The sequence below is a fragment of the Trichechus manatus genome, unplaced genomic scaffold, assembly GCF_000243295.1.
Source record: "Trichechus manatus latirostris isolate Lorelei unplaced genomic scaffold, TriManLat1.0 scaffold00103, whole genome shotgun sequence".
In the NCBI taxonomy this organism is placed as follows: Eukaryota; Metazoa; Chordata; class Mammalia; order Sirenia; family Trichechidae; genus Trichechus; species Trichechus manatus.
Genome location: NW_004444039.1, coordinates 3,639,316 through 3,711,404, shown reverse-complemented (window position 1 = coordinate 3,711,404; position 72,089 = coordinate 3,639,316). Strand labels below are relative to the sequence as shown.

The 72,089-nt window shown below is 45.5% G+C and overlaps 1 protein-coding gene across 2 annotated transcripts; it reads right to left on the bottom strand.

Moving 5' to 3' along the window:
* Positions 1–18,719: 18,719 nt before the first annotated feature.
* On the bottom strand, positions 18,720–40,091 carry CD83 (CD83 molecule). Of its 2 annotated transcripts, none has more exons than XM_004382976.2 (5): positions 39,972–40,091; positions 39,767–39,882; positions 22,860–23,091; positions 20,612–20,718; positions 18,720–19,819 (listed from the first exon to the last, which is right to left on the bottom strand). In XM_004382976.2, the coding sequence occupies exons 1-5, from the start codon at positions 40,006–40,008 to the stop codon at positions 19,691–19,693; spliced, it is 621 nt and encodes a 206-aa protein (XP_004383033.1). In that variant the 5' UTR covers positions 40,009–40,091; the 3' UTR covers positions 18,720–19,690. The 2 variants fall into 2 exon arrangements, with proteins under 2 accessions (XP_004383033.1, XP_012412910.1); XM_012557456.2 differs by having other exon boundaries at positions 18,720–19,816.
* Between the last annotated feature and the right edge of the window lie 31,998 nt (positions 40,092–72,089).

Sequence of the window (72,089 nt, the reverse complement as noted above, 5' to 3'; positions counted from 1 at the left end):
TGGAAAAAATAAAAAAAGAGAAAACCTTACGGAGCACAGTTCTCCTCTGACACACGTGGGCTCGCCGTAAGTCACCTCGACAACAACTGTTTTTTTCCACATTCTTAAACAGACTTGTAGAAGTTCCACTGAGCAATCAGGGGGACTGATCGTTTATCCTCCATGGCACCAACAACGGAAGAAACCGACGCACAGAGTCAAGTCTCACAGTGTCATGGATTGAATTGTGTCCCCCAAAAAACGTGTGTATCAGTCTGGCTGGGCCATGATTGCTGGTATTGTGTGACTATCCACTATTTGGTCATCTGATGTGATTTTCCCATGCGTTGTAAATCCTGCCTCTATGATGTTAATGAGGGGGGATGGGCGGCAGTTATGTTGATGAGGAAGGACACAATCTATGGGATTGGATTGTGTCTTGAGCCAGCTTCTTTCGGGATATAAAAGAGAGAGGTGAGCAGAGAGACGGGGGACCTCATACCACCAAGAAAGCAGTGCTGGGAGCAGAGCACGTCCTTTGGACCCGGAGTTCCTGCACAGAGAAGCTCCTAGTCTAGGACAAGATGGATGAGAAGGACCTTCCTCCAGAGTCAACAGAGAGAGAAAGCCTTCCCCTGGAGCTAATGCCCTGAATTTGGACGTTTAGCCTACTTTACTGTGAGGAAATAAATGTCTCTTTTTTAAAGCCATCCACTTGTATTGCTGTTATAGCAGCACAAGATAATCAAGACACAAGGTAAGTGACTAGCACAGTTAGGGTTCAGACTCCACATACTTGACCCTAAAGGTATATCCAGACCCTGATCCACCATTTTTCAGTTCCTCTCTGAGCTATGCCACTATTGAATCCCAGAAATCAATTTTTAAATAGCCTATTAATTATGTTCTTGGAATTCTCCCTTTTTATTATTCAAGCTGTCAACTACTCTCTCATCTACCCCAACACCTCAATATCTCCCCGTCTACCTTTCCCTGGTGTCCCCTTCTTTCCTCCCTTCCCCCTGCAGAGTCAACCAGTAACTAAGGTTTTTGTTTTCATTGTGGCACCAACCCTTATTTGCGTCTATGACCTCCGCTCAGAGAACAATTTGAGATGCAGACCAGTTTGGGTTACTGTTTGGAAAGGACAGGGGTTGGTGACTCTGATGGTGTGGCTCACCAACAAGCTTGTAACATAAGTCGGAGTAACTCACACGTCATCAGGGATGTCAACCTGCTTCCAAACCCAGTTGGGGATGTCCAAGGACCGGAATGTTTCTTTCCACGTGTGATGAAACTTGGCCTCGTTGGGAACTGGGTCAAGTGCATAGATGGGAGCCACGCAACCAATCAAACAAAACAAAGTCCTCCAAGGTCACTGGCACGACAAGGAAGAACTAAGACGTAGGAAGAAATCACGGCATCGTCCGTTTTGAATTTCCTGATGTCGACTGTGTACAGGTCACATGGAGGGGCTGGGCAGCTGGGTAGACCTGGCACAGCCACAGGAAGCAGCAAGATTTGAAAACATCAGATACAATATCTGTTATGGATTGAATTGTGTCCCCCCTCACCTCCCAAAAACATATGTTGAAGTCCTAACATATGGTACCTATAAACATGACCTTGTTTGGAAATAGGGTCTTTGAAGATGTTATCAGTCAACATGAGGTCACAGGAGAGTAGGGTGGGCTCTGATCCCACTGAATGATGTCTTATAAACGAGGAGAAGAGACACAGAGAGACAGACAGAAGGAAGACAGCCACGTGAGCAGGCAGTCTGATGTAGCTGCAAGCCAGAACATGAAAGATTTCCAGTGGCCACCAGAAGCTGCCGGAGAGGTGGGGAACTGATCCTCCCTCAGAGCCCTCGGAAGGAATCAACAAGGCCGACACCCTGATCTGGACGCCAAACCTCCAGACCTGGAGATGTTAAACATCTGGTCTTTAAAGCCACCCACTGGTGGAATTTTTTCCGCATCCCTAGAAAACTAAGACAATATCCAATCAACACCAAATGCTCACCCCAGGTAAAGCAGATGGTGAGAAGGACCAGCCCTTGTCCCAATGGAAGGAGATAGGGCAGGAGCTCCTGGGCAGAGGCAGAGATTCAACCAGCCCAGGGCTCTATGGGGCCCGTGTGACAGGAGGCTGGCCTCGCTGGGCATAGTTATAATTCCTTTCCTTAAACCTACCAGCAAGGCCAAGTGCACATTTACAGGCTAATGATCTATCAGGATGCCAAACTAAATTTTACTTTCTGTTTGAAAGATTTTTCCATTTCTGGTCCAGGGAAAAGACTTGGCAACACGGCCAAGAGTTCTTCTTACACAGGGTAACAATTCACCAAAAGCATCTGCAGGCCTTAGGATATCAGAGCCCCACAGAACGTGCAAATGAGTCCCCAGGCGGGCCACAGAGTCAGGCAGGGGGCGCATCTGCTTGTTTCCTTTCCAAAATAATCGCAGCTCCCAGATCCTGCCCAGGTTTGCCAGGAAACCCGGCCCGGTGCCTGGTGGTTGCCAGCAGTGGCCGCATGTGGCTCCCCAGGCAGCGATTTGGGGTGATCTCCCACATGCCGATCAATAGTTACATACATGGATCTGGAATGCATTTCAGACTTCTGTGGTTTGCATGTACTTAAATAAAAATTATGGCCCACTCTTGGAGAACATGATGAAAACTCGGTCTTTTTTTAAGGGCTCTAAGCTATTTAATTGGTTCAGTAACTTCTGTCCCTGCCCTTTACACCACTACCCACAGAGCAAAGAGGGGACACAGGGAACGGTGGTGACTACCTCATCCAGAGGGTGACGTCACACACGCCTCTCTAAGCAGGTCCTTCACGCTCTTCTCCAGCATAAATCCTCGGTTGTTTTCTTTAACAAACCTCTTATCCGACACACCATCAAGACTATTAGTCAGTTAATCAAATAGTCTGCTAAAACAGGCGCCCTAAAAAAGATTCGTGTGTATAATTAACATTTTACTTTAACCTAAAAACAAATCATACGTGAAGTCGCCAGTTTACCCTTGTGCCAACAACGCCTGAGTTCCCTCTGACCACAGTCAACTAGGAAAGAGAGAGAAATCTTAAACAACACCCCAAAGCTAAGTTTGTTGAATAATCAGAAGATTATTCTGGACTTAGCGTCTCCTGGGGGATTACTGAGTTCAACTCCATTGATGGCATTAAACAGGATGCAAAACTGGCATCATTTTACAGGTGAGAAAAATGAAGGTGAGTAAGAATGTCAGCAAACCTGAGGACAGGAGTATCTTCAGTGGCCGTAAAAAGGGACAAATCACAAAAACCTTCTGCCATCAAGTCAACACCAATTCATGGCAACCCCACGTGTGTCAGAGTTGAACTGTGCTTCATAGGGTTTTCAATGGCTGATTTTTCAGAAGTAGACTGCCAGGTCTTTCTTTCGAGGCAATTCTAGGTGGACTCGAACTGTCGGCATTTTGGTTAGCAGTTGAGCCCGTTAACTGTTTGCACCACCCAGGGACTCCTGCAGAAAGGGATACCAAAGATAAATAAGCTGGTTTTCTCTGTAGAACCCTAGAAAGACTCAGGAATTAGAAGCCCCATGAGCCACAGAAGTCAGGAGAGAAGCAGGAGATTGAAAAAGGGGGGATGGATTGAAAGGCATGGAAGAAGCATTAAGACCTCCCTCCCGGCCTGCTTCTCTGTCAGCTGGTCCAGCCAGGCAACTGGTCCCCATTCCCTCCTACTGAGAGGTATTATTGTTGCTATTGTTAGCTGCCGTCCGGGGGACACCAACTCATGGCCACCTTATGTACAATAGAACAAACCCTTGCCCACTTCTGTGTCATCCTCACAATCGCCGGCACTTGAGTCCATCATTGCAACTATTGTGCCAATCCATCTGACCGAGGGTCTCCCTCACTCTTGCTGCCCTTCTGCTTCACCAACACGATGTCCTTCTCCAGCGACTGATCCCACCTGATGACGTGTCCAAAGCAAGCAATACAGTTCTCATTGTCTAACTGTGGGCAGTAGATCACCAGGCCTTTTATTCTAGTCTGTCTTTGTCTGGAAGCTCCTGTCCACAATCGGTGACCTGCTGGTATTTGAAATACAAATGGCATAGCTTCCAGGATCATAGCAACATGCAAGCCGCCACAGTACGGCAAGCTGACAGATGGGTGGATGCAGGAGATACAAGGTTATTTGGGGGGGAGATGGACAAGAGATGCTCCAGGATTGAGAACACCAGGCAAGTGCGAAGGTGAGGAAGAGAGACAGCAAGGACCATGAGTAAAAGTCCCCACGCTGAACCCTAAGACCCCACCAGCACCAGCCTCCTTTGCAGCTCTAAGAAGACTGGCAGTGTGGCAATGCCCCTCAGGCAGGACACTGGGGCTTTCGGAGGACAGAAGGGTGTGTGCAGAGGCCCAGAGGAAGGAGATGGTGCTCCAGGCCAGGCCGATGGAGCAGTAAGCCAAGAGCCAGATCGCAAAGGGCCCTGGAGTCTAAGGCAACTAGAGCTCATCTTCTAGGCTAGAAGGAGTTTCAGAAAACTTCCTAAAAGTGAGGAGGCCCTGGGTGGTGCAGTTAACACGTTTGGCTGCTAAGTGAAAAGTTGCAGGTTCGAGTCCACCCAGAGGGGCCTCAGAAGAAAGACCTGGTGATCTCCTTCTGAAAAAGCAACCACGGAAAACCCTATGGAACACAGTTCAACTCTGACACACATGGGGTCACCATGAGTCAGTTGTGACTTGATAGCAACTGGTTCTTTAGGAGTCACTATGTGCTGCAAACAGTGAACACACTCGGCTGCTAACCGAAAGGTTGGAGGTCCAGGTCCACCTGGAGGTGCCTCGGAACAAAGACCTGGCTATCTACTTCTGAAAAATGAGCCATTGGAACCTTTACTCTGTAGCGTTTTCTACTCTGACATACATGGGGACGCCGTGAGTTGGAATCAACTCAATGGCAACTAGGTTTTGTTTCATTTTTTAAGTACAATGACATCGTTAGTTCAGTATTTTAACAAGCTCATTCTGGCGCAGAGTGGGCTCTACATTGCAAAGGAGGTAAAAGCGCAAATATTTGGCTGGATAGAGGAGATGGTGTCAGCACCTGAACGAAGGAATCAATCGGGAGGAGGAACAGCAGGTTTGAGGTGGGAAGAATACACGGGACATTTAAAACCAAAGAACAAACAGCCAGGCAGCATCTCACTGACGTCTTGTCTCAGAGGGCACGACTCCAGGCCCACAGTGCCCTCCCCTTTCCCCTTGCCCATGAATCGGCCCTGGGAAGACCTGAGATACTGAACGTGCAGGAATATTACAAGTTGAGCAAAGTTGTTGCTGCAATATTTTCAACCGCTTGCCCATCTCTCGCCAGGAAATGTCATTTAATTTTGGGTTAGATGGATTTGCCAGGAAATGCTCCCCTGTAGTGTGCAGTGAAGCTGTGGAATAGAGGTCAATTTTACAATTAGGAAATAGCTAGCTTTTCCAGAAGCACCAGAAACCATCAGGCCGTGTTCTTAAAGGGCAACTGCAGAAATTGTATCTGTGCCGCCTGCTGCAGTGAGCTGACCAGAGACGATGCTTTGTGTACGGGAAGGGCTGCTGGGCACACAGCTGAGCTCCCGGAAGGAGCTGGGGCAGCTCGGGAGAGGGGCGGAGGCGCCTCTGCGAACAGAGTCAGCAAGGACCGGCATTACAATGAGACTTGTGAGGTGGAGCACAGAGCACTTTTAGGGCAGAGAAACTGTTCTGCCTGAAACAGTAATGGGGGAGACAGGACATTATGCTAATGTCAAAACCCATAGGACTGTACAACACCAAGAAAGACCCCTGATGGAAAGCACGGACTTGAGTTAATAATACCAATAACCAGCTGCCATCGAGTCTCTTCCGACTCATGACGGCCCCATACGTGTCAGAGTGGACCTGTGCTCCATAGTGTTTTCAATAGCTGATTTTTTGGAAGTAGATCACCAGGTCTTTCTTCCAAGGTGCCTCTGAGAGGACTCGAACCTCCAACCTTCCTGTTAGCTGCAGAGTGCAGAGTGCATTGTTTGCACCACCCAAGGACTCACAGTTAATACTAACGTGTCCATATTGATTCATCAGCTGGAGCAAACGGACCAGACAAACGCAAGGAGGTACTAACAGCAGGGAGCGCGAGCAGCTGGGGCCAGGGGGCATCTAGGCGCTCTCTGTACTTCCCACAAATTTCCCTGTGAACCTGAAGCTTCTCTAAATAATGTGTTGTTGCTGTTCGTCGCTCTCAAATACATCCCAACTCATGGCGACCCCATGCGTGTCAGAGCCAGACTGCTCCGTAGCGTTTTCAAGGCTGTGACCTTTCAGAAGCAGATTGCCAGGCCTGTCTTCCAAGGCGTCTCTGGGTGGGTTCGAACCACCAACCTTTCGGCTAGTAGCTGAGCACTTAAACATTTACGTCACCCAGGGTCCCCCTGCTCTAAAATAAAGTCTATTAATTAACAAAAGCAAAAAAAAAAGATAAACCTGTGCCTGTGCCAGGTGCCTCACGGTGTCCTCCGAGTTGTGGGCCATCCACGGTATACACAGAATGGGCGCCGCCCTCAGAGCAACCAACTCAACTTTACTCCTTCTGCTTGGCACTCAAGATGATTTGAGCTGTGACAAAGCAAATGACAATATCTGAATGCCATTTCTGGCTTTGACAACGATGAACTAGAGGACTAGTTCAAGGACACACTTTTGGTTTGGAGGCCGGCAAGAAATGCCAGGTGGTATCTTTAGCCAATTTCATTTGATTTGGGCAATGGCCGAAGGGGGCCGGGACTAGGGTGAGGTGCTCTGTCTCGGGGCGGCCGGGGCGGGGGGAGGGGGAGGTCAAAAAACTCAGTGATCGAGAAAAATAACAAACACCTTAATGCAATATTTTTAAAAAATCAAAATTAGTGCAAAAAAAGAAATCCATGATGAACAAAATATTTAAATTTTAAATAAAGAAGTACCATGCGAGGCCATTTTGGAGCCTGAGGCAAAAGAAAATAATCAGTAACACCGATTATTTATTTACAATTTTTGATATTTTGCTCACGGTGGATTTTTTTGCGTTCATTTTAATTTTTTATTGTAATTCAAACAATGTTCCATTAAATATTTTTACCTTGATTACTGACTTTTTTTGACACCTCCTTAAATTTTGCAACAGAGGCAAACGCCTGGCTCACCTCACTCTAGCTCCCCACTTTCCCCCGCCCCGTGGGTGGGAATTTGGACAACCTTCTCTCACAGCTTCGGACGCCCCCATCCCTCACCCCAACACACACACGCGCACACGCACGCACGCACGCGCGCGCAGACACAGAGGCCAGGAGAAACGAAGTCCTCTTTGGAAATGTAAGCCTACATCCTGTTCATTTGCAGAGGTTATGGAGGGCGTTCCTAAAACAACTCCTCGCGTTTATCTTTTCAAGAAGGTTGCTGTTCAACTTTAAATACACACCTGAGGTCGGCCTCCCTAACAGAGCTGTGCACTCGTGTTTTGTGCTCACAGACAAAAAGGAGGAAAATCAATTTCAATCCTCGAAGGACAGACTTACTGCTGCAGAAGGTCACTAAATGCCAGCTACTTGCTCAGTGGGCTTGGAACAAGATCTTTGTCCGATTGCCTCACTGCACTCCCATGGGCAGGAGGAGCGGAGCCGGGAGACTCACTTGGAGCAGCGAAGGGAGAAATACTTTAACAGCGGAGGGGGACAGGCGGTCGCAGGCGTGTGCAATGTGCAGTCGCAAACTCATGTTTGCACCGAACGCCCTAGAGAACTTGGTCAAGACTGGTTCAGCCAAGCGAAAATATGACTGATGTAATTCTGTCAAGGTCACTTGTCAGCAGGGTTATCTACCCCCCAAGGGTTTGCTGCACACATCCGCCTTCCCGAAGGGACGTAACTCACGGCTATCTCAGGGAAGCCGCCCAGGCTGGCTGCCATTTTCTTCTTGTCCTTCCCCGTCAAGGGCATCCGAGAGAGTGGAGCCGGGCTGAGACGGGGCCTGTGCCCGTGGTCATGGCAGCCCCGGGCCCCTCCAGATGGCTGCAGACATGATGATGTGTCTTTTGATGGGAACAGCAAAGATCCCTGGGTGGCACGAATGGTTTGTGCTCAACTACTAACCAAGAGGTTGGCAGTTCAAACTTACCCGGAGGCATGCGGAAGAAAGGCCTGGCGATTTGGCTTCCATAAAGATTACAACCAAGAAAACTCTATGGGGCAGTTCTCTTCTGTAACACACGGGGTCATCATGAGTTGGAATTGACTTGATGGCAAAGGGAATGGGAGCAGCCTTAACAGAAACAAGGTAGGCAGCATGGAGGGCCAGTGGCCAGGAGGAGGCAGACAGGCGGCTTCTACAGGAGACGCATGAGTACTGCACGCCTGTTCCCAGGAGCAGCTGGTGGATTTGAACTGCTGACCTTTTGGTTAGCAGCCAAGTGCTTAACCACTGCACCACCAGGGCTCCAGGAGAGGTTATTGGGAGACTTTACATCTGATGGGTCAGGTCCTCTCTGGGATTAAGATCCTCACAGAGGAGAGAAGGAGCCTGCCCCCACGCTGCGATGCCCCACATGGGCAAGCTTGCTTCAACAGGGAAAGCTGAGACGCCTGGGCTCTAGTCTGGATTTTGGCTGATCACTGGGGGACAAGATGTTTCTGAACGCAGAATTGGGGAAGTATGAAGAGTGCTCCAATTCCAGGAACTGAGAAAAAATGATGGAAGCTAGGTTCTTAGTTACCAGTTGCCGTTGAGTCAGCTCAAATTCATGGTGACCCCATGTGTGTCAGAGCAGAACTGTGCTCCATAGCTTTCAGTGGCTGATTTTTCGGAAGCAGATTGCCAGGCCTTTCTTCCGAGGCACCTCTGGTGGACTCCAACCTCCAACCTTTCGGATAGCAGCCAAGCACGTTAGCTGGTTGCACGACCCAGGGACTCCAGGTTCTTATTTAGGGAGTTCTAACTGGCAAGAGAGGCCTTCCCACCTTTGATGGTCCCAGTGGCAGCAGCAGCAGCAGCAATGAACAACAAACCCACGGTGCCTCTTAGAGCCCGAAGCCCAGCAGGAATGACAGAAGCAATTTCTGAATCAGTCCACCAGGTGGCAGAGCAGAGCATGGCAGTGGCCCTCATGAGATTAAAAACATTGAAGCGAGATTGCCCATTTCGAATAGATGGCAACGGGCTTGGTTTGGTTTTTGGTTCCCATGTGACTGTTACATAGTATTTGACCACGGTAAGCATATATGGGGAGCCCAGCTGGCACAGTGATTAAGAGCTCGGCTGCTAAATGAAAGGTCGGCAGTTCGAATCCTTGGAAACCCTTTGGGGCAGTTCTACTCTGCCCTATAGGGTCGTTGCGAGTCAAAATTGACTCGACAGCAATGGGTTTGGTTTGGGTTTTTGTTGAGGTCAGTGGTGAGCTGCTCAGGCCCCACCTGGAATTGGGCATGTATTTGGGAGACCAGTCATGTTTTGTGGGTACCTCAATGTTAAAGGTCGTTACTCATAACTTTGGTTATGTAGACTCAAGAAAAATAAGAGGTTATACTTAAAACCTGTTAGAAGTTGTAAAAACAATGAGAGAGAAAGGATGGTGAGCCATTTGGCAAAGATTATTTCTGCTTAGGTTAACTGGAGTTAATAGATTTAATTGGGATTCAGAGGTTACTTTCAGAGAAGCTAGGATGGCTGGCTTCTCGCTGTGGTTAATTTAGGCTGGGATCTGGCCTAGTCTGAGAGGAGCCTCTTCCGCTTCCTTTCTTGGCACTCCTAGGCTTACAACTTGTGAACAGGGTCCCACCAACAGCTGGGGCTGCCTGCTGTTGCTGGGTCTTCCAGTCCCCAGGAGGCAGGCTCTGCTCAGGGAACAAAGGCAGAGACGGAGACAGCTCTACTGCCCCCTGCTAGCTAGTCACCCCCAGCAGCTCTGGGGGACCCAGTACAAGGGGGAAGGAGGATTCTGAGAGCAGGAGTAACATGAGGCCAAGTAGAGAAGGAAGCAACTTTTCCTCAAACCGTAATACAACGGTGGACTCAATTATACAGGATCTTTTGACCAGGTGTCTCCCCAGCCTCCCTTCTGCCCCCAGGCGATATAGCTTGCTTTCTCTGACTTCACCACCTTCCACTCTCCACATGGAAAAGACAGCTGCTTATTGAGCAGAGGCAGATGCTACAATTATTTAGCACTTACTGAAAGGTCCCTGGGTGGTGCAAATGGTTTGAGCTCAACTATTAATCTAAAGGGTGGCTGTCTGAACCCACCCAGAGGTGCCGTGGAAGAAAGGCTTGGCTATCTGCTTCCTTAAAGTCTACAGCCGAGAAAACCCTATGGAGCACTCAGTGCTACTCTGTAACACAAAGTAGAATCGACTTGACGGCAGTAGGGTATAGACTAGGCTTTTAAAACCAACATCATCTCGTTTAGTTCTCCCAGCATGCCTATGAGAATATTATCATACCCACTTTGCAGATGGAGAAAATGAGACACTGAGGGATCAAGTGACTTGCCTTGTATCGTAGAGCTAGTAAATGACAAAGCCTGGATTCAAATTCACATGTGTCTGACTCCAGAGACAATTTTCTTTTTAGAACAATGTGTGTTGTTGTTGTTGTTAGTTGCTATTGTGTCAGCTCCAATTCCTAGCAACCCCATCCATGTACAACAGAAGGAAACGCTGCCCCGTCCCGCACCGTCGCCACCCATCTGTCATACTGTGGAGGCTTGCGTGTGCTATGATGCTGAAAGCTAAATTGCCAGTATTTCAAATACCAGCAGGGTCACCCGTGGTGGACAGGTTTCATTGGAGTTTCCAGACAAAGACAGAGTAGGAAGAAAGGCCTGGTGATCCACTTCTGAAAATCAGCCAGTGAAAACCCTGTGGAGCAGTGTGTAGCCTGCCATTACTGTATTGTTTTAAGTGTTACCCCTCCCAGGACTGTTTGCATTTTTAAAGAGGCCTGAAAAGGACAAGACTGAAGAAGAAAGGCAACAGATGCCCTCTTGCCCACAATGTCTGCAACCTCACCCATGCCAGCTTAATGACATTTGCAGACTTTGGATCTTAATTTCTATAGGTTATTTTTTCCTCTTGCTACACTCGATCTGACGAGGCATTGGTCGTTCAGTGGTAGAATTCTCGCCTTCCGTGTAGGAGACCCGAGTTCGATTCCTGGCCAATGCACCTCATGCGCAGCCACCACCTGTCCCTCAGTGGAGTCCTGTGTGTTGCTGTGAGGCTGAACAGGCTTCAGCGGAGCTTCCAGATTAAAACAGACTACAAAGAAAGTCCTGGCGATCTACTTCCAAAAATCAGCCAATGAAAACTCGGTGGATCACAACGGTCCGATGGACAGCCTATCGGGGGATGGTGCAGAACTGGGCAGTGTTCCATTGTGCGTAGGATCACCGTGCGTCAGGGGCTGATTTGACAGCAGCTGACAACAACAACACTTGATCTGGCACAAATAGCTTGTGGGTGATCCTTTACGTACATGCTTTCTACTTCATTACATGAATTAAGAGATGGGATGCATTAAATGCATTTGCACAATTACAGTTCAACACTTGTAAACAGGATTTACCCATCAAAACAGCCAAGTGGCTCAGAACCATCACAACATGTGCAATGACGAACGGACCCCCATGACATCACTACGACTCCTGTTCCGATGTGCCCCACCCCATCCTCATCTCCAGCTGAAGCTCTGTGCCATCACGGCCCAATCCCTCCAGGAAACCTTCGGTTATTATGATGGCAGATGTGCTTTTAAATAAATGATCATTTAAAAACCATCCCGTATTTGGAAGCTCTGGTTATTTAGACTACTGTTTCCCACCTGCAGGGCAGACTTCAATAACTGATCACAGGATTTTCCGCTGAGCCCGACTAGAAGTCACCATCCTTCTCCATGCAGTTGCCCTGGCCATAATGTCACAAGCAATCAGAGCTGGCATCTAAGGGGAAACCTATTTGTTCATCACAAGTCCAACAAAAGGAATGAGTCTGGAATGATAGGAATACAGCATGTGGTGATATGCTGTTGGGTGAAATCAAGGCAGAACCCTTCAAGCCCAGTGTAGATGACCTTCTACTAGCTTTATGCATCAGATAGGTCCTGCTGGGGCCAGCTAGACCGTCTCCTCCTCCGCCCGCCAGGTACACAATGCAACAGCCTTGGATTCCAGGAGAAAAGGTCCCACTGCCTTTTCTGAGTCCAGCAAGCCACACGCATGGCATTGTGGCATGGCCTGCTTCCAGCTTCCTCCCATGAATTCATTTCTCTTCGCCCCCTGCAAACTGGAAATAGTGATACACAGCCACCTCCCAGGGAGGCTGGACAATTTAATTAATGTTTATAAAGCACTCCAAGGTCTTGGGATGAAAACTGCTGTGTAAGTGCAAAATTATTATGAGTTCTCAGCCTCCTGGCCCTTGACTTGGGAGACTTCTGATACGGGCTATTGTTGTTCCTGAAAGGGCTGTCCAGCTGGCTCTTTCAGGGACATAGGCAAGTACATGCACGTTTGCAGATTTTTTTTCCTCCCGCTTTGAAGAAAGCATTCCAACTCTGTGGGATGCCATGGAGCTTTGCAATGTCTGAATTTCTCTCTCCTTGCCTCGGCTAAGTACTGTAATCTGCAAGAGTGGATTGTCAACAGGCTACTTTGGAAAGGAGTGTGGGGAGGGTTGCGATGGTCAATTTAAAGAAATAGCCCCTCTTATAATGAAGCATCAAACAATATCTTCTTCTCACGCAGAACGTAAATCCACGCTAAGTGCCCAGACGGATCCCGTACGTGTTTATGCACTGAAAGGGGAAAAGAGAAGATCTGCTTTCCCAAGTTTTGCTCGCTTCCTTCACCCTAACTTCTCAGGAACCGTGGAAATAAATACACCCCACCTGGATGATGTTCTTCAGATAGTCCTTTGCTACTGTGCACCGCTTGGGATCCCATGAGAAAACTGAATCACAAAAGTGGAAAAGAAAAAAGATACGCCTGCTGGTGAAGTGCCCCGTCTCTGAGGGACAGATTGGGCACAGGTGTCATCTCTCAAACTCAGGGGTAACGATGTTGCATGGCACCATTCCCCTTTTCCTAAGACGTGGTCATACCCATCCCACATCACGCATGCACAGCCCACGGATGCTTCCTCGAAGGTATCTTTTGGTTTATCGTCACACTTTGTGAGTAGGATCTGCCGATCAGCCAGCTATTGGAAGGTTTTTCAGAAATTGCTAAGAAGCAATTATGTAATATGTAACCAGTTGGGCAAAGGTATATAAAGGCACAAAACCAATGAACGGATTGAATGTCAGTCATATGATTGTGAACACTCTAAAAACTAAGCCAAGAGAGCTCACATGCTGCACTCCATATTTCCTAAGCCAACTAATCACTGAGCACACTTAACATCAAGTTATATAAGCAAGAGTCCCTAGATGTGCAAATAGTTGGCATGCTCCGCTGCTAACCTAGAGGTTGGAGATCCAAGTCCACCCAAAGGTGCCTTGGAAGAAAGGCCTGGCAATCTACTTCTGAAAAATCAGCCATCGAAAACCCTACGAAGCACAGCTCTACTCTGACACACATAGGCCATCGTGAGTCAGGTTCGACTCAACAGCACACTGGTTTTTATGTGTTGGGCAAACCGGAAGCACTCTCCTCAGGAAGGAAAGTTGGGGCAAGAGTGGGAGTGAATGTGGACGTAACCAGCTTTAAACACGCAAACCCCGTGAGTGCAGGTTAGTAATAGTGATGGAGACTTTTCTGTGGTCCAAGATGGTTGTTCTGCCTGATTCTAAGAGGGGAAAGATGGAAGGATAGGTTCTTTCTTACCATTCTGTTATTTAAAGAAAGGAAAAGAAGCCTAAGTACAAAATACAGACAGCAACTAGGATCATAAGAAACTCAGGACAGAAAAATGAAGACAACGTGTAGGGGCCAAGCTGTCACCATCTGTCTTTGGTTTTGCATTGATGCTGGGCATCCTTGGGCTTCCATCAACTCCTCGCTGGTCTTCCCGCTTCCCATCTCTCCCGGCTCTTTCATTTCATCCTTCCTTTTGTTCTCCTGGCTATTGCCCTAAAAACAGATCTAATTATATGGCTTGATCCCTGTCATGGGCTGAACTGTGTCCCCCCAAAAATGTGTGTAACAATGTGGCTGGGCCATGATTCCCAGAATTGTGTGGGTGGCCTCCATTTCATCATTGTAATTTTATGTGAAAGAGGATTAGGGTGGGATTGTAACACCACCTTTACCCAGATCACATCCCTGATCCAATGTAAAGGGAGTTTCCCTGGGGTGTGGCCTGCACCACCTTTTCTCTCTCAAGAGATAAAAAGAAAGGGAAGCAAGCAGAGAGTTGGAGACCTCATACCATCAAGAAAGCAGTGCCAGGAACAGAGCACGTCCTTTGGACCGGGGTCCCTGCGCCGAGAAGCTGCTGGTCCGGGGGAACACTGATGAGAAGGCTGAGGGAGAGAGAAAGCCTTCCCCTGGAGCTGACACCCTGAATTTGGACTTTTAGCCTACTTTACTGTAAGGAAATAAACTTCTCTTTGTTAAAGCCATCCACTTGTGGTATTTCTGTTGTAGCAGCACTGGATGACTAATACAATCCCCGACTTAGAAATCTTCAGTGAAGCTGCACAAACTCATTACAATAACTTGTCACACGCCGTTGAGTTGATTCCGACTTATAGCGACCCCATGTGGCAGAGCAGAACTGTCCCATAGGGTTTCTTAGGCTGTAATCTTCACGGGAGTAGATCGTCAGGTCTTTTCTCCTGCAGGAAGCCTTGGTGGTGCAGAGGTTAAGAGCTCAGGCTGCTAACTAAAAGGTCAGCAGTTGAAATCCACCAGCCCCTCCTTGGAAACCCTATGGGGCAGTTCTACTCTGTCCTACAGGGTCGCTATGAGTTGGAATCGATTCGATGGCAATGGGCTTGGTTTGGGTGTTTGTCTCCCATAGAGCAGCTAGTAGGTTCGAACCAGCGAGCTTTGGGTTAGCAGTCAAGCGCTTAACCGTTGTGCCAACAGGGATCCTCTTAGACAAGTAATAATTTTCCATTGCTGCCTCCTCCCTACTCTACCTGGGCTATGGGTGTCCTGTGCCCACACACAATCCTCGTACAACTCGCTGTTCAAGCATGCTCTGTACTTTCTCGCCTTGGAGACACTGCCCTTGCCATTCCCGTCACCCTTCCCCATCACGACCTTGATAAAGGTAGTGTTTATGTTTCAAGTCTGAGTTCAAATGGAATCAGTTCTGCAAAGCTAGTAAGATACTGCCAAATGAATGTGGACACTTCTGCAGTCCTTTTTCTGTGCTCCCACTATTCTCTGTATACTTAGTATAAAACATCGAACTATATGCACAGCTGAGCGCATGCGGCCCTCCACTAGGTTGTAAGCTCCTTGAAAGCAAGTATTGTCTTGCTTTTATATTGTTATGGATTGAATTGTGTCCCCCCAAAATATGTGTTATAAATCCTACCCTCTATACATGTGGATATAATCCTATCTGGGAATAGGGATTTCTTTGTTATGTTAACAAGGCCACGTCAATGCAGGGTGTGTCTGACGGTAAAATCACTTTCTGAGATATAAAAGCACCGACCAGGCGCAGCAGAAAGAAGCACAAATGGAGAAAGACTGAGCTGCATGGAGATCACCCAGGAACCAGGGGAGAGAAGCTGAAAAAGACAACAACCTTCCCTCAGAGCCCAGAGAGAGCGCCTTCCCCTGGAGCTGGCGCCCTGAATTCAGACTTCTAGCCTCGTGAACTGCGAGAGAATAAATTTGTTTGTTAAAGCCACCCACCTGTGGTATTTCTGTTATAGCAGCACCAGGAAACTAGGGCAAGTATTATACAGAATGCCTACGACAGTATTTTGTTCAGAGTAAATGGAGTCCCTGGGTGGTGCATGGTTACCAAGCTCGGCTGCTAACCGAAAGGTTGGAGGTTTGAGTCTACCCAGAGGCCCTCTGAAGAAAGGCCTGGCAATCTACTTCCAAAAATCAGCCACTGAAAACCCTATGGAGCTCAGTTCTACTCTGACACACATAAGGTCACCATGAGTCGGAGTCAACTCAATGGCACTGGAAAATGTTCATCAGATATACTATGTTTAATGCCACCCATTCTACACACACACCCCAAGAAGGCAGGTGGTAGAATTTAAATTTCTTATGCAATTTAGAAGTGAAAAATCGAAAAATAAACTTGGCTAGTCTTGAAAAGACAATAAATAGCAACACTAGACTCTGACCAGGGAATCTATTGATTAGATTTTATCAATCAATGAGATCAAATCTTGCTCTGTAAACGATCACCTGCACAACTGCATGGGAAAATCACTGTTGAGTTAAGCAAGCAGCTCCTGTCCTATGATCGTTAAGCCTTTGGCTATTTTTACACAGGGAAGATGGGATATTAAACAATTACCCAGTGCACATGGCCAAATAAAGTTGCAGATGAGAAAAAGCTAGGGAACTAAGCTGATTTGGACAGACTCTTAACTCTTGTTCTATGGGGGTCACCCACAGGCACCCCACTTTACTGTCTGTGTCCACAGGCTGCTATTGTCTCTCTCCTCCTGCAAGCGCAGCAAACATCTGGCTCTGCTGGACTCTGCGTGCAGCTCAGTATTTTCTATAATGAAACCTGCCAGGTATTGTTATGAAAACAAAAAACCAGAGACTTTTTTTGGGAAGAATGTGGAATTGATATTCATGTCTTTGTCTGCATCTTCAGACAGCCCAAGGAGAAATTATTTTAACTGTAGATCTAGTTCCAGGGACAATGAAGGGTACTGAACACAAAGCTTTCCCTGGCAGTTGAGGCAAGGGATAAATATGGTCCGTGAGGATCTACCCTCCTTGGAAATACCCTAATAGGTCTCAGTCAAGGCAGCTGAAAGCCAGTTGACTCTCCTTGGTAACTTCTGCACCCCAATCTCTAGCCCCTCCCCCCCACCTCCTGTTTGTATACCAAAATACAGTACAGTACCAGTTGACATCAAGTCAATTCCAACTCATGGTGACCCCATGTGTGTCAGAGTAGAACTGTGCTCCACAGTTTTCAAAGGCCAGTTTTTCAGAAGTAGACCATCAGGCCTTTCTCTCGAGGTGCCTCTGGGTGGACTCGAACCTCCAACCTTTCATTTAGCAGCTGAGTGCATTACCCGTCTGCACCACGCAGGGACTCCATATACCAAAGACTAGGTGTGAAATGCTGAGTCCACCTGATCGCAAACATCCCTCACGTTTTTACCTTCAGTCAGTCCAGACGATGACAAGCGACCCTTCTCCCCAGTCTCCCTTGTACCGTGGCTCTAACGGCCTTGAAAACTTAGTTCAACCACATCTGTACCTCTGTATCTTCATCTTCTGAGAGCGAGTCAGTCATTCCTGTTAACAAAGCCACTTTATCTGTCAAAGATTCTTGGTCACTGTCACTTTCTCTGCTGCCTTTTTCTTCTCTCTTGTTCTGTTAATGGAAGGCTCACTATTTGCCAAGACTGGGCTAAGCCCTTACATGTATCTCATTGACTCCTTGTAACAGGCCTATTAATGAGCAGACACAATTGTTACTATTTTAATGATCTGCCAGCTGAGGCTTAGAGAGGTAAGCCCCCTGCCCCAGGCCTACAACGTCCGAGTAATGAAACCAGATACAAAATCTCTGAGCCCTCAGTTACTGCGCCAGATGTCCTCCCCAGTACTTCTGGTACATTCCCCAGGGCAGCTGATTCCACTGCAAAGCGATCCTGCAGCTCTCGGAGATGTTTATGTACGTTCATCTTGGCAAAGAGCCATTTCCAATGTGGATTCACCAATGATGCTTTTATATCTATTACAACCAATGGTACCAGTCTGCTCCTAATACCTTGGGGAGCATGGAACCCTTTGAGAGTCCTGAGTGAAAGTCCATGGGTCCCAGGTAGAGAGCCCCATCTAAAGCAGAAACTGTCCTTCTTCCTTCCCTCTGACCTGTGTGCTCAGGCTGATCAAGTACCAATTGGGCAGCAACTCAGCCCCAGGATGGATTCAGGAATATCACTGAGAAGGAAGGGTATTGTACCAAAGAGATCTACCTGCCATACATAACCTCCCTCTCCAAGGAAGGCTCCGGCCATCTTTCATCTCCATCATTTCATCCTGGATTCGGGTTCTCAAACTAGTTTATGGACATCTGAGCACTCATCCCAAAGTCTCATGGGTATTTTTAAAAAATAAAAGAAAAACATTCCCTACTCTCATGCTTATGTTTAATAACATGAAAGCTCTGACCGAGAACCAAAACCACTCAATCCACTTGGCCCCCCTTTTACTCGCTAACATCAGTGTGGGCACCGCACGCACTCCTAAAGGGATGACATCTCTCTGAAAGATGGAAAAAGGCCAAGCTTCGATAAGAGAAACCCAACGATTGCCAAAACATCAACTTAATGTGAGTTTCCTCCTCCCCCACGGCCCACTGGCTCCTGTGTGTCCATCTCTTAGAGGGCTTTTGGCTCCAAGAATAGACCACTGAAGCTGCCGCCTTACTTCCCCAAAGGAACTCATATGGAAGACCATGGGAATTCCTCCTTGTAGACTTCTTTGTTGGGAATGGTGGAAACCATGAAACATGAAAGGCATTCTCTCCTCCCCAGAACATTACTGTCATAACAAGAATAATGATCAAATGGAGTTTCAAATTTGTATAGTGCTTTATACTTTTTCAAAACATTTTCACACACATTATTTGAATCCACTCACACAACAACTCAGAAAGTAGAAACCATAAGGAACCGACCCAAGACGGTATAGCTAGGTAGTGGGGCAACCAGTCACACGGTTGGTCCGGTATCTGCCAGCAGGTCATGAGAAGAGCTTCTAATCCTCTTGTCAGTTCTGACTTCTTCTTAATCTCCATACTGCGGGCATTTGTCAATGAACAATGATATGCAGTTGTAGATACAGATTTGAAAAGGAGAAAAACACAATCCTTCTTTGGCAAGTACATGTAGATATAAAAATAAATGTGGCACTCTTCTTTATGGATGTCCTTCCCAGATGAAAAGGACCTTCTGAGGAACAGTTCACGGACCTGCTATTTCTATGTACACATAATACTTCTTAGTAACTGCAGGGACTTCACACCAGGAAATTATTTGCCAAATATTTCCCACTGTCTCACAGCTTGGCCTGTCCATTTCTCCCAGACAGAAAACAGCTGGGCTGATACAAAACACAGCATATTCACAGAGATGCTTCCCAGATGTGGAAGAAGACAGCTGTCCTTAGGAGCCTGTCACGGGGTACTCATATTTCCCAAGACCCTTTTCCAACAGTATCTCCCCATAGCTTTTGTATGACTGAAAAAGTTTCCAAGAGGTTGACTAGACAGCTGAACAAAACACTAAGACGGGAGCCATGAAGAGGCAGCCCTGGAGAACACTGTGCAGATGGCCCCATGGGACGTGGTCACGTCATGGTTTTCAAGCCTCAACTGCAGAAAGTGAGTGAGACCCACTTTCAGATGTTCCAGTCAGGTGAAGGACTTCATAGGAAGGGTACCATCTTCAATGTGGGGTTCATTCTTCTCTTGTCCGGTGTGGAAGACAGGCACACCACAGAACCCTCGGTTTGAAGAAAATTAGCCTCCAGAAATCCTGCTCATACCAGTTCTGTCTTCTGAACAATCACTGGCCCCAAATGCTTACTTTGGGAAGTGACTGTGAAAAAAGCTCGCTCCATGCCAGGTTTAGAAGCATCTGGAAAAATACTCTGTAGTCGTGCAAACTTCTGAAAAATGAAACAAAAAGAGATAAGTTGAGAACCGAATAATTGGAAAAATGCAGCAGTTGTCACCTCCAGTTGACCTCCGCCAAGAGTTGGCAGGACAGCTCGTTCCGGAGGCTCTCGTTATACTCAGCACCTCAGTCACGTGGACTTGCACCGTTTCACTGCTATCTCCAATCTTTAACCAAGACATTCGATAGATTATGGAGGAGTGGGACCACACCAAGCCCTACTGTTAGAGATCCATGTGGAGAGCCAGTGCCGCAGAAGTAGGCATTTGCAAACAAGAAACTAAGGTCACTCATTGTTTAAATTTACTGCCTGGTAGTTCTCATTATCTTCTTATGTGCAAAGAACCCTAATGGTCAAACTGTAAGCTCCCTGAGGGCAGGACTTGTCTTATATCTTTTCTGAATTATTATTGAGATGAAATTCACATAACATTAACCGTTTTTAGGTGCACAATCCAGTGACATTAATTACATTGACCATGTTGCACAACAATATCCATTTCCAAATTTTTTCATCACCCCGAACAGAAATTCGGTACCCTTTATGCAATAAGGAAAACCTGGTGGCGCAGTGGTTAAGAGCTACGGCTGCAAACCGAAAGGTCGGCAGTTCGAATCCACCAGGCGCTCCTTGGAAACCCTATAGGGCAGTTCTGCTCTGTCCTATATGGACGCTATTTGACTTGACGACAATGTTTTTTTTTTTTTAATCTACAAAACATATTCAGGTGAGCGCTCCAGGTGATCTTTCAATAATCATAGATGCTGCCGGAACGATACTTACACAGGTGAAGATGATGAGTGTTAAGTAGAAAATAACCAGCACCAACAGCAGTACAATCTCGGCTCTGTATTTCTTGAAATTCACTTCTCTGTGTTGCTTGGGGCATCCTTAAAAAAAAAAAGAAAAAGTAATATATGAAGCCATTTAGCACAGCTTTCCTACCATGATAAAAAGTAAAGACTGCTTTGTTGCTACTTTTTTTAAGTCCTACAAGTCTGCCATTCCTACCTTCACATCTACGCCCCCGAGGAGGATTACAGAGATGGGCACAGCGGGAGCTGGTACGACTCGGAGCCCAGCAGTGAGCGGGGGGGATGTGGCGACAGCACCTCACTTGGTCCTCACAACCGCCTTCAGAGGCAGGTATGAGCATCCCCATTTTACAGATGCAGGACCCGAGGTCAGATAGGCCAAGTGGCAGAACCAGGTGTCAGGTCCAGACTTATCCCGCTGCCCGTCCGCCTCCACGGTGGATGCCGGGAGTTTCCCGGCTTTCATTTAGCCTCCGCATGTGATGGACCTCCATTGGTTCGTTCGCAATTATCTTCATTTCATTGGTGTTGCACAGAATTCCATTTGTCCTCAGGGGGATTCAGGGGCTATGCAGTGGGGCAGGTGAGCCGCTCCAGTATTATCGGATAAGTGTACATCAAGCTCTTCCACCAAGGCAGGAAGCGCAGGTGGGAGACAGACCAGCTCCCCGGGGGGTTCCTAAGCTGGGGCTGCAGCACTGACGGGAGCAAGGGCAGGAGGAGAGAGGCGCTAAGCTCGGGATGAGACACGGAGGGAACAGGCTCTCCCCGCTCAGGCTCCAACATTCTCTGTGCCGCCTGGGGAGTGTGTTTAGCTCTGGCTGTAGTCTGGCTGGTAACCAAATCTGCCTGAAGGTCCAGGCAGGAGCAAGCGGAACGCAGATGATTAGCGGGGTCTGGAGAGAACTGACAACCTTGACACTGCACTCAACATTCTGTGCAAGATTCTAGAGACAGATTCTCACAAGGGCCTGAGATTCAAACACAGAAGGGTTGCGAGCCGCTGTCCTAATGGTACCTAACATTTATGAAGCACCCCAGGTACTGTACCAAGCATTTTAGGGCAGTATCTCATTTAACCTGCACAACAAACATATGTCATAGATAACACTGTGCCCATTTTAGAGTTGGGAAAACTGAGGCTTAGAGTCAAGAAGTGATTTGCCCGAGGTCACGTGCTAATGAGCGACAGAGCTAGTATCTGACCTAGATCTAAGTGAATTCAGAGACTGACCACTTCACCTGCGGGCACAACCGCCTTCCCACCAGGACAAGGACAGGAAACAATCACACACTGTTCACGTCCTTTCCACTCCTCACAGGACATGCTCCTTCTCTCTGCTTTCCCCGCAATGTGACTCTCATTTTTCATTCGTGTAAATAATACTCGCTGAGCATCTACTATGTGCCAGGAAACAGCAGAGAATGAAACAGAGGAGGTTCTAGCTCCCACAGGGGGACAGAAGGTAACAAATCCATATGTAATATGTCAGGTGCACTAAGGGTTATGAAGACAGACAAAGCAGGGTGAGGGGCTGGAGACTGAATGAAGTATAAAGTATGTCTATTTATACATATCAATAACATACAGCCCGTGTTATTACGGAGCCCTGGTAGCACAGTGGTTAAGAGCTCAGCTGCTAACCAAAAGGTCGGCAGTTCAAATCCACCAGCCGCTCCCTGGAAACCCTATGGGGCAGTTCTACTCTGTCCTATAGGGTCGCTATGAGTCGGAATCAACTCGACAGTGACGAGTTTGGTTTTTGGTTTTATGTTATGATGTTATATATTTATATAACATACCTGAATAACATATATATAGTAACAGTGAACCACTCCAAAGACCAGCCCCCTAAGCAGTGAGACACTGCCCGTGAGTTTGGTCTTGCGAATAGAAGAATATTAGCTTGGGTCAGATTCCTTTCAGATACCCGCCAGAAGGAGAAGGTGGCATTGTGCAAAAGCAGGGACTCTGTGAAGGCATGTTTGTCATTTCGAGCCTCAGAGGCTGACAAGTGTTGGGCAGAAGTCAAACACAAGGCATCCTTAAAGCTGCGTAAAGAAAGTTATGGCATCCTTGAGGTAGAATTCCCCGTTAACCAGAGGCGTGATTCCACGCTTCCGTGTCAGACGCTGAACGACAGGAACGATTTTAGGACCTACAGAAAGCACGCACGTATTCTGCAAGAAGAAAACAAGAGCAGCAGATGACTCACCTATCACTCTTAGGGTCACGGTGCCACTTTGGTTCCTCTGCCCCTCCGGACCCCACAGCGTGCACCTGTAAGTCCCCGTGTTGCAGCTGGTAGCATTTCGGATCTTCAGGGAATACCGCCTTTCAGTGGGGGCTTCCAGCGAGCTGTTTTGCTCCTTCTGATAATAGTACTGTTCACTTGGGCTCAGATCTTCCTGGGGCACCTCCATCACCTCTTCACCCCTCTCCGTAAGCTGTTAAGAAATAATCATATTGCATCATGCTCTGCTGTCAGAAACTGCCAAGCACTGTACCTCGACACTGAGGTTTTCTTAAAAACCATCCTAATTTTTTTTTTTTTTTTTTTTGAACAAGCCAATGTGCTTTTTTGTGTGTGACTCCTGGGGGATGGAGAGAGAATCTATGAAAATTCTTTAAGGATACACCTTCTTTGGAGTAAGATCAAGACTGCATCTTATGATGCCTTGTAACTCAACCTCTAACCTACATGAAGGAGATGGTGGTGCTGTTGAAGGTGATGAGATGTTGAGTATGAATCACCTTGAATTATATTTTGCTGCTGTTCGCTCCGTATTACATGTTCTCCTGGGTTCTTCAGCTACAACTCATCCATTCATTGACTGGATTCTTATTTTTGAATCCCGGCCTTTTATTTGGAAAAGTTCCTAAATCTGTTAAGATCACTGCCAGATAATTCAACTAAAAAAGTAGAGAGATGCAGATGAGTGATGCCTCCTGTAAATATTCAACTTGCTCTTCAAAGGAGTCCCTGGGTGGTGCAAATGATTAACGCGCTCACTGCTAACTGCAAAGCTAGAGGTCTGAGTCCAGCCAGACGTGCCTTGGAAGAAAGGCCTGGTGATCTACTTCAGAAAAATCAGCTGTTGAAAACCTTACGGAGCACACTTCTACTCTGACACACATGGGGTCACCATGAGTCAGAGTCGACCTGATGGCAACTGGTTATTTGTTCTTTAAAACGATGTTTTTGTGCGCTCATCCACGACACTGTCGCACAATACACCACACCCACTCTCTCTACGACGGCAGAAGGACAGCTGGGAAATCATGCCAGTGGAGAGTGGACGGGTCAGATCACTTGACAGTCATATCAAAATGCATGTGCAAGTAAAACCCTGCACATGGATGTTTACGGACGCTTTATTCGTAGCTGCCGAAAGCTGGAAGCAGACAAGATGCCCTTCAACAGGCGAATGGATAAACACGCTGTGGGACATCCACACACGGAACATTATTCAGAGTAAGAAGGAATGAGCTACCAAGTCTGGAAAAGACATGGGGGAACCTTAAATGCATGTTGCTGAGGGAGAGATGCCAGTAGGAAAAAGCACGCACTCTAGGACTCCAACCATACGACATTCCGGAAAAGGGAAAAGTGTGGAGACAGGAAAAAGAGCAGGGGGTTGCCAGGGAATCGGGAGGGAGGAGGATGAAGAGGTGGAGCCCAGGGCATTTTTAGGGCAGGGAAACTATTCTGTATGATACGTAATAGTGGACACAGGACGTTATCCATTTGTTAAAACCCACAGGACGGTACAACACGAAGTGCGAGCCCTAATGGAAACTCCAGACTTTAGTTAATAATAATGTATCAATATTGGTTTGCCAACTGTAACAAATGCATCACACTAGTGTGACATGTTAATAACAGGAGCAACCGTCTGCAGGGAGGAGGGAATATATGGGAACTCTGTACTTAATGGGCGATTTTTCTGTAAACCTAAAATCACTCTAAAGAAGAAAGTCTATTTTTAAAAGATGTTGTTCCTACCTGGGGAAAAATGTGGAAGAGCAGGTGCAGCTTAAATCACCATACCCAGCTCAGACCAGCCCAACGGGGGCAGACGCCAAATTTATCAAACCGACTAATATGGCTGGTTTTCTCTCCCTGAACTACCTGTGTGATTAAACTGACGGGCGGTTTTCATCACGCCCTCCTTCAGAGATTAGGCACACACCGCGTTCATCATCCCAGATGTACTGAAATTGGCCTAATTAATTCACCAGTTGATCCTGCAATGCAATTTTTTAAACCTACAAAAAATGATTTAAAAACCAAAACCAAACCCATTGCTGTCGGGTCAATTCCACCTCATGACGACCCCACGTGTTACAAAGTAGAACTGAGCTCCGCAGGGTCTTCTTGGCTATAATCTTTACGGAAGCAGATCACCAGGCCTTTCTTCCGCATAACTGCTGGGTGGGTTAGAACCACCAACCTTCAGGTTAGCAGCCAACTGCAAACCACCTGCATTACCCAGGCTCAAAATGTGATTTCCACTAACGGTCAAGCAAATCACGCACCCTCAAGGAAGAGCACCAGCAGACCTACAACATCTGCATCCTTCCCTTGGTTGGTTGGCTGGGGACCAACAGGAAGCCCAGGACTCAGTGGCATTCCTGTCTCCAGCACTGTGAGAGCACCAAGTGCCACCTTAGGGAAAAAGACAGAGATCAGCCTGCCTCATGACCGCACCTTTCCTGCCACTATTTAATCTGTTCTGTGAGCTTCCTGCAACTCTCTCAGGCTTCTGGAATCAATGCAGGGAAATAAATGAGCAGGGAATTAGGGGGACACATTTTGAGGCAGCTCAGAAAAACCAAAGCAGGGCCTCCCTCTGCCCCAGTCCATATGCACACACCCTCAGTCGTTTCTCCTTCATTTAAGTGAGGGGTGCACCGTGAGATCCACAGAAAGATCAGGTCCAGGCTTCCCCAGCCTTCAACGCTTGCTGGAATGCCTGTAGACTGGGCAACAGAGACATCTGGTGGCAGATTTACGGCTCCCGCAAGAAAACCTGCTTCCTCCCCTTCCAGCACTGGGCTGAGAGGAACGGCTTCTTCCAGGCCTCGTCCAGGAACAGAAATTCCATTTCCTGATGGGCCTTCTTGTGTTGAAAGGTCCCTTCCCAAATAACCAAGGAGCTACTGGAGGGAGCTGAAAGGCTGGGCCCTTTAGGTCTTCAAAAATAGAGCAGGAAAAGGACGGGCAGTCGATGAACCTTCAAAAAACCACCAGGTGGTCGAGTGTGTGTCAGAGTAGAATTGTGCTCCACAGGGTCTTCAGTGGCTGATTTTTCAGAAGTAGATCGCCAGGCCTTACTTCTGAGGTGCCTCTGGATGGACTCGAACCTCCAACCTTTCAGTTAGCAGCTGAGTGTGTTAACTATTTTCACCACCCAGGGACTTAGAGGAAACTAAAGGTGTCCAACTGACTCTAGAATACATCTAATTTAGCCCATTTTTTCCTTTCCAAGCCTGATCAAGCCACAGACCGCTGTCCCAACACATGCTCTCACCTTTCCCCACTGCTACGTGCAGATGGGCTCGAACCTTCCAGACGGAGCTGTTAACGGGCCAGGCTCCCAGGATCACCCAGCGCCAACCTCTGTGAGGTGCCACCAGTTAAGGTTCTGCGGCCATCAGTGTGAACGAATTAACTCAGCCCAATGTTTGCAGTCCCCACACTGATGCTTCACCTGCTTCTCTGTTCTAAATTAACCTCAAAATGCGCTCGACTTGGCTGTTCCTGAGAGGTTTCACTGAAACTCTGTTTTGCTAGAAAATCCTTGCATCTTGCAGAGATGGACACTTGGCTGCAACATCCATTTAGAGGTTATCCCCTCTGGTTTTCTCGCTGGAGGCCTGCTCTTCCGTCCAGCGACCCCTCCCTGAACTCAGAAAGGCTGGCTGGAAGTCAAGATAAAAACTGTGAACCCCTCTGGAGCTGGTAGACATATAAACAATTGCACCTATTTACAGAAAGATGGCCTCATTATCCTATTATCCTGCCGGAGCAGGGATGCGGTGGTGAGCAGCCGGCCGCAGCTGCCTTCTGCCTATTTACAGAAGATAATTCATGTTAAAACTCTGCAGCAACAACAGAAAGTAGTCTGTTTCACGGTCAGATTTCCACGGGCCTCTGGCAAGCCCTCCAGCGGGCCTTCAGTAATTTTCAAACAGCAAAACAAAGGCAGGGTGAGCTCATGAGAAGGATGGAAAGATGGGGGGGGGTGCGGGGAAGGGAAAACAAAGAACCCCGAAGCAGCTGGCAGAATCCTGAGTCACCAAGCCGCCAGGGCATCAGCAGGATGGTAGGAAAATGTCACAACTTCCACGGGGCTCCCTTCCAAAGGCCTAAGCCCTGGAGAGCCCCCTTCTGAGAGGTTCAGAGAACTATTGCGTTAGCCTGGGAGCTACCGAGGATGCCACGGACTGAGGAGAAGGAAAAAATCAGTCTCTGAAGAAACAGAACCAGAATTCTCCTCAGAAGCAAGGACAGGGAGACTTCGGCTCACCTGAAGTAGAGGGTCAGCGACAAAGGGGGAGACCCTCAAAGAGATGGATGCAACAATGGGCTCAAACACAGCAAAGACTGTGAGGACGGCATAAGACCACGCAGTGCTTCCTTCTGTTACACGCAAGGTGACACTCGGTCAGAGCTGGCTCAGTGGCAACCAATAACAATAAACACTGTCAAACTAACGGACGGCTTTCTGTGCCTGGGAAGACCTACTGCAAAAGGAAACCAGCAGCCGTCAAGTCGACTCTGACTCATTTCGATCCCATGTGTGTCAGAGTAGAACCGTGCTCCACAGGGTTCTCAGTGGTGGCTTTTTCAGAAGTAGATAACCAGGCCTTTCTTCCAAGGCACCTCTGGGTGGACTCCAACCTCCAACCTCTCAGTTAGCAGGTGACCAAGTTAACCATTTGCACCACCCAGGGACTCCATAGCAAAAGGAGCTTGCTGTAAATTTCATACGACGCACTGGGAAGCGGATCATAACCCTGCCTCAGGCCGCACACCCCAGGCATGTACAATGCGTATTCTCTCGTCCTTCTACCATTTTAAAATAGACCTTGTCCTGTGACTCAGAATCTGGCATCTGTCTAGAGCTTCAAAACTAGGTGTAGCGTTTCTGCTGACAGCGCACACTCGAAAGGGGATGCAGGGCTAGCATCGCCCAAGGAACTTCAGATGCAGAAGCTCAGGCCATTATCTTCGCTGTGTGTGTGATCAAGCAGCTATCACATCTCCGCACCCAGGGAGTCACCTGGGGGAGAAGCAGCATGAAGAACTGGCAGCAGGACTCCAAGGTGAGAAAAATGCAGCAAGAGCAAACGGACAATTCTCAACTTTGTGTTTTGCCTTAGGCGTTCTTACAAACAGGGGAGCTGGCTCAAAAAGCAGCCACTGGCAAGAGTGGCTCTTTCAACATTCCAAGTCTGAGGAGCTTCATCACCTCTCTGCAAAGGCATTTTAGGAAACAGTAATTTACAGCAAAAGGCACCCTCGGATTCATTCACCGCCACACGCACCTGATGGGAACACTTCAACGCGCAGGTCACAATGCAAACGCTGTAGCGTGCTAAACCACAAGACGATCTGGGCAAGTTAATTCCTCAAAACGCTCAGCCCAGCAACGTTGTAAAAATCCACCCTCCCTACGGTAACTTCTACGCCGACAACGCCATCTTTTTGATAGAATTAGAAATGGGGCAAAACGCGAGACGTCTTACCTTCAGAATGTCTACTTCCTTTTGTCTCAAGGCCTCCGATAATTTAAAAACTATATTCTCCCTCTAAGATGGAGATTTGACCTGAAGGAAATCACAAGCCCTAAATGAAAATAAACTCTCTGTAACGTGCTCAGTAGTGAAGCAAGCAAACACAAGTACTCATTTTAAGAGTGTGTGAACTGAAAAGGCTCTGTCTCTTCTAATGAGAGGGACAAGTACTAGAAGCAACAAAATGAAGAATGAAATATGGCTGAAATCGAATCAATACCTCAGTCAAAAGGCTTTTTTGTGGAAAGTGCTTCTAAGAAGTGTACATAATTTTATCCAAATATATGCTAACCCGTGAGAGTACCGTATTTGATCATAAAAGGGCAACGGGTCCATCCCTACAGCAGAGAAAAGGTCACACACTTGAAATCCAAATTTATCATACATCTGATCGTTAAGACGGTGATACAAAGCTAATTAAAAGAAAAAGATTTTTTGAGAAGAACGTGTGTACACATGTTTGCACATAAATATTTTACCCCCAAATTTGAGAACAGATACTTAAAAATATGGCTGTGGTATTAAATTATTCTGATGCATTCTAATCACACCGAACCGCTTTTTTTAATTGCATCTCTTGTGCACTAACATTCATGTACCTCGTTTCTAACTCAATTAACATGCCAATATAATCCCCATCCATCATAAAAACAGCTCTTTATAACATGCAAAACAGTTTGGCTTGGAGGTTGATGTCGTAACGAGGGTAGAATGTATAAGCATTAACATTGTTTTTTTCTAAGTGTGGTTTTATTAGAAAAATGATTTTCCACTTTGAAATTTACTGGGTGTAACAGACAGAGTTGGATTTATGGCTGTTAACAGTTACGACTACAGGAGAGTTGGCATAATTAAGAGTACAGGATTGGGAGTTGGACAGAGCTGGAACCAAACCCCAGCCCTCCCACAGCCAGTTCTGTTCAGGGTCAACTGTCCAAACGACTCTCAGGCCTGTGTGCTCCTCTGGATCTGGGGGTGACTGTATCTCACACAGCTGATGGGAACATACTTATGATGAGTCTGCAGACCCTGAGCAGAGCGCAGATGATGTTGCTGTGAGCTGCTGTCAGTCACCCCCTACTCACGGCAACCCCATGGATAATGGAACAAAATGCTTCCCAGTCCTGCCCCATCCCCATGATTGGCTGGGAACTGCACTGTTGTGATCCATAGGGTTTTCATAGCTGACTTTCAGAAGTAAATCACCAGTTCTTTCTTCCTAGTCCGTCTTAGTCTGGAAGCTCTGCTGAAACCTGTTCAGCATCCCAGCAACACACAAACCTCCACTGACAGACGGGCGGCGACTGCACATGAGGGGGGCGGGCCAGGAATTGAACCCATGTCTCCCGCATAGAAGGTGAGAATTCTACCACTGAACCACCAGTGTCCCCATGCCAATCACACAGAAAGCCCTAAAAATGTTACTACTCTCTGTTTTTTACAATCCAAGGTCTCATTCAGCATATAAAATTGTTCCTTGCACATAGGAAGTAATCTAGTAAGTATCTGCTGCATGAATGAGCAAATTTTAGACATAATGAAAATGTTGCAAGAGCACTGGTTTTGGAATCAAAAGATCTGACATCAAGTCCCAGCTTCACCATCAGTTAGCGGGGTCACCTTCAGGAAGCTTCTTCCTCTCTGCATGTCAGTTTTCTCATCTGCAGCTACCCTACTTACCTCACAGGGTTATTATAAGACTCAGATGAGAAAATGCACACAAACTGCCTGATGCCTGATAATGTTCATAAGGAAACTGATGTATCTGTCAGCTTTCACTGTATCCTCCATTCAGTCATTCCTTACCCCGATCCTTCCAGCTTCCTCGCCAGTGAAGTTCTCCTATAAGTCACAATCTCTGCTCTCGGAAGAAACAATTTCTCCACACACGTGTCGCCAAAATATCCACAGCATTCTGAATGTTTTAAAGCACCGTGATAATGTCGTTGCTGTGTGCTGTCAAATTGATTCTGACTCATAGCGACCCTACAGGACAGAGCAGAACTCCCCATAGGGTTTCCTAGGCTGTAAATCTTTACCAGAGTGGATTGCCAGGTCTTTCTCCCATGGAGCCACACAATGGCTTCGAACCACCAACCTATCAGTTAGCAGCCAAGCGCTTAACCTTTGCACCACCAGGGCTCCTTACCATGATAATAATGTGGCAGAAACCCTTTGAAACTGTGACTGGAAGGCAATGTGGGGCCACTTCCTGTTCATACCAACCACCCGTCACCATGAGCTCGGGGCCGTGTCCGTCAAAGGGTGCCATGCTGGTTCAAGATGACATGCCCTTAGCGCAGGCCTGACATTCCTCAACCACAGTGAGTGGTTCTGATGGGCACTGACCCAATCAAAGCCACCTAAGTATAACCAGAGATTTGCTGAGACACTGGGAGAGAGACGCAATCTTTGTCTTTGCACTCCATGCTGGGAGGATATATAAATCTGCACTGACTGGCCACTACTTCACTACCATGTGGTGGCTGGTAATGGAACCAACACGAAGAAAGGAAGAGTGGAGACATGGAAAGATACCAAGTCCTGGGACATTCATGTACCTCTAAATCCAACCATAACTGAAGCATGAACTAGGTCTCAATTTTTTCAATTTCAATCATTAAAAGCCAATGCATTACTTTTTTTTTTTTAACATTGTATTTTTTGGTAAAAATATACACAACAAAACATATACCAATTCAACACTTCTTACACATACAGTTCAGTGACACTGATTATATTCTTCAGGTTGTACAATTATTCTCACTGTCCCCCTCCAAATTATTCCTCTGCCATTAACATAAACTCACTGCCCCCTAAGCTTCCTGTCTAACCTTTTGAGTTGCTATTGTCAATTTGATTCCACATAGCTAGTTCTTTAAAACAGCACAATGCTCAAGGCAGACATTCTTTGCTAATTAACTAAAACTATTATCTGGCTTTAAAAAGATTTCAGGGATATTTTCGGTTTAAAGTTTAAAAATTATCTCAGGGTAATATCTTCCAGGGTTCATCTAGCCTAACTGGCTCCAGATAAAAGTCTGGATTCCATAAGAATCTGAACTTCTGTTCTGTATTTTCCTCCTTTCGATCAGGATTCTGCCAGTAATGGGCACCATCCAGTTCTTCTGGTCTCATGGCAAAGCAGGCAGTTGTTCACAGAGGCAATTAGCCACAACATTTTTATCTTTTTTTTAAAGTGAATTTTGATTGGATTCACAAGCCTTTGCAACAGAAAGAATCCTAACTGATAGGGGCACTCTGCCAAAAAAGAAAAACCAAGCTGGTTGTTATTGAGTCCCTTCCAACTCATGGCAAACCCAAGTGTGTCAGAGTAGAACTATGCTCCATAGCATTTTCGATGGCTGATTTTTCTGAGGTGCCTCAGGGTGGACTCTAACAACCAACTTTTCAATTTGTAGCTGAGCTCTTAACTATGTCACCCAAGGACTCCCTACTACCTCACAGACAATCTGGCACACTGGGGGCTATCTCCATGTGGCTCCAGCACCTAGGCCAGTCCTGCTCTGTCCCTCGGGTTCACAAGCCCCCCAATTCCTCAGGGAATGAGACATCGGGGGCCTGACCTGATTCAGAACCTTTGTTCCTCAGAACAGACCCAAAGAATCTGGTCCAATGTGATTATGAATTGTTTACAGCTATTAGCATCCTTCTTTCCCCATAAGGTTTCCTCATCTGGACCCTTAATCCTAGACAACCAACCAGCTCTTCTGCAATCTAACCTCTCTTTGGAGAACTTGGACAAGAACATGCAGTAGACTAGTTCGTGTTCCGAGAAGACATCAAGTGATATAGACAAGCCTTGGGCTCCTAAATCTGTACCAGTACAAGGTGGTACAAAGGAGCCCTGGTAGCGCAAAGGTTGAGCACTCAGCTGTTAACTGAAATGTCAGCCGTTTGAACTCACCAGCAGCTCTGCAGGAGAAAAGACCTGGCAATCTGCTCCCATAAAGATTTACAGCCTAGGAAAACACTATGGGGCAGTTTTACTCTGGAAACCCTGGTGGCATAGTAGTTAAGTGCTACGGCTGCTAACCAAAAGGTCAGCAGTTCGAACCTACCAGGCATTCCTAGGAAACCTTAGAGAGCAGTTCTACTCTGTCCTATGGGGTCACTATGAGTCGGAGTCGACTGGTTTGGTTTTTTTACAGGGTCACTAAGAGTCAGAATCGACTTCACAGCACACACCACCACCACCACATGGTATACATAGGAATTTTACCCCCATGTAAAAAACAAAAGAAAAGAAGTATGCTTACGGGTGTAAAGGAATCTTAGGGTACACTTCGGTCCAGCTCTGGTGTGAGCTAAGGACTGTTGGTAGAAAATGTGGGGGTTATCGCAGGCAGGAGTAGCTGCGAAAGGATTACGGAAACAAATTTAGATTGGGGGAACTCTTTTTATTTTTTTAGGTTATGAATCTCTTTTTTAGTTCAGCCCTACATAAAACCTTCCCTTACGTCACTGAAACCGTCTCGAAACTTCCTCTTCTTTTTGTAGTGACACAGCCAAGTACAGACTCAGGACAATCCAGTCTTCATGTGATCTAGTTCCCCCTTTTATTCATGGAAAATAACTGGAGTTTTTTTTTCCCCTATTTAACTCTCAGCTGACTTCCTCCTTCCACCCTCTTTCAAGCTGCAGTTTAGCAAATTTGCTCCATCTCACCCTTGTCCAAACATCTCAGAGATCTACCATTCTCATCTGACTGAGACTTCTCCAGCCTCCTCTGAGGCGGCCATATTGTGCCTTACCCACTCCTCTGAGGAACCACATGGTCAAGACAGGTGACAAGAGGGAAGATGTTTACCTCTTAGTTAAGACAACCTGATGGTAGTTTCATTCTAGTGAAAGATGAGGCTTCCCTCTGAAGCTCATCTTCTAGGATGAATCATATTCCGTCCACCACAACCAGTGTGATTTTCTTTAGATATATTTTTCATTATGTCATTCTTTGCCTAAAAAGCTTCCACAGCTCCTTCTGTGGGAAGGATAAAATGCAAGCCATCACAGTTTAGCATTCAAGGTTCTTCACAATCTGCCCTCAGCCTACTTTCTAGCATTCTCTCTCAGCCATCTGTTGTATGCTTCTCCTCTCTGCATCACTAGTTACCTCTTTAGTGCCCAAATAATACTTTAAGGATTTCTGTTTCCATGCCATTGCTCAAGGTAGTCCTCTGGCAAAAGTTCCTTGTGGACCTTGGGATAGCCATTGCCAGGCCCAGGACTTGGCACACATTACTGGATAACGACAGTGTAACTACAAGAGACTCCTGAAAACCAGCTTCATGTCTTCCATAGTTTGACCTAAGGCTGAACCCATAAAAGTTCTTCAACCAGGTCAAGCAATATAGGTGCCAGTGGGGACAGCATGGTTTTTGTTTGATGTTAACACACACATTTTCACATTTCAATGTTTCAATGCTTCTATAGTTAATGTAGAAGTGTTACCCCTATCCCCTAAAAATATGTTCTTAAATCTTTCTTACAATAGATGGCATCTGAGAATCAAGGAAGCTGCAATAAGGCAGTCTGCTCTAAGTGCTCCTCCCCTTGTGGTTCATTACCACACGAGATGGCAGAGAGAGAAAATATAACTCAGTTGAATAGCGGTTTAGCAACATCCATGGAAGGCAGCTTCATAATGACTCATGGGCACGTGAATTCTGCGAGGTGATTAGCCTTGAGCTTGTGAAGTTGCTTCATGCAAGCCACCACCCTGCTCTGCAACCGCGGCCCTGGCACTGCTGTGGTGGTCAGCTGTAGTCAAGTCACCTCCAACTCACAGCGACCCCATGTAAGATACAATGAAACACTGCCCAGTCCCGCACCATTCCCAGGATCCTTGGCATGCTTGAGACCACTGCTGCAACCATTGTGTAGTGCCTTCCAATCTAGGGGGCTCATCGTCCGGCACTATACAGTCAACCTTCCGTAGCCGCAGGTTCCACAGCTGCGGATTCAATCAACCCAGGATGGAAAATAGTCGAAAGAAAGGAAAGAGTTCAAGGGCCTGGGGGCAACATGGAGGGCTGCACAAGGCAAACGAGGGTTCGGCTGGAGGAACAGTATGTGGTTGTGAAGGAAGAAGCTCCAGGGGGATGAGGCAGCTGCACCCTGACACAATGTGGACCAGTGAGGATAGTAGGAATGGGGTCGCCTGACCTAGGATCTGGCAGAGCATGTTTGTGGCAAAGGGCTGGGTTCCAAGGACAGAAGAGACTTGGCAGGTCCAGGACCTAGCACTCTCTGTACCACACTGGTACGGGCGTCTAGAGTCACCCAGGACCTCTGACCTGAAGGACCCCTAGCTCAAGGGCAGCCTGTGACAGGAGGGCTGGATGCGGCTGCCCTTCAAAGTGCCTGCTTTGATCCAGCCCTGACCCGGCCCAACCATCACTACCACACTACACTGTTCATTCCTGTGCTACGTAGGAAAAAAATACTACACCATTTTAAAAGTAAAATTTATATAAGGCACTTGAGGATACCAAAGGATGACTGTATATTCTCCAACAATATCAAACAATATTCAGTTGTGATCTATAGGATTTTCACTGGTTAATTTTCAGGAGGAGATCACCAGGCCCTTCTTCCTAGTCTGTCTAAGTCTGGAAGCTCTGCTGAAACCCTTCCACCACCGGTAACCCTGCAGGTATTTGAAAGGCCGGTAGCATGGTTTCCAGCACCACGGCAACACGAAAACCACCACAGTACGACCAACTGACACACGGGTGGGCCCTTAAAGTTAATGTCAGTTAAAGAACACTGGACAGGTAGCACATCATTTGCCATCCCCATAAATGTCAAGTCTGATCTAATATCTGAAAACACAGCCTTCCTTCCCCTTTCTCCCTCCCTTTGGAAATCATCTAAAAAGGTCACTTGTCTTGTGACACGTCTCTGTCCTCACCCCCGCAGTGTTACCCAGAGATGACACTATTACATCCTCTTTCATTTTGCATCAACTTAGGCTGTCCAGGCTTCTGGCTTCATACAAGATGGCCCTCCATCTCCCTGATAAATAACCACTCATTATTAACGGCTGACATCAACCATGCCCAGAGCACGCCATCCAACCTAGTCCTGCCTCCCTAAACCTAGCACAGCTTCACTAAAGAGAGTGCACCCTTTACCGTGAACACAGAGATGCTCAGCCTGAAACACGGACCGTGCCCTTGAATGGACGTTCAGACTCACAGCAGACACAGCATCACGCTGTGCCCTCACGCGAGAATTAAACCAAAGGTCATAGCCAGTGGAAAAATCATGACAAACAAATGTCTGTTTGCCCATCTTCTCAAAATATCTACCCAAAGAACTCCAACGTATTACAATGTAAAGAGCTGAATTTAACTACTCTCTCGATGGGTGTAACTTATTACCTTTTCTATTTATTCTCAACCACCCACCAGCTGTCATCTATCTACTCCGATTTATGGCAACCCCACGTGTGTCAGAGTTCTCCACAGGGTTCTCAATGGCTGATTCTTTTGCAAGTAGGTCGCCAGGCCTTTCTTCCAAGGTACCTCTGGGTCATCTTGAACCTCCAACCTTTCAGTTAATATTCAAGGTTGTTAACCGCTTGCACCACGAAGGGACTCTTCTCAAGCACCCCCTCTGCCTTAAGTAAGGAAGAGATGAGAGGGGGATCCTTTGTCCGATCCTGGTTAGAAGGACACCCATCCACAGGAAAGGGCAGTTGGTTAACAGGAACTGGGCTACCCTGCTTCATCAGAATCGCCTCGACAGCAATGGGTTTGTTTTTTTCAGGTTTTGGTCCATTCTTGGCTCCGCCCCGGACCCTCTGTGCATGTCTGTGATAAGCCCCCTCTGATCACCTCCCCCTGTGGCTTTGATACAGAGCGAATACAATGGACATCTTTCCCTCCAATGTTATGAACACTAATTGGATGCCATCTGCTGGGGTCTTGTGGTAAAAATGCACATGATAAAAAAACCCATGGCTTCCATGGGTCCTTTTTAATCACAAGCAGGTCAGTGCCCATCACCTGTCTGTGTCGGTAAAGTTGAGGGCCAACAAAACAAGACTACCCATGAGAACGATTAACACAATAGTCACAACAATGAACCCAAACATATCCGCGATCGTGCAGATGGTGCGGGACTGGGCAACGTTTCGTTCTGCTGTACATGGAGTCACCATGAATCAGAGCCGACTCGACGGCAGCGAACAAGAACAAATCAGTGCCAACTGCACAGTGGCAGGATGCTCTACGGTGCCTGGAAGACTGAGAGGCAAATGGAATTTTAAATTGCGAGTCATTTTAACCAGAATCCTGATATACCGAAAGCCTCCAAGAATGTGATTCAGTCGAGGAGAGGGTGACAAGCCCTCCAGGGGACGCTCTGATTGACTAATTCAACGGGCAGCCACTCTTGTGCACAGGAGACGCGTTTTACAAAGCCACACTCGCGATGATAAAGGAAGACAAGATACGCGAGCGAGCTGGCAATGGTCAGCGGTTTCAAATTCCCCACTCTATCGCTCTCTCTCCGCTTCATTTGAACGTTTTACAAGAACGTTGTGGAAAAAATGATAAGACGCTTAATCTTCTGTAAAATGAAGTATTCCAGTGCTTCGCCACTGGCCCTATTTCCAGAGCACTGTTTTTGCTGTACAAGCACAGTCAGTGCAAAAATATAATTACCGGACTGAAAAGTAACAAATATCTACGGAATATGCTGAGACCTGTTAAAAAGTACTAGAAGGAACAAGAAATATCACTCTACCTGATTACTTTATTGGCATAGCATAACTCTCCTATCCACCACCACCCAATGACAGTTTACCTTTTAAAAAATAACGGCCGTATGATTTTTCAGTGACCCTATGGTGCAAATGGTTAACATGCTTGACTACTAACCAAAAGGTTGGCGGTCTGAATCCCCCCAGAGGTGCCTTGGAACAAAGATCTGGTGATCTACTTTCAAAACATCAGCCACTGAAAACCCTGTGGAGCACAGTTCTGCTCTGACACACATGGGGTCGCCATAAATCGGAATCCACTCAACGGCAACTGGTTTTGTTTTACACCATGGACCGAGAGCTAAAACAGAATGCCTAGAGACCATTTTCTTTTTTTAACAGACGTTTGAGAGATTTTCAGGGTGAATTATGCAAGAACTGTGTCCAATAAACAAGCACATACATTATAAAGTTACATCATCCGCTGACATCCCAGGAAAAGCCAAGGGTTAATGGCTACGGTTTACGGCATCCCTCCAAATGACCCTGTGCAAGAAGATTTAACTTGACGACTGTTTGAACTTCACGGTCTGGAATTTCATCCACTTGTTTCCTGAGTACTTTTTAATTATTCCCCTGGGGATATTAATATTGGCTTCTTTTTTTAATCACTCTCAGGAAGGGAGAGTGGTTTCATTTTTTTCTCCCTTCTTTAAAATAACCAACTCCCTGTCTGGCTAGCTCAGGGACACTTTTATTTTCTTTAGCTTCAGTAATTACGGTAGAAGACAGAGATATCAAGATAGTCCTTCAAGAACTCTGGCTCTGGAATGAGGTTGCCTGGTTCAAATCCCAACTCTACCATTTAACCAACTGTCTAACAGTAAGTCATTTCAGCTCCCTAAGGCTCAGTGACCTTAGCTGTAAAGCAGGAACAGCAGTAGTATTGATCTCTTAAGTCGTTGGAGGATTAAAACAGCTAATGCATGGCAACATTGACCTGGGAGTTTGCAGATGGTGAACATTCAAATAATACTGATTTCACAATATGTTTTTTAAATACTAATTTTTTTTCTATGAGAACAATTCCAGAATGGTTATTTTCTCGGAGCCAACCCTGAAAAAGGTGGAAATGAAGGAAGAATAGCGCCAACCTATTCTCATACACCATCCAGGGCCTCGACAGCAGCACCATCTCCACTGTAACTCACATAGCATCCGCGGGAATTCACTGAGCACCTTTGCAATTAACAGGGCAGACACTGGGGGGCCTGCAGAATACATAAGGGCTGTGGTGCAGCCACTGTCCTCAGTCTAGCTAGGAGAGGAGACACACACAGAGACACACAGATTACTCTGATGTCTTGTACTGTAAAACGACCAGTGCACACGCAGGTTGCTGGAGCATCTTTTATGGGGAGCAGGACAAAAGCCTGCATTTTGTGGAAAGCTACAAAACCACAGAGATGTGCTCCAAACTAAGACAGCAAATCAGTAAGAGCTATCGAGTGAGACTGGGCTATCATTCTCATTTGGCTTAACTGGAGGCGCCGTTGTAGCAATACCCTCGCTAATGCGGGTGTCTGGCTTTGGAATGCCATCAGAATCACAACCTTATAATCAGAGAGTGTCCCAGTTGAGAGGAACCTTAGAAAAGCCTTTCGGGCAACTCAATTCTTCACTGTTCACACTAGGGACCATGACATCCGGCTCCCACTCATGCGCTCAGACAGGCGTGATGCCTCATCCCTGAACAAGATCTTAGGTGTGGCAGAGGGAGGGCACCCAATGGGTAGGAGAGGAAGTTAAGGGTGTCCCCAAAAAGAAAGGCAATGCCTGATGGACAGCTACCACCTATGAAACAAGCCTAAATCACGGTATTAGTCCTTCCTCTCAAATGCCCCCTCCATCCATCTACGGCTGTCACAGTCATATAACCCAGAAGGCCAGAAGTTCAGGGACATTTCTCCTGTCCAAAGTCCTTAACTGCCCTTGTTGCTTTCTTTGTGGTCTGCCGACCACAAGCATACGTGGCTGCCAGAATTAATCCAGTAAGTTCTGGAAGGGCAGAGGGCCTCTTTGGGGCTAGCATTCATTTCAGGCCACCCTTCAGGGTCAAGGAGAGGACTGAGGTACTCTGGGACAAAATGAGAAAGAGCCCCGATAGCGCAGTGGTTAAGTGCTCGGCTGCGCACCAAAGGTTGGCGGGCGGTTCAAACCCACCAGAGGCTCCCCGGGAGAAATATGCGGCAGTCAGCTTCCTTAAACATTACAGCCTAGGAAACCCTATGGGGCAGTTCTACTCTGCCCTATACGGTCGCCATGAGTCGGAATCAGCTCGGTAGCAACGGGTTTGGGTTCTGTTGTTGTTGTCTGGGACAAAATGTAAGTCTGCCTTGTACCTGGATGCGATGCGGTTGGGTTTGGGGGCAGTGGGGGGAGCATGTCGGAAGACCAGGGTACTTCTTCAGCTGCAGGAAATGCCTCCCTACTCCCAGCCACAGCGGGTCACCAGCCTAAGGGTACCAGTTCCCGCTGCCCCCAATAGTGCCGACCAAATCCCAGCGCGTGCGCATCGGCGCCCTCACCTTGGCCCAGGAAACCTTGTAGGAGACCCGCGGGTCCCAGCGGGCGGTGCAGGGCAAGTCCACATCCTCGGAACAAACCACCTTCAGGTCTCGCGCGGCGGGCGCCAAGCTGCAGGCTGCAAGAGAGCAGAGCGCGCTCCGTGAGCAAGCGAGAACATGGGGTGCCGCGCAAAGGCGGGGGGTGACAGGCGCGCTCGGGCCCTACCGCAGCTCAGGAGCAGGAATTGGAGGCCGCGTGTCATGGCTGGAGTGCTGCGCCGCTGCCTCGGGCCGCCGGCTCTGGCGCGTTGGCGCCGCGCCGCCCTCTTGTACCCGCGCGCACAGGGACTTCCCCACGCGCAGCCCTGGGGGGCCCCTCGGCCGGGGAATCCCCAGTACTGCGGAAGCAGGAGGCGCGGCCTCTCCGCCGCGCGGCCGCCGGGGAGCCCCCGTCCCGCCAGTGCGCCCCCGCTCCCGCCTCACGCGCGTCTCCGCCCCCGCGCGCCGCGCCCCAGCTGGTCCGCCCCCAAGTTAGCGTCGCTACTGCTGGGCAGCGGCGGCGACACTGGCTGCGTAACGCGCTGCGCTGTGGGCTCTGCAAGCCGCGCTCGCATATAGGACACTCCCATCTGACCCCAAAGCCGGGAGAGAGGCCCATTTTACAGAGGCTAAATCAAACTCAGAGGTCCGGAAGCGCCCAGCCCGCCAATGTTGACGTCATTGGGCAATCCAGGTCCAAATCTCTCCAGATTTCTATGGTGACCAAAGACTTGTTAGATGTTTTTTTTTTTAATAATTCATGTGAAATTCACATAACATTAAAGTAACTATTTTAAAGTGAACAATTGAATGTCTTACAGTACATTCACAGTATCGAGCAACCACCACCTCTATCTGGACTCCTTCGATTTTTAAAAGGAACTCCCATGAGTCTGTAATACTTAGTCCTTAGCTTCCTGCAGCGGTTATCAGTATCTTCTAGCTTGTTTAAATTATTTCAGCAGAGGAAAACGCTTCCTATTTATATATATAAATATAGAGAGAGTCCCTTGGAGGCACAAGGAACCCTGGTGGCGCAGTGCCTAAGAGCTTGGCTGCTAACCAAAAGGTCAGCAGTTCAAATCCACCAGCTGCTCCTTGGAACCCTTATGGGGCAATTCTTCCGTGTCCTATAGGGTCGCTATGAGTCACAGTGGTCTCCAAGGCAACGGGTTTGGTTTGGGTTGTTTGGGGGGTGGCACAGTTACTCTGGGCTGCTAACTGAAACATTGGCTGTTCAGTCCACTTAGAGGCGCCTCAGCAAGAAAGGCCTAGAGACCTGCTTCAGTAAAATCTGCCACTGAAAATGCCCTGGATCACAACATTCGGCTCATGGGGATGGTGCAGGACTAGGCAGCATTTTGTTCAGTTGTGCATGGGGTCCGCATGAGTCAGGGGAATGGAGGGCAGCTATATATGTATATATATATACACACACAGAATTTTTGGAAAAGGTTTTTAAAAATTCTGGAAGAAAACAGCAACCACCTATAATCCTTCCAGAAGTAACTTCTGTGAACATTTTGGTGTATTTACTTCAGTCCATGTTGGGTGCCATCACGTTGATTCTGACTCAGCGATCCTATAGCCCCGTAGGGTTTCCTAGGTTGTAATCTTTATGGGACTAGGTCGCCAGGTCTTTTCCTGGCTAGAGGGTTTGAACCGACAACCTTTTGGTTATCTGCCCAGCGCTTCATCACTGCGCCACCAGGGCTCCTTGTTCAAACCCGATGACCGAACAATTCCACTGCATTAATGAGGTGTTGCATCTTCTCCAAAATGTATGTACCGTGTACCCATTTTCACTCCCCTCAGCTGCGCTTGGCATTGTCAGATTTTCTTTTTTATTTTTTGCTGGTCTAATGAGTGTGCAATATTAGGTCCTTTTTGTTTAGTTTACATTGGTTACGAGGAGGATGGAGCATCTTTTCATGTTTAAAGGACACGAGTTTCCTCTTCTGAAAATTGCCCATTCATATCCTTTGGACTTTTTCTTTGTAGTTGTTTATAAGTTCTGGGACAAATTCTTTCTTGGTTATGTGCATGCCAAATATTGTCTCCAAGTCGTAAGTTTGTATTTTCCGCTTTGTTTATGATTAATGTACAAAAGTTTTTTAAACAATGTAGTCAAATTTATCAGTCTTTTCATTTATGGTTGTGCTTTCTGGTGTTGGGTTTAAAAATATTCTCCCTCATTTTCCTCCAAAATTTTTAAAGTCATACTTTTCACATTTAATATGATTTACTATAGGGCTCTAACTTCACTTTTTCCATTTGGATAACCAATTGTTCCAATGCTACTGGCTAAAAGCTTGCCTTTCTCTTCTGATTTGAAATAGCATTTCTGTTACATACAAATTTCCATATAAGTGTGCATCTAGTTCTAGAATCTCTATTCCATCTCCCCCGTGCTAATATCACGTTTTCTTATTACTATAGTTGTATTACGTGGTGGAGTGTGTGAGCCCACATATGTTGAACTTCCTCATCAAAATTGTCTTAACATTCTTCGTTCTTTGTTCTATCTTATATTAGAATCAACTCGTGAATCTCAAAACACCTTGTCTGAGTTTTAATAGGAAGTATACTCGATTCATATACAGTCATGTTCTGCATAACGTCCGTTCAGGCAACGTCCAACGGCATACGGTTATAATAGAGTTCAGAAATCCCGACTGGAGAATGGGACGTAGTGGAGGTCACCTGACCTATCCAATGCAGCAGCGTCCCAGTGGCTATTTAGTCAATACAGGTACACTACAGTATCCCATAGAGCTTTGCTAAGTACAGACAGTTCCGAGATTACGAATTTACGACTTAAATACGACTCGTAGTTCCAGACCAACGCCAGTAAAGCCTGTTATATTAAAAACTTGAGGTACATACAGTGGTTCATAATAACGAATGGGCAGTACTTTGTGGCATGCATCAAAACATTATTATTATTGCATCGTGATGGTCAAGGTGTTTGGGTGCATCTGGAAGTGTTTCTTTAATTTTTTTTTTATATATAGAAGGGTATACTATATAAGACAAACTTTTTTCTTTTTTTTCTTTTGTGTATTGTTATAGTTTAAGTGAAAGTTTACTTTTCAAGTCAGTCTCTCATACAAACATTTATACACACGTTGTTATGTGACCCTAATTGCTCTCCCTATACTGTGACAGCACACTCCTCCTTTCCACCCCAGATTTCCAGTGTCCATTCAACCAGCTCCGGACCCTCTCTGCCTTCTCATCTCGCCTCTGGAAACTGCCCATTTAGTCTTATGTGTCTACTTGAACTAAGAAGCACACTCTTCACGAGTATCATTCCATGTAAGACAAACATTTTTACAGTATCTAATGTCAAACATTTGACGTTAGATACTGTAAAAATGACGTGGGGGCGGGGCAGTCTCACCTCCTCTAACTTCACAAGGAGGAAGGAGAATCAAGATCAACAGCACAAAGCTGATTCCTATGAGGTGGAGGTCAGACATGCCTCCTCTCTCTGCCATCTTTACCAACTCTGACACCAGCCATCCCTGCCACAGCACTCTCTACTTCTCTGCTGAGTTCAATAATTCATTGCAATGGCCACACACAACTCACGGACCATAGTCATGATTATTGAGCTTATTAGGGAGGTAACAGGTTACAATTCAGGTTCAGGAACGTTCAGGATACAGTTCTTCGATCAGGACAGCCTCTTCCCAGCCGTGCCCGCAGGTATGCCTCTGTCTGGCCTGTCGGCCTCTGCCCTGCTTGGACAAGTGTTACAGAACTCTTTTAGCTCCGCCAGTAAGTGTCCGGAGGCACCCCACTCCACTAGTAAGCCTTGGGCCTAAGGCACTCAGCTCTAGCTCCATGAGTGGGCACATCTAGCTCCACCAAGTGCGCAGGGGCACCCTACTCCTCCAGCAAGCCTCCAGCCTGAAGGTGCTCAGCTTTCTAACTGTGAGCCAGGAATCCCACTGCAACGTCTCCTGCCAGTCTCTCCAGCCACTGTTTCTCTGCTACCGCTTCTCATTGTCTCCAGTGTTAAAGCTCTCCCTCTCGGTCTCCTGGTTCCAGCAGCTTCTCAGCACAGGGATCCTGGGTCTAAGGGACATGCTCCACTGCTGGCTTTTCTATCTTGGTGGTGGTGAGGTTCTCTCCTCCTGCCTTTGGGATGGTTCATTTCAAGCCTAGTGGGATGGAAAAGCTGACCAATGCCTTCTTTAGAGTTCCATAGACCTTATTCACATAGTCCCACTCGGTCACTGTGTGAGTCACTAAGACTATGACTAGGAGGGCCATATTAAGGTATTAACTGCACTGTAGATACGCACTGTACCTAACTGTTCCAATTTATGTACACATTCGACTTGAAGACAAGCTTAGGATCAGAGCTTGTTCATAATCCAGGGACTGCTCATATAAGGTATGGTGTTCCCACAACGTCCAAATCACGTAACTCCCTATTTCATAGACCATATCATGGACATTAAGCAATGCATGACCGTATTGCAGAAAATGAACAACTTTAGAAAATTGACTCTACAAATCCATTAATTCTATGAATCTTTCCATTTGTTTAGGTCTTCAAGAAATTTAAAATTTTTATCCATAAAGGTTTTCCACATATTTGAGTAGATTTATTCCTAGATAGAGAGATGGCTGCCATTGAGTGAATTCCAACTCATGTGAACCTTACAAACAACAGAACAAAACATTGCGCAGTCCTGCGTCATCCTCACAGTCACCAGCATGTTCAACTCCATCATTGTCCCAATCCATGTCACCAAGGGTCTCCCTCTCCCTGACTGACCCTCTACTTCACCACGCGTGATATACTCCTCCACCAATTGAACCCCTTTGATAATGGATCCAAAGCAAGCCAATCAGACAAAGTTCTGTTGTGATTCATAACGTTTTCATTGGCTAATTTTTAGAAGTAGATCACCCAGCCTTTCCTCCTAGTCTGTCTTAGTCTGGAAGCTCTGCTGAAACCTGTCCACTGTGGGTGACCCTGCTGGTATTTGAAATACTGGTGGCATGGCTTCCAGCATCACAGCAACACACAAGCCACCACAGTAGGAGAAACTGACAGACGGTGATGGAGATTTATTCCTAGGAACTTTCATATTTTGGGCTGCTATTTTCACCTGTAGGGCCCTGGTGGTGCAATGGTTAAGCGTTTGGCTGCTAACCAAAAGGTCACCAGTTTGAATCCGCCAGCCACTCTTTGGAAGCCCTATGGGGCAGTTCTACCCTGTCCTACAGGGCCACTATGAGTCCATCGGAATGGACTCGATGGCAAAGGGTTTGGTTGTTTGGTTTTTTATTTTCACGTATGTATTTTCTAAGCTATACTTTTCTAATTGTTTATTGCCAGTGAATAGAAACTTACTTTTGTACAGTCATCGGCCTTGCTGAACTTTCTTATTAATGTTAACAGTTTGTTCTTAGACTGTCCTTTAAGACATTTCTTCAGTCATGAATTATTGAAAAGGTTTTTTTTAAAAAGAATTTCCAAAGGTATGGTCTGTTTGTCTTTAATTATTGCTACTGGTGTCTGACAGTTGCAGTGTGGTCAAGAATGTGGCCTGTATGATTGTTGCTGCTTAGTAAGCATTGCTTTGTGGCCTGATGCATAATCTTTTAGTAGATGTGTCATATGTTCTTGGAAAGAATGTGCATTTTCTACATGTCTTTTTGATCAAGCTCATTGTGTTGTTCAGTCAGATCTTTTATATTCTTACTAAATTTTTGTCATCGTGAACTATCAATTACTGAAAGAGTTGCGTTAAAATCTCCAAGGTGACTATGGATTTGTCTATTTGTCTTTGAAGTTCTGTCAATTTTCCTTCAGATAATTTGATGCTATGTTCGGAGTGACTGCAAATTATATCTTCCCAGTGAATTGTTCCCTAATATTCCTTTTGCTTCAAAGTCAACCTTGTCTACTCTTCACATATGCTATTAATATACCCACATACTGTCTTTTGCTGGTATTTTCCATATTTTACACTCTGCATTTTTCTGTCCTTAAGTTTTAAGAATGTCGCTTGTAAGCGGCAGATAGTTAAATTCTTTTAATCCAATCTGACTGACAATCTGTCTTTTAAATTGAGAGTTTCTTTTTTTTTCTGAATTTTGCTATATTTGGATTTATTTCAGGCATCTGATTTCATGGTTTATATTTATCCTGATTTTTCTCCCCTCTGTTTTTTCCTCTCCTGCATCTATTTTACTGAGCAAATTTTCTTGATTCAATGTTCTTCTCTCTCCTGATTTGAAACTATACATACTAGTTCTCTTCTTTAGTGATTATCTGGGCATAATTCTTAGTAAGTATACTTGATTTAATAAAGTCTAAGATTAATCAGTGTTTCCACACCCTTCTCCCCAAAATGACTAAAATGCCTGATTTCTGCCTATCCCTGCTCATCTTACATACTGGGGTGACTGGTACCTCAGCCCCCTGTTGTCTTTATACGCCCTGTTTAGTCTTTTTAATATATTATGTATTTATTTGAGTGTGTCCAAATGTTTTCTAGTATCAAGCATCTCACTGCTTCTTTGGGCGATCAATTCCTTCTAAATTATATTCTTGAATAATTCTTTCACCAAAGATCTGTTCACATAAACTCTCTCAGTGTTTATTTGTCTGAAAATGTCTATTTTGCCCAAATTCTTGAATGATTGCTTAGTTGTAATTTAAATAGAACGTCATTTTCTCTCAGCATTTTGAATGTGTGATTTCATTGTCTTCTGGCTTCGACTGTTGCAAAATTACGGGTAATCTGATGTTCATTCTTTTATAGGCAACTGGTCTTTTCTCTCTGAGTACTTCTAAGATAGTTGGTATTGTTATAGTTATACTATTTGTGTCCAGTAGAGGATTTCATATTATTTATCCTACTGAGAGTCATAGCTGTCATTCATTCTGGAAAATTCTCATTTGTTGCCTCTTGGAATATTGCCTCACCTCCCTGCTCTCTATTGTCTCTTTCTGGAACACCTAATAGACGTACGTTGGACCTTCTTATCTGACATTACGTGCAAGCAAGCCCCTCTTCCATGTCTTCTATCTCTTTATCACTCTGTGCAGGCTTCTGGGTAAGTTCTTCAGATCTTTCTAGTCACTATTCACTAGTTATTTATTCAGTGATATATAATCTTCTGTTTAACATATTAAGTTTTAAATTGTAATATGTATTCCTTTTTGTTTCTAAAGTTATATTTTCTTTCTTATTTAACTAGTCTGGTCTTATTTGATGATCTTTTATTTTATTGTGTTTTTTATTAATTCTTTCATGACTTTGGTAATTTTAAACACACCTCTTTTATAATCTAACTGATCATTGGATTATCTAAAGTTTTTGGGGGTTTTAATATGGCTTTCTGTTTTGTTTGCTAACTCTTGTGTTTTAGGAATTATTTTCTAATTTTTAGTTGTAAATTAATCATTAGTGGGGACTTCATATGGGAGAATCCCAGAGAGCCTGTATTGAGGGTGTGACCTCCCAAAGAGGTTTTATATTTGTTTCAACCAGTTGCCCAGAGGTATTCATAGCCTGTGAAGTATTTTATATTAATTTCGTGGTTGGATGTGTCCTAGACCACTCTACCCATTACAAAACCAAACCCATTATCATCGAGTTGATTCTGACTCATAGCAACCCTATAAGACAGAGTAGAACTGCCCCATAGGGTTTCCAAGGCTGTAATCTTTACGGAAGCAGACTGCCACATCTTTCTCCCACAGTGGTTGATGGGTTTGAACCACCAAGCTTTTGGTGAGCAGCTGAGCACTTAACCACTGCACCACCAGGACTCCTAGCCTACTCCAGTAGTATATTTTTCAATATATCCATGTGAGGGCACATCTGTGATTATGAATCTTAAGAAGAGAATCTTTTTTTTTTTTTTAAGAAAGCTTCCTTGTCATGTCCCTCTGTGGGTAACCAATGGTTGTTAGTTCACCCTTACACAGTTAAAACTTCCTACTGTCCTAGGTCCAAGGCCTTCTCCCATGTGCCTATGGCCATGGACACCTAAGATCCTTGATTCCCAAAGCAGGTCAGCTGCCCTCCGCTGCCTCACAGCTTACCCCCAGCAGCCCCTGGGTCAGCTCCTGCTGGTTCACGGCTCTTCTTTGTATTTGACATTTCACATGTCTCTCACTTGCATATGCTGCCATGCATTTGTGAGGTTTTGTTCCGTAGTTCCGGAAATTGACAAAAAGTGTTTTTGTATTACATAGCAAACCACAGTGCAGGAGATAGAAGTATACAATCTACTGTTGGATAGCCTGAAAATAGAACTTCACAGCAAACCCCTGGGAACCCCACTGAAGGACTCAGGTATATTTTCACATTTACTGTATTCTTCCTCATCTTCTAAATAGTCCCTCATACTGAGGTATGACAGATTTCTGAGGAAGGCCGCTCCTTATGAACCTGTGTAGGTTAATTACAGGCCACATCACAGTGAAATACTAGAGGTACTGGGCTGGGGAGTGTCTCACGGTGTGTATCTGAAGTGGCAGTAGACAAGGGAAAGCAGTGGCTTTACACACAGTACGTGAGGGGGAGTTTACAGGTGGGTTCATCTTCTCTGACATTGGAAAGGGAAAAGAAAATGAATATGAAGGAAGTTGTGCTTCTCGTCTGTCTGAAACCACTAGTTGTAACCTTCACATCTTTAGGCTCTGTCGCTATAGTAAAAGAAAAACCCTGAATCAATAGAAATCACTGTGGTTACGCATACTCACTGCCAATGACAGGCATTCATTAACCCTGGGCAAAAAAAACAAAACAAAACAGAACAAAGACAGCCAGTATCCGGTGACCCTCAAATCCTCCCTTAGTATTACAAACGTCAGGACTAGGGCTTTGTTACCTTAGTTTTCTCTGAAAACATTCCAGTATTACATATCGTAACGTTTTTGAACTGAGCTATTTGAGAATCTGGTCAGGGTGGAAGCCAGGGGAGAGAGTTCCCCTTACTCACCCCTTCCGAGGTGGGGACAGAAGACGGGCATGGAGAACAGGAAGTGTTAGTTCATTATTAAACATTGACTAAACAGCATGGAAGTTGTTCATATAAAAAGATTGTTCTCAGAAGTTGACACAGTAGACGCTATTTCTTACAAGAGACTTTGCTTACCCGTTGGTATTCCCCATAGTTTCTCTAGGCAGATCTGAGGCCGGAAGTGGGGGTTTGGTATGCAGGGTGGAAGGCAGTTCTATAAGGAGGGAAGGCATTCGTGAGGAGAGGATTCAGGGACATAGGAGGTCAGAGAAGCAGAAAAAGGAAATGAGAGTAAGCATGCCCTGAAAAAGTCCCACAGAAAGGCCCGGTGAAAACATTTTTGGTATTCTCCTCAGACATCTACCAAATGCTGAACACATCACAAATATGCAAAAGATTCTTACAGTTGACTAGGAAGGGCTCACTTTGTGACTGTTGCTGGTTGATGAGGACAAAATCCACGACTACACCCCTGCCCGCCCATCTCTCTACTCCACTTCTCACCTCACTGGCTGACTGACCCGAAGGACAAGAAAGTCCTACAAAAAGGGGGAAGGAGGTTCCCCTTTGCTCTGAGAGTGACCTTCTGAGCCTCCTTTTCAGAGAAGGACATCTGAGTAAAAAGAATGGCCTTAAACTAGCCTTAGAAGAAATACAACAGGAATGTTTTAGAAGCAAGGATGGCGAGACTTCAGCTTGCTTACCTTGGACACGTCTCCAGGAAAGACTAATCACTAGAAAAGGACGTCTTAGTTGGTTAAGTAGAGGGTCAGTGAAAATGCAGGAAGCCCTCAATGAGATGGATTGAACCAGTGGCTGCAACGATGGACTCAAACATACCAAGGATCATGAAGATGGTGTAGGACCACCATTCTATTACACGTGAGGTCACCATGAGTCAGAGCCAACTTGACAGCAGCTGACAACAAGAACAACAGAGTCCACCAACAAATCTACTGCCGTGGCTTTCATTTACTAAGCCCTTTTAAAGTGTCATTTCTGTGGTGAGCACCTGTGGTTCTTAGTTCCAAAGCGGCCTTATGTGGAGAGCTCCCATTGACGGGCCTCTGGGTCTTGGACCTTCCCTCCCACAGCTCTTCCCAGAACACCACACAACCTTGGCATACACTCGCTCGCCACTCACACTTCTCCCAGCACTAAGGCCTAAATACCCACGGGGTTTTGAGAACCACAGAGACACTGAAAGGGAAGCCCAAACGTGGGTATGTAAACTATGTTCTTACATAAAATTTCCCCATTAGGTTTTTCCCTTGGGGCTATTTCTTAGTCACCCTGTACTTTCCAGCCATGGGCTTATCTATTGACCTGATGAACAAAACAAATAGAAATAACTCTTATTTCCCAACTTTTCCTGGCTTTCTTTTTTTCCTCTGAGAAACTAAAGGCGTTTTGAGATGAAATGATTCCCATGTTGAATGTGAAGAAGAAACAGCACCCTAAGCAAGTTGCACAAACATGAAACACAGAGGAATTACACTCAGGCTTGATTTGAGAAGGAGTTAGAGAAAAGCCTTCCTCTTACTCGAGTGCCCCACAGGCCTGCTAAGATTTTGTGATTAATTTGTAAGCAGCATTATCATGGCCATAGTTAACTGATACAGATACCAAACCATTAAGAACTATTAACATTTGCCTGTGAGTTTGCTGATCCAATCAGAGCTCTATCCTCCAAAGATGTGGAGAAGAAAGCCTGCCTTAGAATCCATTCCTTGTGTTGTGGTAACGTCTGTGCAGAAGTCCCTGTTCCCATGCTTCCTCTGTGTCTTTGGGCTTGCCCCTCCCTCTTTTTAGAACTTTCTTGCCCCAAATCATGTCTAACTTTCTTACTCATTTCACTTAAGTCTACTCAGATGTCACCTTTCCAGAAAAGTCTGTTTTAAAAACCAAAAAAACCAAACCCCTTGCTGTCGAGTTGATTCCGACTCAGCAACCCTATAGGACAGAGTAGAGCTGCCCCATAGGGTTTCCACGGCTGTAATCTTTATAGAAGCAGACTGCCACATCTTTCTCCCACTGAGTGGCTGGTGGGTTATAACTGCTGATCTTTCAGTGAGCAGTCAAGCACTTTAACCATGCACCACCAGGGCTCCTTATCTCCCCTGTAACAGAGCTAACCCTTGCCACCTCCCCTCACCTTGCTTTATTTTTCTTCACAGTACTTCTCACAAGCTGACATTTTCTCACGTCTGTCTACTTATTATATTTTGTCTTCTCCACTAGAATTTAAGACTGCATCTATTCACTTTTTTTAGGTGGAGGTCACAGAACAGCATTGGGCACAGAGAAGGTGCTCAAAGAATGTTTGCTGAATGGATGAATAAATAAATGAAGATATACTCGGGAGGGGCATTGTGACAATTTGCATGATTCACTCCAATGTTTACTTCTCTCTGTTGCATGCTGTGAGTCCATACAAGACTATCCTTACGTCTGACACCAATTGCAAGTTTGGGAGGTTCCTAAAACCACCCTCAGGTTTAATAATTCTCTAGAAGCACTCACGGAACTCACTGAAAGCTGTTATACTCACGGTTATGGTTTATTACAGGGAAAGGATACAGATTAAAGTCAGCCAAGGGAGGAGACACACAGGGCAGAGCCCAGGAGAGGTCCAAACACAGAGCTCCAGGTGTCCTCTCCTGTAGGGTTGCTATGAGTTGGAATTGACTTGACAGCAACAGGTTTTTTTATGAAGTCATAGACAGCATTAACTCCTCCCAGCCATGATGTGTGACAATATGCATGGAGTACTGGAAACCAGCGAAGCTCACCAAGCCTTGGTGTCCAGAGTTTTTACTGGGACTTCATCACGTACTGCTTTCTTGGCTGATCTTTACTGTCCAGCCACTCTCAGAGGCAGAACTAAAACCACAACATCCACCAGAAGTCCCCATCATAAATCACATTGTTAGACTGTTTGGTGGCCAACGCCTTCTTGCAAACAAAGGCACTCCTACTGGGCAAGACAATCCCAAGAGATGCCTAGAGATCACCTCCCAGAAGCCAAGGGCAAAGGCCAGACCTGTCTTTGAGTAAGGTTAATTCTTCATTGCACACATGCCTTGTGACTTTGCCGTGCCCTTGTGCCCTGGTATGACATACTCCCCACCCTTCCCCTTTGACCTTGGGTTTGGTCATGTGACTTGTTGGCCATTAGAATGCGGCAAAAATGATGGCTTGCCAATTCCACTTTATCTCTTGCACTTCTGCCATCACCATGAGAAGAACATGTCCAGCCTTGTCCACTAGTCCCAGGAGGAAGATGAGAGACATGTGGAGCAGAGTAACCTTCCATCCCATCTCAGCTGACCTTCATCCCATGGACAGACCTCCTGAATTAAATAAATCCCTTCCATTGTACGCCTGCTAAGATTTTGTGATTAATTTTTAAGCAGCATTATCACGGCCATAGTTAACTGATACAGATATCAAACCATTGAAAACCAAACCAGTTGCCATTGAGTCGATTCCAACTCACAGCGACCCTATAGGACAGAGTAGAACTGCCCCATAGGGTTTCCAAGAAGACGCTGGTGGATTTGAACTGCCCACCGTTTGGTTAGCAGCCTTAGCTCTTAATCACTGTGCCACCAGGGCTCCATCAAACCATTAGGAACTATTAATATTTTTCTGTGAGTTCACTAACCCTATCAGAAGTCCTTTGATTGTCACTGAAATAGAGGCGCTTGAAGAAATTGGCACAACTTGACAAGGTTAGGATGGAAGCAGGTGGGGAAGGAGGAAGCTTGGAAGGGCCAAAGCAGAGGCTGCAAACACAGGAAGTGAATAAAGAAAGCCAATTGCATGACAATAAATTTGACCTGTGTGAAGAGAGAGGCAATAGGGAGTAGTGAGGACTGTGACAAACTGAACAGTAATACCCATCTCAAAGGAGCAGCTGTTACTCAGTTCCAGACTGATGTTGCTATGTGAAAAAAAATGCTCACTTACAGTGGCCAAATCTTTCAGGTTTTTTTTTTCTCAAAGAAGGTAAGAATTCAGATATCGATATGAAATCTTCCAATTTAAAATGCCGTCAACTGATTCATTTTTGCACCAAATGCTGTGCAAGACAAACCAAATACATCTATAGCCGTCAGTTTGCAACCTCTCATATATGTCATGGTGTGCAACATCTGGTGGCATCAGGCTTGGGTGGGGCTTTAAGGAGAAGCTCTTCAGTGGCCTGGATCACCTCAGGAGGGCGGATGTGGGAGACAGGGTGATGGATTTCAGCTGAGAGAGGAAACATCAGGCTAAAAGGAGAAAAGACCTAACAAGTGGATGCCAAAGACTAACTCTTCCTTTGCCTCTTGGCCCAGGGCCATTCCCATTCCAGCTTAATTGGAGCCACTTAAGTGTTATAAAATGACTCATTAACATTTTCTTTCTTTGTGGGGACAGCACCCATAATAATCAGACATGGCATAAAGCATCTGTCTTCATCATTTAAATGCATAGCTCTCTGTATGATGCCCGAGAATGTTTCCTAGACTCCAGTTACCACACCAGCAGCAGCACAGCTGGAATGGTCTCAGCCCAGGGCTTAGGAGCAAGGCTCCCCCCGGCCCAGCACAGGCTCACTTTCCAGTCAGCACCACCCCAAACATGGAGCCACGCTCTTGCTTCCCCATTTGCAGAATTTTGCTCTTCAGAACAGAAAAAAGACTAGTGGGGTTTTTGTTGTTCGTTTTTTATTAAGAGCTATGAGCATCAGGGTGTACTCTTTTTGCAAAAAATAGAATTTAGCAGAAGACATAGTGGAACTATCAATAAGTCTTATAAACAAAGTGTTCTGTATCCTACTTCAGTGAGTAGCGTCTGGGGTCTTAAAAGCTATCGAGCAGCTATCTAAGATACATCTATTGGTCCAATCCTGTTCAGAGCAAAGGAGAATGAAGAAAACCAAAGACACAAGGAAAATATTAGTCCAGAGGACTAATGGACCACACGAACCACAGCCTCCACCAGCCTGAGGCCAGAAGAACTAGATGGTGCCCGGCTACCCACTACCGACCGCTCTGACAGGGATCACAATAGAGGGTCCCTGACAGAGCAGGAGAAAAATGTAGAACAAAATTCAAATTCACAAAAAAAGATCAGACTTACTGGTCTGACAGAGGCTGAAGGAACCCTGGAGACTATGCTCCCCAGACACCCTGCTAACTCACTGAAGCCACTCCTGAAGTCCACCTTTCAGACCAAGATTAGACAGGCGTATAAAACAAATAATACATGTGATAAAGGTTCTTCTTAGTTCAATCAAATATACAAGACAAAAAGGGCAACACCTATCCAAAAGCAAAGACGGGAAGGCAGAAAAGGACAGGAAACCCCGACAAATGGACACGGGGAACTCGGGGTGTGAAAGGAAAGGGGGAGAATGCTGACACTTTGCGGGGATTGCAACCAATGTCACAAAACAATTTGTATATAACTTTTGGAATGAGAAACTAACGTGTGCTATAAACTTTCACCTACAGCACAATAAATTTTTTTTTTTTAAATTGAGTCTTTTGACTACTGATATGGATTGAATTGTGTCCCCCAAAACTATGTGTTGGAATCTTAACCCTTCTGTCTGTGGATGTAATCTCAGCGGAGAAGAGAGTTTTCTTTGCTATGTTAATAAGAATACCACTGTGGGGTGTGTCTTAAACCTAATGATTTCTGAGATAGAAAAAGAGCAGATTAGGCACGGAGACAAGCAAGCACAATCGGGGGTAGAGGGGAGGGAGACAGATGCCATGGCAGATGGGGATCTCCAAGGAAGTGAGAACTGAAGCTGGGAGAGACAAGGGTCTTCCCCAGAGCCTGCAGACAGAGAGCTGTCCCCTATGGCTGGTGCCCTCCGTTGGGACTGCTAGCTTCCTGAACAGTGAGAAAATAAATTTGTCTTCTTTAAAGCCACCCACTTGTGGTATTTCTGTCACAGCACCACTAGACAGCCACCTTGCAGCCACCTTGATTCCCTAGCATCAGGTCCTGGTATTGCCTTCTGTCTACTTTCTATGTGTATGAGTCATTATTCCAGAGACAAGGCATTTGTAGGATGATGGTATTTGTTTAGCACCAGGTACTGCTTGCCCTCCTTCATTTACTTGCTGTGCATAGCCCTGGGGACGCTGTAGGCACGAAGTTTCTCTGAGAGGCCAGGCAAGGTCTCCCCTACTGGAGCAGACCTGTCGATTCGCTGCCAGCAGGAAACGCCAAGATGGCAGAGCACTGATCTCTAATCACGATGACAGCAAGTGTACTTCAGGCACAAAAGCATCTACGGTTTCTTAAGGCCTTTTTTTTTTAAGAATATTTGTCAACAATGCTATAGTAGGGACATGCTACTGGGACCAGAAAGAGAAAAGAAACTAATCTACTGACACACACATCATACCATTTAATCCACTGAGAAATCTGAATGTCCACTTTTACCCAGGAGGAAGTTGGTGTCCAGATACGCCTGACCCAAGAGACCGCTAGATATGGTAATCATAAGTCTACATTTTCCAGATTTGAATACTCTCTTCCATTGTTATACCTTCTTCACTGGCTGGTGCTTCAGAATCTGGGGCTCATCATGTTGTTTGGGGCCAGTGAGGAACCCCAGGTTCCTGTGCTTATTTAACATCCTTTGTTGTTGTTGCTGCTGCTGTTCTTGAGTCAGCCCCCAACTCATGGCCACCCACGCAAAATGCAACAAACTGCTGCCTGGTCCTGTGTCATTCCCCATGATTGGCTGAGGATCAGACCATTGTGATCCATAGGGTTTTCATTGGCTGATTTTTCAGAAGTAGATCGCCAGGCCTTTCTTCCTAGTCTGTTTTAGTCTGGAAGCTCCTCTGAAACCTCTTCAGAATCATAGCAACACACAAGCCACCACTGATAGACGGGTGGTGGCTTGAGGTGGGGGTGCTTGAGGTGCACTGGCAGGGAATTGAACCCAGGTCTCCTGCATAGAAGGTGAGAAGTCTACCACTGAACCACCACTGCCTTATAAAGCCGCAGGCGAGGGTTGGTAAACAGACACACAGTCCTCCACTCGTGGCTCCCCAGAAAGCTGTGGGAGGAGCAGAATTGTAGGTGGCACGGTGGCTGCTAACCAAAAGGTCGGAAGTTCAAACCCACCAGCTGCTCTGTGGGAGAAAGATATGGCCGTCTGCTTCTGTAAAGATTTACAGCCTTGGAAACCTTATAGGGCAGCTCTATTCTGTCCTATAGGGTCACTATGAGTTGACATCAACTACATGGCAAAGGGTTTGGTTTTGGGTTTTACTATCAAATGACATCTTCACTGAATTGTTTTTGTTTGTTTGTTTTAATAAACTTTGATGTTTGGGGTTCAAAACACATTCTATCTGTGATGAGGTTCATCCTTCTAGTCCTCAGCTTCTGTCTGCATCTGAAAAAGACAAGCTGTGACACTATGTTTGGGGACGTGAGGATACGCCTTTATAAGAGTGGGTATGTTTCTTTGTGGACATATGGATGACAGCGTAGGGTGTGTGTGTGTGTGCATGCTTCTACAAGATCTGAGTCATCTCTTACAGATAGGGGTTTAAGGCTGCAAATCTTCAAGCACTATTTTGTCTCTCTGAGCAAAGAAATATGTGGGAAATGGTGAGGGTGGAGGTGTCTCAGTTCTCCCCTCCCCCACCACTTCCTTCTCCTACCCCAACCAGCCCCTGCCTATCAAACTTGGCACCTAGTCTCATTGGCACATCACAGCCTGAGGGTTAGAAATGAAGGGAATTTGACCTTGCCTCGCCTCCACACGAGGATCTCCTGGGACATAGCATAGGAACAGAGATGGCTTTTTCTTACCTGCTGTCCTCTCCAATCTCGTGAGCATGGGACCAGTACCAGTTACCATGAAGCTGACTCTGACTCATGGTGACCCCACGTGTGTCAGAGTGAAACTGTGCTCCATAGAGTTTTCAATGACCAACTTTTCAGAAGTAGATTGCCAGGCCTTTCTTTGGAGGCACCTCTGGGAGGACTCGAACCTCCAACCTTTCAGTTAGCAGTCAAGCGCATTAACTGTTTTCACCACCCAGGGAATCTGAGAACAAGACAATTGACCCCAAACAGAATTTGTGCTTTTCTTCTACCTCAAAAGGATGGATGCTGTCTTAGTTATCTAGTGCTGCTATAACAGAAATACCACAAGTGGAGGGCTTCAACAAACAGAAATTTATTCTCTCACAGTCTAGGAGGCTAGAAGTCCAAATTCAGGGCATCAGCTACAGGGGAAGGCTTTCTGTCTCTGTCAGCTGTGGAGGAAGGTCCTTGTCATCAATCTTCCCCTGGACTAGGAGCTTCTCCATGCAGGGACCCCGGATCCAAAGGACACGCTGTTCTCCTGGTGCTGCTTTCTTTGTGGAATGAGGTCCCCATGTCTCTCTGCTCACTTCTCTCTTTTATATCTCAAAAGAGATTGACTTAAGACACTATCTAATCTTGTAGATTGAGTCCTGCCTCATTAACATAACTGCCACTAATCCCGTCTCATTAACATCAGAGAGATAGGATTTATAACACATAGGAAAATCACATCAGATGACAAAATGGTGGACAATCACACAGTACTGGGAATCATGGCCTAACCAAATTGATACACATATATTTGGGGGACACAATTCAATCCATGACAGATGCCAATTTCCAAATTATTATACAGCTGTAATTAAAAAAAAAAAAAAAAGTGGATCTGTATTTTATACCTAACTTCTATCTGGTTATAGACCATAATCTTTCATTCTTTACAAATGATGCATTTCTGACATTCCCCCTCCCGCACTGGTCACCTCACACATAGACCCCATCCTAAATCCATTGGTTATTTCTGTTCCCTCAAAGTTGATTGCTTTGAAACCATCTAGTTCTCCCTCCCTCCGAAGGGCCCGGAAATGTCTGCCCCAGCTGCACGGCTGGAGCCACAGTGACCAGTGTCACCAATTCAGTCGTTGCTCATCACAGAGGGCTTGCTTCCTGAAGGTGGCCCAGGCCCGGTTCACCTGGCTCCCGGCACTTACAGTCTTCAGGTGACTGTCTTCAGATGTGTTGGGATCCTCAGGAAGCCTGGATGAGAAAGGAAGCTTCGGCTGCTGGTCTCAGGGTTCATTGAAGGAGGCGGGTAGTTTTTAACACTGTGGAGCTCTTGGAGAATGATCTTGGAGCCAAAGTAGGCGCGGCGCCTCCTCGGTCAGCAGGGCTCCTTGCGGTTTCAGGGGGCTGTTTGTCTCCTCAAGGGTTTAGGCCCACCCCGTTGAGTTCCAGTCACTTGGTTACAATGTGGAGGAATCCCAGACTCTTTCCCAAGATGGAACTCAGTCTCCTCTTCACAGAGTCCCACTTGGCTCTATAACCTCCCTCAAGGTTTTCTGACGGCCGCTGGGTTTTAAGACACTGTGGGCTCTACAAACTTAAAGACAAATCTCTTGGACAAGCCTCTTAGACTCAAACTTCATGCTTAAATCCAACTCTGGAAGGTTGCCAAGGGAACAGACAGAAGAAGGGCATGAGGCAATTGCTAAGGTTGATGGGGCTAGAATTCCCTACTACTGCAATTATGCAGGTCCTTAAAGAAGGATTCAAGGAGCCCTGGTGACACAGTGGTTAAGTGCTCGGCTGCTAACCAAAAGGTCAGTGGTTCGAACCTACCAGCCACTCTGCTGGAGAAAAGACCTAGTGATCTGCTCCTGTAAAGATTACAGCCTTGGAAACCCAATGGGGCCGTTCTACGGTGTCCTATAGGGTTGCTCTCAGTTGGAATCGACTCGACGGCGATGGGTAAGGATACACTCACTCCCTGTCTGTGTTAATTTCCTTGGGTTGCTGTAACAAAGTACCACAAACTGGATGACTTATAAGGACAGAAATTTATCTTCTCCTAGTTCTGGAGGCGAGGAGTCAGAAATCAGTGTTGGCTGAGTTGATTGCTTCCGTACCTCAATCCTAGCTCCTGGTGTTTGTCAGTGATCCTTGTTCCAATCTCAGCCTTTGTATTCACATGGCCGCCTTCCCGCTGTGTATGGTTCCTTGCGTTTCATCTCTCCGTATGAGGACGCCAGTCATATTGAGTTAAGGTCCAGTCTACTCCAGTATGATCTCATACTAACAAATTACATCAGCAGTGACCATATTTGCAAATAAGGTCACATTCACAGGTACCAGGGGATTTGTTAATGTTGTTAGGTACTGTCGAATCAATTCTGACTCATAGCTAGGACTTCAATATATCTTTTGGGAGGACACAAAGCAACCCTAACAGCCTCTCATGCAGTCATCTACCAAACTTCCAGTCACTTCCCTTCATTCATGAAGACCTTAGGACCTGGATCACTGTCTCTCTGCCACTGCCGCTCTCATCACAATCACAGAGGCAATCTATCCCATATTGTGTCGCAGCAGCGACGGTAATCGGGACGGCGAAGACAGTAACCAACTACACAACTCTTACAGAGAAGTGGGGTCAGGAGGGTCACTCTGAGGAGTCGACCCCCACTTCAGTCCCAGGAGTTTATTTTATAGTCAATACAGCAAGCGATAAAGCAATTAACAAAACAATGGGCTTTGGGAGTGGGCAAGGGAGAAGGAATTCAGGTAAACAAGTTTATCAGTAAAGGGACAATAGGTTTGGGAAAACACATCCGGATAAGTCTCGACATGTTGAAGCCAGGTCTCAACATGCTGTGCAGCATAGAGGCCTGTGGGGGCTGCAGTTGTCAATAGTGCAGCCATGTTTAAATGGCATATATCCCCACAATATTGGGGTCCTTCAGGTTTTTTATATTCTTGCTGATATCTTTTCCTCTATCCCACCTCAACCACCCACTCCCAAGATAATACCCCAGATCTTCTCATCGTCCCCCTTTCCAAAGATTCCACAATTTCTTTGACTCCTTCACACTCTCTAATCCATTGATCCTCCCACTTTTTCATGATCCACTCCCCTCAGCCATTGCCTCATTTCTCCACTTACCCAGTGTTGATGCCAGGCCCATCATTTTGATCACTCTTATTCATACTCCCTCCACTACTTAACCCTTCTTCCCAGTTGCCCTACTTGTTTGGCTAAATCCCAACTCTGTTTAAATTCAACTGCTTGCCTACTTACACCCAAACTCAAGCCATTATACAAGGCTAGAGAAAAGCATATAGCTATGCTAACTGGTCTTGCTTTGTATGTATGACCACAAACCTTCAGTGGGTGCTCAGCATTATCTGGGTGATTCCCTAGTCAATTCCCTCTCCCACTCCGCAAGATAGTCATTTCTCATCGTCTCCTCTTGCCCTACTCTCAGATGATGGTCTTCATTCTTATTTCACTGGAATATAAAGTCAAGAGAAAAGTCTTCTTGCCAACAAACCTACCAACTTCCTCCATCTGCATTGTCTAGCTCCTTTCCAAGGCTTCTACACATGAGCCTCTCCAAGAGCATCACAATTGTCCCCTCCCTCTCCTGCTCCAACTCTCTACTCAGTCATTCCTTCAGTCCACAAATATTCTGTAATAACTCTTATCTTTAAAAAAAAAAAAATCCTCTATAAAAGAGGCGTGGTCTTACAAGATACTAATAAACATTACAAGGCCTCTGTAATCAAACAGTATGGTATTAACACATGAAAAGACAGACAAACCAATGGAATAAAATAGAAAGTCAAGAAATAAATACTCATAGAAATCTGGGTTAGGATAAAGGTGACGGCCCAAATTCACTGAGGCCAAGAACATTATTGGAATGCATGGTATCGGAACAAACGGGCAGTCATTTGGAAACAAATAAAATTAGATCTATTTCTCACACTACACTCAGGAATAATTGCAAAATGGGTTAGTGATCTAGATGTAAAATGAAACTGTACAAGCACTCAAAGAAAATACGAGTGAACTTCTCTATAACCTGGTAGGGAAAGGTTTTTTAATATGACTAAAAATCCTGATGCTCCAGGAGAAAGTTTGTTTAAATTTAACTACAAAAAGAAGTAAAACAACAACAAAAAAGTTATAAGAAAAGGCAAATGAAAATTGAGAGAAAAATATTTCAGTATAGATCATCAAGAACCAATATCTCTAATACACACAAAAATATTTTTAACTTGAGGGCAAAAGACAAAAATCCTATAGGAAATGCAGAAAAGACGTGAACAGGCACTTCATGAAAAAAGTTATAAAATTGGTTCTTAAACATATGAAAATGTGATCAATTTTACTCATAATAGAAAAATGCAAATTGAGCTTACATTAATAGCATTTTTTTTACCCATCAGGTCAACAAAACAAATTTCAAAACTTGATAATACACTCTGTTGACAAGGCTAAAGAAATAGGCACTCTGGTACATGGCTGCTGGGAATGTGAGATGGTACAACCCCGGTGGAGGGTAACTTGGCCATATCTCACAAAACTACCTAGGCATTTACACTTTCACCAGCAATTCCACTTCAAGGAATTTACCATGAACACATACCGCCAACAATACAAAAATACAGGTGCACAAGGTTATTCACTGCAGAATTGTTTGTAATTGCAAAATATTGGAAACTACCAAACTGTCCAAGCACAGGAAATTGGTTGAATAAAATATGGTGCATATACACAATGAGGTACCAAACAGATATAAAAAAGCACAAGGAAGATCTCTATGAATTGATACGGAGTAATTTCAGGGAGAGATTGTTATCTGAAAAAGCAAAGCACAAAAGAGAATATATAGTGTGCAATTGTTGGTGTAAGGAAGAAGGGACAATAATAAATGCTTATATCTTCTTCTCTTTACAAAAAGAAACATAGGAAGAGCCGATCAAAACACAGTGTAGTACAATGGAATATTACTCAGCCATGAAGAGACATGAACTTCTGATGCATGCTACGACACAGATGAGCCTTGAAAACATGCTGAGTGAAATCAGTCAGTCACAAAAGGACAAATGTTTTAGGGTCCCACTTATGTGAATCTAAAATAAGCAAGTGTATACAGAACTAAGGTTCTGAGTGGTTACCGGGGCAGGGTGGAGGGAGCGGGAAAAGAGGATTCAATGCTTGGGGAGCACTGAGCTTTTGTTAAGGGTGATGGAAAATTTGGAAATGGATAACGAGCACAATTAACATCACTGAATTGTGTACATGTGAAGATTGCTGAAATGGCAAATGTTTTTGCACATATATATTTAACACAACAAAACAAAACAAATTTTTAAAATGTAGTTGATTTCCTCCAAGGGGTGTGGGAGAATGAGGTAGAAGAAATATGAGAGGGAATGATATTCCTCTGTGTATAGTTCTGACTTTTGGTAGCATGCTAATATGCTACATATTAAAATAATACAATTAAATCAATAATGAAGTTTTAGCACCCAGCCAGCAACCACAGGCCCTTCTTTGGGTAAGCCATTCCTTGATTTTCTTGAGAAACACTCTTCCTGCACTCAGTCCATGTGTGTTTCAGGTGGAGTGGGCATGTGACACAGTTCTGGCCAATCAGAGCATTGTATTTGGGCACATGACACAATCTTGAGTCAGTGATAGGCCAAGAGCCTTTAGTTGCTACTGTTTAGAGATGTCACCTCTCTCTTTGTCACTGGGCTTGAATCTGGGAGATTGTATTCCTGGAGTAACGAACAGCCCTCCTGCCACCATGTGGGGCCTTGAAATGAAGCCATAAGGAGGACAGCAGAGCTGAGACATCTAAGAGACTAGTCCCTGGGAATACTGGTTAACCCTGGGATCGAGATTCTGCTGCTTTTTTTTAATTTTAATTATATGAGTGTAGTGGATTGAATTTTGTCCCCCCAAAATATGTGTCAACTGGGCTAGACCATGATTCCCAGTATTGTGTGGTTGTCCTCCATTTTGTGATCCGATATAATTATCCTATGTGTTGTAAATCTTACCTCTATGATATTACTGAGGCAGGATTGGAGGCAGTTATGTTAACAAGGCAGGACACAATCTACAGGATTAGAATGTATCTTGAATCAATCTCTTTTCAGATATAAAAGAGAAGTGAGCAGAGAGGAGAGGGATCTCCTACCACCAAGAAGGAAAAGCCAGGGGTGGAGTGAGTCCTTTGGACACGGGGTCCCTGCACTGAGAAACTCCTAGACCCAGGGGAAGACTGATGACAAGGACCTTCCCCCAAAACCAGCAGAGAGAGAAAATATTCCCCTGGAGCTGGCGACCTGAATTCGGACTTCTAGCCTCCTAAACTGTGAGAGAATAAACTTCTGTTGGCTAAAGCCATCCACTTGTGGTATTTCTGCTATAGCAGCACTAGATAATTAAGACAGTGAGCCAATAATTTCAAATTTTTGCCTAACCCTGCTTGAGTTGGGTTTTCTGAAAGATTCCCAATTAGTTTAAGCCCCTCGTTTTATAGATGTAGAAACAGTCCCAGTGAGGTGAAAAGAAAGACCCCAAATCATGCTATGATATAATAGCAAAAGTAGTACCGACACTCAGACCCTCAGGGCCCTAGTTCATATTAGAGTCAGTGTGGTGGATGACCTTCACGCCAGAGAAACCAGGGAGGGAGAGGTTACATCCAAGGTGGAGAAAGAGGTGAGAGAAGCATGTGGACTTCCTCTTCCCAGGCCTCAGGTATCCCAGACCTCCTGTGAACCAGCCCTGACTGCTCACAGCTAGTGGGTTTGGGTAGGAACCACTACACACCTTCGGTGGAGACAGAAGATATTCTGAGCCCATCACGTGTGGCCCCCAAGGCTCCAGCTATGGTGGGATACACGTCACTGGAGACAGCTAAGACTTCTGAGCCCAGACAGACCTCTGGGTTTAGGAGAGCAGAATGAAGATTTTGGTATTCTAGGCACAAGCATATAGGGATGTGAGTTGAGAAACCCCTAGTCAAAAAATCCAGTTTCGGTAGAGTTGACTGCTACTCTTGACAGCCCCATTTGTAGACCTGTGCTCCATAGGGTTTTCAGTGGCTGATATTTCAGAAGGAGATGGCCAGGCCTTTCTTCTGAGGCACATCTGGATGGACTTGAACCTCCAGCCTTTTCGGTTAGCAGCCGAGCACGTTAACCATTTGTACCACCCAGGGACTCCTCTGAGAAAGCCCAGGCACCAGGAAACCAGTTAAAGCAGTAGGAAGACCCATGGACGTGGTGTCAGAAGATGTGGGTTGGGGTCCTGACTCTTTTATGCAGTACTGTAGACATGTGGCCCTCTGCCTGTAAGATGAAGTTAATAACAGTGTGAGGAGCAGTAAGAACTATGCATGAGCAGCCTGTGCAAACCAGAGAGCTCCAACCAGCAGCCCACAGACCTGAATGCAGCCCACAAGCTATTTGAATCAGCCGGCATAGAATTTTTTTCTTTATTTTCTGCCTTAACAGATGGAGAGCAGGGGTCTGAATTGCCTCAAACTATACGTTGTCCAAAATCCTTTCCTGTTTGACTTTTGTGCACTTGTGTGTATTTGTGTGTGCGCGCGCACACGCGCATGTGTGATGCAAATATACACAACAAAACATTCGCCAATTCAACAGTTTCTGCCTGCACAATTCAGTGACATTGATTATACTCTTCACGTTGCAGCAACCCTTACCCCTATCTTTTTCCTAATTATTCCCCCACCATTAACATAAACTCAGTGTCCCAAGCAAAAATTCCCCTTTTCTCCCTCCCTCCCACCCCTGGGAACCACTGATAAGCTTTGATTTCGATGTATTTACTTGCTTCAAATACGTGAGGTGGTAAGTATTCATTGTTTGGTAGCTGACTTAGTTTGCTCAGCATGCTGTCAAGGTTCATCCATGTGGTGGCAGGTATCAGGACTTCATTGCTATCTGCGGCTGAGTAATAGCCCATTGGGTGGATGTATCACATTTTATTTATCCATCCATCTGCTGAAGGACATTTAGGTTGCTCACTTCTGGCTATTGTGAGAAGGGCTGCAGGGAACATCGGCGTACAGGTTTCTGCGTTCAGAGTTTTTTAAGTAAGCCAGGCAGGGCTTAAAATTGGGATATTTCACATAAAATCCAGATATCTGCCTTCTCTTGAAAAAGAGCAAAGATTTGGGAGCAATTGGCTGGAGCTGTGGAGCCTCTCCCCCTTTGTGCATGCATGTCCCCTCCATCCCCCATAGCCCACCCCCACCTATTGCAACTGAAACAGGGGTAGCCATTTAACATCTAGCACTGCTGTTTGTCTCAGAGTAGAGAAACACTGCTCCGCACGCATGCCTCGGCCAAAGTGGGGACCCAAAGACTAGCCGAGAGGCCCGTGCAATCCGCCCACCAGCCCCGCGCCCCGGCTGCCCACCCACTTCACTCATCCACATGGTGTCCTGGGCTCCCACAGGTATTTGGGTTTACAGGCACAGCTGCAAATGCGAATTGCTGTCCCAAGTTCAGGGGGCATTGGCGGCTCAGTGGTAGAACTCTTGCCTTTCAGGTGGGAGACCACGGTTCAATTCCCGGCAATTCACCTCATGTGCAGCCACCACCAGTCTGTCAGGGGAGGCTTGTGTGTTGCTATGAGGCTAAACAGGTTTCAGCAGAGCTTTCAGACTAAGAAGGACTAGGAAGAAAGGCCTGGAGATCTACTTTCGAAAATCAGCCTGTGAAAACCCTGTGGATCACAATGGTCTGATGTAGAACCAATCAAGGGGAGGGCGCAGGACCCGGCAGGGTTTCGTTCTGTTGTGCGTGGAGTCGCCATGAGTTGGGGGCCAACCTGACAGCAGCTAACAGCAATAACATCTGAAGTTCATAGATTAAGGAAAGAGTTGAGAATTGGGACTTAAATTCTCTTATCTGAGACACGAAACCTAGGAAATCTACACAGATAATGGTAAACCAGGTGATTGACAGACAGACTAATAGTGAGCTTGGAGCTCTGGGGGCGTCAGTCCAGGTTCAGGGATCGAGGGCAGAGGGAAGCAATTTCAGAGGCAAAAAACCCAGCCACTGGGAGCCTGGCAGGGGAACTAAGGATGCTGCCGGCCCTAGGCCAGGTCAGGGCCAAGGCTGAGCTTCCTGTGGCATGTGCCGGGTAAAGCAGCACAGGTAGACGGCTGGCCTACAGGAAGCCTGGCTGCCTTTACAAAGGCCCCAGTGACGTTCTGGTGGGCTCCCATGTGGAACCCACAAGAGGCCAAGTTAGATCTAAAACACTTATGAGGAAGTTCCTTTGAATGTAGTTGTACGCTTTGACAGAGGAAATAAAAGTTCTCAGTACACAGGGTGAGAAGTATTTCAAAGCTTCGAGTCCCAGGGTGGTGCAAGTAGTTAACACGCTCAGCTACTGAGTGAAAGGCTGGAGGTTCGAGTCCACCCATAAATGCCTCAGAGGAAAGGCCTGGCAATCTACTTCCAAAAGATCACAGCCATTGAAAACCCCACGGAGCACAGTTCTACTTTGACATGCATGGGGTCACCATGAGCTGGAGTCAACCTTATGGAAACTGGGGTGGTATCTATGAAAGCTTAACTAAATTTCAACCAGCAACTCCCAGTGGATGATCCAGCACTGTTCATGACGCAGCTCTTCCTAAATAGAGCCCTTGTTTCCAAACAAGGCTAATATTTTAGAAGATACAACTCCTCAACCACAAGTATAACTATTGTGCTGTTGTTGTTGTGTGCTGTCGACTTGATTGTGACTCATATCAACCCTACAGGACAGATGACAACTTCCCCATAGGGTTTCCTAGGCTGTAAATCTTTATGGGAGCAGATTGCGAGGTCTTTTCTTCCACAGAGAGGCTAGTGGGTTCAAACCGCCAACTTTATCGCTTAGCTGCCGAGCATGTAACCATTGTCCCACCAGGCTCCTTTATACCTTATGTAAATTTTTTAGCCCATGATTTGATCATTGGTGAAGTACCTGACACTGTTGTGGTTGATGGACATGCATTGAAGATATAGGCTGATTGTGGATCTATTCATTCATTTATTCAACAAACATTTATTTAGTGAGTACACAGAATTCACAATCCATTAGGTTTAACACTGTGGATCCTAAACAATGGATAAGACACTGCCATCGTCCTCCAGATACTTCCAGGCCAGTCTGGGCCAAATGTGTGTGCTGGACATCTGCATTGGGACCCAGGGCCATAGAATGTGGCCTATAGAGAAATATTTCTTTGCAAAGATCTTTTAGCCAGACTTCCCAAGTTGGGGGCATCTGAGAAATTTTTTCACCAGGGCCTCAACCTGTTCTTGGCAGCACTGTCTGAGGCTGTTGTTGTAAGGTGTAGGTTTCGACTCATAGCGACCCCAAGCACAACAAAACGAAATGTTGCCCAGTCCTGCGCCATCTTCATAGTCATTGCTATGTTTGAGCCCATTGTTGTAGCCACTGCGTCAATCCATCTTGTTGAGCGTCTTCCCCTTTTTTGCTGACCCTCTACTTTACCAAGCATGATGTGCTTCTCTCTCTAGGGGCTGGTCCCTCCTGATGACATGTCCAAAGAATGTGAGACAAGGTCTCACCATCCTCACTTCTAAGGAGCATTCTAGCTGTACTTCTTCCAAGACAGATGTGTTCATTTTTCTGGTTGTCCATGGTATATTCCCATACCTCAAATGCATCAATTCTTCTTTGGTCTTCTTTATTCATTGGTGATAAAAGCAGTGCCAGAGATTGCATGATAGAATTCTGCAAGACCAATGACTTATTGATTGGAAATACTGTTTCTCAACACCATAAACGGTGACTATACATGTTGACTTCGCTGGATGGAATACACATCTTTCTATATCTGTGGAAAGAGACAATGGAGAAGCTCGAAGTCATCAGTCAGAACAAGGCCAGGGGCCAACTGTGGAAGAGACCATCAATTTCTCATATGCAAATTCAAGTTGAAGCTGAAGAAAATTAGAGCAAGTCCACGAGAGCCAAGATATAACCTTGAGTATATCCCACCTGAATTTAGAGACCATCTCATGAATAAGTTTAACACATTGAACGCTAATAACTGAAGACTAGACAAGTTGTGGGATGACATCAAGGATATCATACATGAAGAAAGCAAAAGGCCATTAAAAAGACCAAAATGAATGTTAGAAGAGGCTCTGAAACTAACTCTTGAATGTAGAGTAGCTAAAACGAACAGAAGAAATGATGAAGTAAAAGAGCTGAACAGAAGATTTCAAAGGGCAGCTCGAGAAGACAAAGTCATGAAATAAAAATGAAATGTGCAAAGTCCTGGAGTTAGAAAACCAAAAAGCAAGAAAGAACATGCTCAGTATTTCTCAAGCAGAAAGAATTGAAGAAAAAATTCAAGCCTCGAGTTGCAATATTGAAGGATTCTATCAGCAAAAGTGAGCAATGCAGGAAGCTTCAAAAGAAGATGGAAGGAATACACAGTCACTGTACCAAAAAGAATTGGCCTGAGGCTAGCAGTAGCTACAGAACACCAAAGTGAATTTAAAAAGGAAAAAAAAAAAAGCAATAATCATCCAATTGCTTCCAAATAACTAAATACATTCGGTTGTATTAAAAAAAAAAAAAAACTACATTTATTAAGTACTTACTATATACTGGACTTTGTTTTGGGATGATTACATATATTTTCTCATTTAATCTGCACAAAAACCCTATGAGTTAGCTGATATCATCCCCGTTGCACATTGAGGACACTGAGGCATAGTGAGGTCCAATAATGCTTTGGTTCCACCTAGATTACTTCAAATCCACCAGGCGCTCCTTGGAAACCGTATGGGGAAGTTCTACTCTGTTTTATAGGGTCGTTATGAGTCAGAATTGACTCGACAACATCAGGTTTTTAGATTACTTCTGGAGGGAAGTGGTGGTTCAGTGGTAGAGTTCTTACATTCTACGCCAGAGACTTGGGTTCAATTGCCCACAAATGCACCTCAAGTGCAGACACCACTCATGTGTCAGTAGAGGCTTGCGTATTATGATGCTGAACAGGTTTCAGTGGAGCTTCCAGACTAAGACAGACTAGTAAGAAAGGCCTGGCAATGTACTTTTGAAAATCAGCCAATGAAAACCCCGCAGATCACCACAGTCATGGGGATGGCGCAGGACCAGGCAACATGTCTTTCTATTGTGCCTGGGGTCACCATGAGTCAGGGGCCTACCTGATGGCAGCTAACAACAACAAACGCAGATTTCTTCTGAGGGCCCTGTGTGCTGTGTGGAGTCATGTGAAGTAGAAGCCGACCTTTATCTGGAACCCAGTCCACACAGACCAGGTGTCTGTTGTTGTACCACACAACACTCTTCAGCACACGGATGCTTCCAGGTGTTGGCCACCTAGCTTCCAAGGGTGAAATCTTGGTATCAAGTAGACATCCAGGGACCACAATACAAAAGCAGAAAGTCAGCCTTTCACTCCTCCACCAGCCTCCTTCCAGAGAAACCAAAAGAAGAACTTCCAAGAACCGTCATGGGTCTTGTCACTTGTGACATTCTGACACTTGGCCAGTGCTGGGGTTTTTTGGGGAAGGGAAGTAACATTGACATCACAGAAACATAGAACTGAAAAAGGCTTGAAATGTTCATCCTGTCCAAGCCCCTTGGTAAGGTAAGTCACAGCTGTCTCTCCTTAAAGATCTCCTTGAAGATTTCTCCCTGAAGATTTCTCTCCCTGAAGATCTCTCTCCCTGAAGATTTCTCTCCCTGAAGATCTCTCTCCCTGAAGATCTCTCTCCCTGAAGATCTCTCTCCCCGAAGATTCAGAAATGGATGCTCTACCTCCCTTGGCAATTTCCACCAGCATTTTATCACCCAGGTAGAAAAGATTTTCTTCCAAGTCAAGTTCTTATTTACTTTGGGTGTACTCATTATTTTTTTCCATCCATGAAGATCTACTAGTCAGCATTGGGCCTATCACAACTTCCAAAATCTTAAAGATGGCATTGGAAGTGACTATATGTCTTTTCATTTCAGGCCATAAAGACAGTTATACACATCTGTATTCCTCATTCAATTCCTATACTTTGAAGCGTTCTTACTGTATTATGTGTAACTTTTTACTTTCTTTTTAATATGTGGCTATGGTAGATTAAATTATTGTTTCAAATTCTTTACTTTCTCCCTGTTATAGAATTAGACATCCATGACCTTTGCCATGTGATTTTGCAGTGTCTCTCACTAGAATTAGTACTGTGTTTTTCCTCATCGCATTGATGTTTGGCTTGTCCATATGACTTCCTTTGGACAACAGAATGTTTGTGGAAGTAATGCAAAAGAGACTTTACATGTGCTTATATGATTTTATTTGGTCTCTTGTGTTTCCGTTATCATCATGAGAAGACAGGCCCCAGGTAGTGCCTGTTCCAGAATGAGATATATGTAGCAGGCCCAAAGTGGACTTACAATTTGGAGCCATGCTCAACTGAGCCCAGCCAAGACCAGCTTGGCCCAGCCAAGACCAGCTGAGCCCAGCCAATATCAGCTGAACCCAACCAAGACTGACTGAACCCAACCGAGATCAACTGAGTCCAGCCAAGATAAGCTGAGCCCAGCCAAGATCAGCTGAACACAGCCAAGATCAGCTGAATCCCAGCCAACCCACAGGCCTGTAAGCAAGAGAAAATGTTTGTGCTGTAAGCCACTGTGATTTTGAGGGTTATTTTTTACACAACAGTATTTCACTAATAGCTGACTAATAAAATCACTAAAAGTAAGATCTAATCCAGACTATAGCCAGATTAGTATTCATCTCTTGCATGGTATACCCTTCAAGACCACTTCTTTTATAAAAATTTCCCTCAGCCCTTCTGCAACATAATCACCCCAAACCCTTATTTTTGTGCCCTATATTTTGGTACCTGTTTATAATCAATATAACACTTTCTAGAACTCAGCCCGATGTATTTATTTAATAATTGCATATTTGAAGCTTTATCAATGTCTAAAAGTCATTACAAGCCCTGGCAGTGCAGTGGTTGAAGCGCTCGGCTGCTAATCAAAAGTTCAGTGATTCAAACCCACCAGCCACTCCACGGGAGGAGGTTGTGGTAGTCTGCTTTCATAAAGATTACAGCCTTGGAAACCCTATAGGGCAGTTCTACTCTGTCCTATAGGGTTGCTATGCATCAGAATCAACTTGATGGCAGCCGGTTTGGTTTTGCTGTAAAGTCATATGATCATCGCCTGAACAATAAAACACTCTTACTTACAAATATTCTGTACCACTTACCCCCACCCTTGTCAGACTAAGGCTTCCAGTTTTTAGTTGGAAACACATAATTATTGAACTCATAGGAGCTAGCAGAGGGCTATGCACACAGTGGGCATAGGAGGCATTCAAGTATTTATGGAGTGTCTATTGGAATGGCGAGTGTAATTGCGTTTTTGTCAATCAAAAAATTTCTTGAGTCCCAGATAGAGTGGAAGAAAAATGTAGAACAGAATTCAAATTCATGAAAAAAGACCAGATGTACTGGTCTGACAGAGACTGGAGGAACCTCCAAAACTATGCCCCCCGGATACTCTGCTAACGCAGAACTGAAACCATTCCCAAAGCTTACTTTTCAGACAAAGATTAGACAGGCCTATAAAACAAACAATAACACACTTGAAGTATGTGCTTCTTGGTTCAATCAAATATATGAGACCCAATGGGCAACTCCTACCCAAAAGCAGGACAAGACGGCAGGAAGGGACAGGAACTAGACAAATGGACACAGGGAACCCAGGGTGGAAAGGGGGAGTGTGCTGTCACGTTGTGGGGATTGCAACCAATGTCACAAAACAATATGTGTATAAATTTTTGAATGAAAAATTAACTGGCGCTGTAAAGTTTTACCTAAAGCACAATTAAAAAAAAATACTTCTAATTTTCTTAAAAATTCTGATTTATTAACACTCAATTTCATATGCTATATCTTCTTTTTGATAAATCTTCAATTAGCAATTCCACAAGATATTAAACATAAAAATTTTCCTTCCCCATCCAAACTATGTTAATAAAAATAAAAGTGAGCCAGCGAAGCTATCTATTTAAAAGGGTATGAAGCAAATCTTATGAAAAGCAAATGTTCCCTCCCAATTTGCCACCTTTCTAAGTTTCAATTTGATTAATGAGACACGGTTTTGTATGTAAGCACCCATAATCTTTGATTTTCATATTCTATATTTGGAAGCAAGAAAAATTCTTCAGAATGACATTTTTTTTCCTCAATTTAGTTTCAAATGGAATGTAGTTCCTCTTTTTATTTACATAAGCAGAAATACTTTTGTTTTATATTAAATCACTCAATGAACTTTTTCTCTTTTTTTAGATACGTATTTACTTTCATATACCGGAAATTTCCAAATGACTGGTCAAATTACTGC

Coding starts and splice junctions, on each gene's coding strand:
- CD83 (XM_004382976.2), bottom strand. CDS start 40,008: ATGACACGCGGCCTCCAATTCCTGCTCCTGAGCTGCG. Junction 39,883..39,971: donor ATTCCTGCTCCTGAGCTGCG/GTAGGGCCCGAG, acceptor GCTCTCTTGCAG/CCTGCAGCTTGGCGCCCGCC. Junction 23,092..39,766: donor ACAAGGTTTCCTGGGCCAAG/GTGAGGGCGCCG, acceptor ATTTCTTAACAG/CTTACGGAGAGGGGTGAAGA.